Consider the following 72,089-nt stretch of genomic DNA (forward strand, 5'->3'; position numbering starts at 1 on the left):
AGACAGCCTCTTTAATAAATGGTGTTGGGAAAATTGAACAGCTACATGCAGAAAAATGAAACTAGACCATGAACATACACCCTACACAAGAATAAACTCAAAAGGGATAAAATACTTAAATGGACTCATGAATCCATAAAAATCTTAGAGGAAACTTTAGGTAACAAAATTTCAGACATCACACACAGCAGAATTTGCTCTGATACATTACCTAAGGCAACGAAAACAAAGGAGAAAATGAACACATGGGACTACATCAAACTCAAAAGCTTCTGCACAGCAAAAGATACAATCATCAAAACGGAAAGGCTACCCACTGTATGGGAGAGCATAATTGTCAATGATATATCAGATAAGGGGTTAATTTCCAATAAATATAGAGTGCTCATACAACTCAACAAAAGAAAGTCAAACAACCCAATTAAAAATTGGGCTGAGGAACTAAATAGACACCTCTCCAAACAGGACATACAAATGACTAAAAGACATATGAAGAAATCCTCAACATCACTAGTTATCAGAGAGATGCAAATTAAAACAACGATGAGGTATTACCTCACCCCTGTCAGAATGGCCGCCATCAACAAATCATCAAACAACAAGTATTGGCGAGGGTATGGAGAAAAGGGGACTCCAGTACACTGCTGGTAGGAATGCAGACTGGTGCAGCCACTATGGAAAACAATATGGTGTTACCTCAAAAAATTAAAAATTGAACTTCCATTTGATCCAGTGAACCACTTCTAGAAATATACCCTAAGAAGCCTGAAACACCAATTAGAAAGAATATATATACCCCCCATGTTCATAGCAGCTGTATTTACAATAGCTAAGATCTGCAAACAGCCCAAATATCCACCAGTAGACAAATGGATAAAAAAGCAGTGGTACATATACACAATGGAGTACTATGCAGCTGTAAGAAAGAAAGATTTTTTGTCCTTTGAGACAACATGGAGGGACCTGGAAAGTATTATCCTAAGTGAAACAAGCCAAACAGAGAAAGACAAATATCACATTATCTCATTTATTTGTGGAATATAATGAACCTAACAGTCTGAGGAATGGGGTAATTCCAGAGATGTGGAAGTGGGGTACAGACTGACAATCCCCAGAAGAGGGGGCAGTGGGGGAGACATAAACTACAGAACTTATATGCATGTGTGCATGAACAATAAACATGGAGACTTTTAAAAATGGAGGTAGAGTGAATGGAAGCTACACAGATCATTTCCCAGGACCAACCTGGAATGACAACAAAAATAAAGAGAAATAGTCTGGAAGGGGCAACTGAAAGGCAGCTTGGAGGACCACAGAAATAGGGACACTGAGTCAATCCTGGTAGGCTTGTGAGGATGCAAGAGGGGGCTGGGAGCCCATGGTCTCCAGTGGCCTGGGCTGGGACCTGCAGTGGCCTCAGCTGGGACCTGCGCCCTCATTTGAGACCCAAAGCCCCGGCTGTGACCTGCACCCTCAGCTGGGACCTCCATCCCAGGCTGGGACCTGCTGTGACCTCGGCTGGAACCAGTGGCCTCGACTGGGAGCTGCGCACTCAACTGCAACCTGTGGCCTCAGTTGGAACCAGCAGAGGCCTCGGCAGAGACCAGAGGCGGCCTCGGCTGGGACCTGCTACCTCTGCTGGGTTCTGTGACCCTGGCTGAGAGGTGCACCATTGGCTAGGTGCTACACCCACGGATAGGAGCTGCCCCAGCCTCAGCCATCCTTAGCTGAGAGTGGCGCCCTCAAGTTAAACTCCCAAGCAACTCCAGAGTGCAGAGCCCCGACAACGGCTAAAATGGCAGCACCCACCCACCTTGGGCTCCGGCAGAGGGAGGGCAGACAGAACTTACACTGTGAGGGTACTCTTGGGATTTGGAAGGTGCTCAGAGATTTTGCTGAGTGCAGACATGCAGGACTGTGGTCATCTTACTCCTTCCCAGGGCCCTGGGGAGAGGCGGTGGCGCCTCCCTCAGAGATTCAACCCCACCCGGTGGCCATTAAAATTTTAATTGAGGCTCATTAACAACCAGCATCTGCCCCACTCTTGGGAAATCCTCTTACACTGAGCATCTGAGGGAGTTTTTCAATCAACTCAGAAAACAAGGTTCTTCAGGTGAACTCTACTAATAGCCTCCAGGCAAAAAAGCTGGTGGATAACTACCATTCCCTGGGCTACCAACTCTAACCAGGATAGTTAAGACTTGACAGAGGTGTTTAAAGTGGGTCCTCCCTGCCTCATCCAAACCCAGGAGAGGGAGCCACAAACAGCAGAACACCAACACCCACAGGGAAAATTTGGCAGGCTCCAAAGCACACTGTGATAGCTAAAATGCTGAAACACAGAAAAAAAAAGCCAAATGAAAGATCAGGAGACCTCTACCAAAGATGAGATAAATGAGGTGCAGTTAAGCAAGTTAACAGAACTAGAATTCAGAGCCATGGTCATGAGAAAGCTCAACAGCATGTGTAAGGACATGAGCACAATGAGTAAAGACATAGAAATGTTGAAAATCAACCAGTTGGAAATTAAAAACCACCAATAAGAAATGAAGAATGACATCAGAAATAAAAACACATTGGAAAGTCTAAATAGCAGAGTAGAGGAAGCTGAGGACCAGATCAGTGAATTAGAAGATAGGGTACAAAAATCAAACAATCAGAAAACCAAAAGGAAAAAATTATTTAAAAACAGGAAAACAGCTTAAGAGAATGGTGGGACAACTAGAAACGTAATAACACTTGCATCATAGGAGTCCCCAAAGAAGAAGAAAATGAGAAAGGGTTAAAGAATATATTTAAAGGAATAGTGACAGAAAACTTTCCTAATGTGGTGAAGGCAGAAGGCATTCAAGTTCAAGAAGCACATAGAGCCCCAAGTAAGAAGAAACCAAACAAGCACACACCAAAACACATAGTAATTAAAGTGCCAAAAATTAAACACAAAGAGAGAATCCAAAAAGCAGCAAGAGAGAAGAACCAGGTTACCTACAAAGAAAAACCCATAAGGTTCTCAGCTGACTTCTCAACAGAAACACTACAGGCTAGAAGGGAATGGCATGAAGTAATCAAGGTCATGAAAAACAAGGATCTGAATCCAAGAATACTCTACCCAGCAAGGCTATCATTCCAAATAGAAGGTCAAATAAAGAGCTTCCCAGACCAAAAAAAAAAAAAAAAAAAGGCTAAGGGAATACATTAGCAACAAACCAGCACTGCAAGAAATGTTAAAAGGAATGCTGTAATTACCAGGATAAATGGGAAGAAAAATAGAACCACAGTAAACAAAAATGGCAATAAATAAGTACATATCAATAATCACCTTAAATGTAAACGGATATAACGGTCCGAAAAAAAGACACAGAGTAGTGGATATGAAAAGAAAGCCCAACTCAACTATATGTTGATTACAAGAGATGCACTGCACAAAAGAAGACTCACATAGGTTGAGAGTGAAGGGATGGAAAAAAATCTTCCAAGGAAACAAACAAACAAAAAAAGCTGAAGTAGCAATACTCATGTCTCATAAAATAGATTTCAATATGAAGGCCATAACTAGAGACAAAGAAGGCCACTACGTAATATTGAAAGAATCTATCCAACAGGAAGGTAAAACCTTGAAAAACATATATGCACCCAATATAGGATCACAAAAAATATATTAAAAATCTTCTGGAGGACTTCAAAGAAGAAATCGACAGAAATACAATCACAGCAGGGGAGTTCAACACCCCGCTGACATTGCTGAATAGATCCTCTAGACAAAAAATTAGCAAGGAAACAGAAACACTAAATGAATCACTAGACCAAATAGCTTTAATGGGTATCTACAGAGAATTACACCGCAAAACTACAGAATTCACATTCTTCTCAAGTGCACATGGGACATTCTCAAAGATAGACCACATGTTAGGGCACAAACAAAGTCTCTACAAGTTCAGGAAGACTGAAATCATATTAAGCATCTTCTCAGATCACAATGGCATGAAACTAGAAATCAATTGCAAGAAGAACACACAAAGACAGCTGAACACATGGAAGCTAAATAGCATGTCATTAAACAATGAATGGGTCACCGAGGAGATCAAGGAAGAAATCAAAAACTTCATGGAAACCAATGAAAATGAAGACACAACAATACAAAATCTATGGGATGCAGCAAAAGCAATTCTGAGAGGGAAATTCATAGCACTACAGCCCTACCTCAAAAAACAAGAAAAAATCTCTAATAGACTATTTAACCTCACAACTTAAAGAACTGGAGAGCAAACAAAAAGAAAACCCCACAGCAAGTACAAGGAAGGAAATAGTAAAGATCAGAGCAGAAATAAATGACATAGAGTCCATAAAAACAATTCAAAGGATCAATGAAACAAAGAGATGGATTTTCAAAAACATAAACAAGAATGATGGACTCTTAGCTAGACTCACCAAGAAACAAAGAGAGAGAACCCAAATACACAAAATCAGAAATGAAAGAGGAGAAGTAACAACTGACACCACACAAATACAAAAGATTGTTTACAACAACTATGAATAATTATATGGCAACAAATTTGACAATCTAAGCAAAATGCACAAATTTCTAGAAACACAGTTTCCCAAAACTGGACCAGGAAGAGATAGAAAACTTAAACAGACCAATAACAACAGAAATAATTGAAGATGGAATCAAGACTCACCCAGCAACCAAAAGCCCAGGCCCAGATGGCTTCACAGGGGAGTTTTACTGAACATTCAAAGAAGAACTAACACCCATTCTCCTCAAACTATTTCAAAAAATTCAAGAAGGAAGACTTCCAAACTCTTTCTATGAAGCCAGCATAAATCTAATTCCAAAACCAAAAAAGACACTACAAAAAAACAAACAAACAAACAAACAAAAAAACTATAGGCCAATATTCCTGATGAACACAGATTCCAAAATCCTGAACAAAATACTAGCAAATCGAATTCAGCAATATATCAAAAATTACTCACCATGACCAAGTTGGATTCATCTCAGGGATGCAAGGCTGGTACAATATTTACAAATCAATAAACATGGTACACCACATAAATTAAATGAAGAATAAAAAACACACGATCATATCAATAGATGCTGAAAAAGCATTCGACAAAATCCAGCATCCATTTCTGATAAAAATCTTCAGCAATGTGGGAATAGAGGGATCATATCTTGACATAATAAAGGCCATATAGGAAAGACCTACAGCCAACATTATACACAATGAGCACAAACTAAAAGCATTTCCCTTAAGAACAGGAACAAGACAAGGATGCCCACATTTGCCACTCTTATTTAACATAGTACTGAAAGTCTTAGCCACAGCAATCAGGCAGGAAGCAAAAAATGAAAGGGATCCAAAATGGAAAGGAGGAAGTGAAATTTTCTCTATTTGTAGATGACAAGATACTATATGTAGGAAATCCCAAACACTCCACTAAAAATTTACGAGACTTAATGAATGAATTTGGAAAATACCAGGATACAAAATTAACATCAAGAAATCCATGGCATTGCCATACACCAATGATGAACTCACAGAAAGAAAAACGAAGAAAACAATCCCATTTACCATAGTGGCAAAAAAATTAAGATACCTAGGAATAAACTTAACCAAGGATATAAAGGACCTATTTGCAGAAAACTACATGTCATTGAAAAAATAAATAGAGGAAGATATAAAAAAGTGGAAGCACATATGCTGTTCATGGATTGGAAGAATTAACATCATTAAATGTCCATACTACGCAAAGCTATCTATAGATTCAATGCAATCCCCATTAAAATACCAATGACATACTTCACAGAACTAGAAAAAATACTTCAAAAGTTCATATGGAACAAAAAGACCTTGAATACCACAGCAATCTTGAAAAAGAAGAACAAAGTCGGATGGATCACATTACCAGATTTCAGGTAATACTACAAAGCCACTGTGATCAAAATAACCTGGTACTAGCACATAGAACAGGCATAAGGACCAGTGAAACAGAACAGAGAACCCAGAAGTGGACCCAAGGCAATATGCTCATTTAATATTTGACAAAGGTGGCAAAAGCATACAGTGGAGTAAAGACAGGCCTTTAATAAATGGTGTTGAAAACATTGGACAGCTACATGCAAAAAAATGAAACTAGACCATTAACTTACACCCTACACAAGAATAAACACAAAATGGATAAAAGACTTAAATGTGACTCATGAATCCATAGAAATCCTAGAAGAAACTGTGGGCAACAAAATTTCAGACATCATACACAGCAGAATTTTGACTGATACATCACCTAAGGCAATAGAAACAAAGGAGAAAATGGACACATGGGACTACATCAAACTCAAAAGCTTCTGCACAGCGAAAGATATAATCATCAAAACGAAAAGTCTACCCACTGTATGGGAGAGCATAATTGCCAATGATATATCAGATAAGGGGTTTAATTCCAACATATATAGAGTGCTCATACAAGTCAACAAAAGGAAGACAAAGAACGCTATTAAAAAATGGGCAGAGGAACTAAATAGACACCTCTCCAAATAGGACATACAAATGGCTAAGAGACATATGAAGAAATGCTCAACATCACTCATGATCAGAGAGATGCGAATTAAAACAACAATGAGGTATCAACTCACACCTGTCAGAATAGCCGCCATCAACAAATCATCAAACAACAACTGTTGGCGAGGGTGTGGAGAAAAGGGGACTCTAGTACACTGCTGGAGGGAATGCAGACTGGTGCAGCCACTATGGAAAACAATATGGTATTACCTCAAAAAATTAAAAATTGAACTTCCATTTGACCCAGTGGTCCCACTTCTAGGAATATACCCTAAGAAGCTTGAAACACCAATTATAAAGAATATCTGTACCCCCCATGTTTGTAGCAGCATTATTTACAATAGCTAAGATCTGGAAATAGCCCAAGTGTCCATCAGTAGACGAATGGATAAAAAAGCAGTGGTACATATACACAATGGAGTACTACGCAGCTGTAAGAAAGAAAGGTCTCTCATCCTTTGAGACTACACGGAGGGACTTGTAAAGTATTATCCCAAGTGAAACTAGCCAAATAGAGAAAGACAAGTATCATATGATCTCACTTATATCTGCAATATAATGAACATAACATTCTGAGGAATGGGGTAGACCCAGAGACATGGAAGTGGGGTAAAGACTGACAATCCCCAGAAAATGTGTTGGTGGGGGAGAGATAAACCACAGAACTTATATGCATGTATGCATGAACAATGGACATGGACAACTAAGCTGTGAACAGGGCAGGGAGGGAGAGGGAGGGGGAATTAGTGGAGGAAAAGGAGAAACATCTGTAACAAAAATAAATTAATTAATTAATAAAAAAATGAACATGGACAACAAAGCTGAAGACAGGGCAAATGGGGGGAGGGGAGAATTTGTGGGAGAAAAAGAAGAAACATCTGTAACAGTAATAAATTAATTAATGAAAAAAAAGTGCCCAGCTGGTATGGCTCAGTGGTTGAGCATTGATCTATGCACTAATAATTCTCCAGTTCAATTCCTGGTCAGTACATATGCCCAGGTTCTGGGCCAAATCCCCAGTGGTGAGGAGGGCATGCAGAAGGCGTCCAATCAATGTTCTCATTCATCCATGTCTATCTTTTTTTCCCTCTCCCTCCCTCTCTCTTTTTCTTTCTAAAATCAATTAAAAAATTTTTATTAAAGTAAGAAAATTAAAAAATTCCAAAATGGCGGCAGAGTGAATGGAAGCTACACAGACCATCTCCCAGGAACAAATTGAAATTATGACTAAAATAAGGACAAGTCATCAAGAAAAAGCATCAGAATAGCAGCTTTTGAGGACCATATAACCAGGGACACTGAACCAATTCTGGTAGGATTATGGAGGCACGAGAAAGGGGCTGGGAGCCCATTGACAACAACAGTCTTAGCAGTGAGCAGCTACCTCAGGGTTAAATTCTCAAGGTACTCCACAGCAAAGAGACCCAGGACAGAGTGCTGAAATACCAATATCCACTCACCTAGGCTCCAGCAGAGGGAGGGCTGACTGGACTGGAACTGTCTGGACCCACTCGAGATTTGGAGGGTGCTCAACAGCTATTACTGAGTTGCAGCCATGCAAGATGGTGGTCTTCTTCTTCCCAGGGCTCAGGAGAGAGGTTGTGGCCCATCACTTGGAGATTCAACCCCACCTGGTGGGACACTAAAATGCAAATTGAAGCCCATTAACAACCAGCATCTGCCTCATCCTTGGGAAATCCCCTTTGCTGAACACCTGAGGTAGTTATTAATTCAACTGAGAACCCAAGGCTCTTCAAGTAAGTGCTACTAATAGCATTCAGGTAAAAAGTTACAGGATAACTGAACTGTTCCTGGGCTTGCAACTCTATCCAGGAAAGTAACACTTGACAGTGGTGTTTAATGTGGGTCCTTCCTCACTCATCCAAACTTAGCAAAAAGAGCCACAAACAGCACAACACCAACACCCACAGAAAAATGTAGCAGGCTCCAAAACCCACTGAAGTAGCCAAAATGGTGAAACAAAGAAACAAATTCCCAATGAAAGAACAAGAGACATCAACCGAAGATGAGATAAATGAAATGCAGTTAAGCAAGATAACAGAGCTAGAATTCAGAGCCATGATCTTGAGGAAGCTCAACAGCATGTGTAAGGACATCAACACCATGAGTAAAGTCAGAGAAACAGTAAAAATTGATGAATTGGAAATTAAAAACCACCAAGAAGAAGTGAAGAATGACATAGAAAAAATAAAGAACACATTGGAAGAAATAACCAGCAGAGTAGAGGAAGCTGAGAACTGGATCAGTGAATTAGGACACAGGGTAGAAAAAAATCAACCAATCAGAAAACAAAAAGTGAAACAAAAATCAGGAAGATAGCTTAAAAGAACTGTGGGACAACTGAAAATGCAATAATATTCACATCATAGAAGTCCCTGAAAAAGAAGAAAATGAGCAAGGGTTAGAGAATATATTCAAAGAAATAGTGACAGAAAACTTTCCTAATTTGGTGAAGAAAGAAAGCATTCATGTTCAAGAAGCACAGAGAGCCCCAAGTAAGAAGAACCCACACAGACCCACACCAAGACACATAGTAATTAAAATGACAAAAATTAAAGACAAAGAGAAAATTCTAAAGGCAGCAAGAGATAAGCAACAGGTCACATACAAAGGAAACCCCATAAGGCTCTCAGCTGACTTCTCAACAGAAACGCTACAGGCCAGAAGGGAATGGCATGAGGTAATTAAAATCATGAAAAACAAGGATCTGAATCAAAGACTACTCTACAAAGCAAGGCGATCATTCAAAATAGAAGGTCAAAAAAAAAAAAACTTTCCAGACCAAAAAAAAAAAGGCTAAGGGGGTACATTAGCACCAAACCAGCACTGCGAGAAATGTTAAAGGGAATGCTGTAATTACTAGAAGAAATAGGAAGAAAAATATAACCACACTAAACAAAAATGTCAATAAATAAGTACATATCAATAATCATCTTAAATGTAAATGGATTGAATGCTTCGATAAAAAGACACAGAGTAGCTGATTGGATAAGAAAGCATGACTCACATATATGTTGTTAATAAGAGACCCACCTCACAACAGAAGACATACATAGGTTTAAAGTGAAGGGATGGAAAAATATCTTCCAGGCAAATGGATTGAAAAAAAAAGCTGGGGAGCAATACCCATATCTGATATAATAGATTTTAAAATGAAGGCAATAACTAGAGACAAAGAAAACCACTATATAATATTAAAAGGATGTATCCAATGGAAAAATATCTCCTTGGTAAACATATATGCACCAAATATAGGAGCACCAGAATATATTAAAAATCTTCTGGAGGACTTCAAAGGAGAAATCGACAACAATACAATCATAGGAGGGGACTTCAACACACCCCTGCCATCACTAGATAGATCCTCTAGACAAAAATTTAGCAAGGAGATATTGAAGATGGAGGCGAGCAGGACAGGAGGGAGGGTGAGTGTGTGAGAGAGTGAGCTGGTGTGTGAGAGAGTGTGAGTGGACATGAAGGTGGATGACCAAACCTGAGCAGTGCAGAGCCACATAGCAAAAGTTTTGTATGCTGTGGACAGGAGCAGTCAGCTTCCATGGTAAGCTGTCCTACAGAGCGCTTCCCTCTGTGCTGTGGGGATGTTGCACCATTTTGGAAGATTCTGGGTCTTCCCTGAGAGGAGGCCATGGGAGTGGCTAGGTCCCACCAATCTGAGCCAACAAGCACACCTGGAACCATCAAACCAGTGGACACTCTGTGTCAACACAAACTGGTAAACAATAGTGGAGCTCCCAAGGTGCTGGTCATGGAAGCCCCAGGCAGCCCAGAGACCAACACCATGACCCATAGAAGCAGCCTGATCAGAGTCGAGATATACCCCCATCAACAGAGGCTGGGGAGCAGACATCCATCTTCAGGCAACAGAATCACAGACCAGCAGCTGAGACCAATCCCCAAAAACTACAGCAAAAGCTGAGAAGGAGTTGAGCCCCATTGGGCAGCAGCACTCCCCAGCCTCCAGTGGCAGGACCTGAAGTTCCACAGAGGCCTGTGCTGTCCAGTAGCCCACAAGTGTAGTGGGAAGCCTGAGCCTGAGAGAGAATGGTGCAATCCAGCTGCCCACCCACCAGAACTGCAGGGTGTGGGGGCACCAGAGAGGCCTGTGTTACCCAGCAGCCCATAGCATAGTCATAGAGGCAAGACCCCAAATGGACTGTGCAATCCAGTTATCCTTAAGACCTGCAGGTTGTGGGGGAACCGGAGAGGCCTGTGTGACCCAGTTGCACACAAGAAAGGCATAGAGGATGTGAAAATGGAGGTGCAGTGAATAGAACTATGCACACAATCTCAAAAAAACAAAAGGAAATTACAAATAAAATAAAGACAAATCCTCAGAAATAAGCAACAGAAAAGCAGCAGGACAGGACCATATAACCAAGGACACTGTTAGGATCTGTAGAGGCATGAGAGGGTAGCAGGCTGGAAGCCTTAGGAAAGCAGCAGTCTTAGCTGTGAGCAGCGCCTTTGGAGAATAAAGATCAAGCCACTCCAAAGCACAGAGAGTCAAGACAGAGCTCTAAAATAAGCACAGCCACTCACCTGGGGGCTCAGGCAGAGGGAGGGCAGATTGGGTTGGAAATCTGTGGAAACACCCAGGATTTGCAGGGCAATCACAGTATTTGCTGAAATGCAGCCACAAAAAATGGTGGCCAGTGAGCGTCTTCAAAGAGCAGTGGGGAAAATCAGCAGCCCCCCATCCCAGAGATTCAGCCTTTACCAGGTGAAGCAAAGAAATAAATTGAGGCTCGTTAACAACCAGCATCTATCCCACCTTCTGGAAATCCTCTTATGCAGCACACCAGGGCTACATTCCAAGGCACTGAGTAACTGAGACTACTAGCCTCCAGGAAAAAGCTAGAGGATAACTGAAGTATCCCTGGGCTTGAAAAACTACCCAGAAAAGTAAGATCGACACTGGTGTTTAACGTGGACCCACACAGGCTCATCCAAACCCAGTAGAGGGAGCCACAAACAGCAGAACACCAACAACCACAGGGAAAATTTAGCAGGCTCCAAAACCCACTGAGAGCCAAAATGGCAAAACAAAGAAACAAATCCCCCCAAAAGAACAAAAGAACGCTATCAAAGATGAGATAAATGAAATGCAGCTAAGCAAATTATCAGAGGTACAGTTCAGAATCGTGATCTTGAGGAAGCTCAACAGCATGAATAAGGACATCAGCAACAAGAGTAAAGATATAGAAACATTGAAAACCAACCTAGTGGAAATGAAGAATGACATAACAAAAATTAAGAACAGATTGGAAGGAGTAAGCAGCAAGGTAGAGGAAGCTGAGAACCGGACCAGTGAATTAGATGACAGGGTAGAGAAAATCAACCAATCAGAAAATCAAAAGAAAAAAACCATTAAGAAACAGGAAGACAGCTTAAGAGAACTGTGGGAAAACTGGAAATGTAATAGCATTTGCATCATAGGAGTCCCTACAGAAGAAGAAAATGAGCAAGGGTTAGAAAATATATTGGAAAAAATAGTGACAGAAAATTATCCTAACTTGGTGAAGTGACCCGTCCCGCAGGTCGAGCAACGAGGACTCTAGAGGGGGAGTGAGGATGAGGAGGGACAAGAGACACGAGAAATGGAGACAAGACAGGATTCTGATCAAGTCTCCTTTATTCAGGGGTAATTCACACAATATATAGGGCAAGAAGCACCTGTTGCCAAGCACCAGGCTTGCCGGAAGCAATTCTAGGAAATACTACAAAAGGAACAAAAGGTCAGTAAAGACTGGCTGATGAGTAAATGGTTACTTAAAGAAATGCAAAATACAGAGATAAAGAAATGCAGAATGCAGAGATATCCTGCCTTGGGGCAGGTGATGGCAGAGCAGATTATAACAAAATTGACGCCATGCAAAATGTCTCCCACAGGTCCCCCTTTTCTTTAATTTTTTTAAGGCCGAAATAATACCTTGAGGGGACTGTGCCTGTCTTAGGTCAGGAAACTTGCACACGGTGCCAACCTATCCTTACCCGTCATCGGAAAGCAAGGCAGCATAAGGCCTTGTTCCTGTCTTAGGTGGTGGTTGGCGACGCGTGTGAGTTCCAGTTGCCCGTCTCTGGCTAACCAGCCCAGCGCACCAAGGTGACGAGGTTTTTGAGCTTATTGACTCACAGCTAGAGTGAGCTTCTCTGTCGGCCATTTCAAGTTTATGATAGTGGTGGACCTGTATAGATTGCATCTTAATGGCATCTATCTGCTGCTTGATGAAAGCCATCACCTTATTGAAGAGGAAGGGTCCTAGTGACACAATCAGTAAAAGGCCAAGTAAGGGGCCCAACAGAGGGAGAAGATACACCCCATTTAGCCCGCTCCAAAGGGGGTTATTGAAAAGTTCTTTTAAGCAGCAGCATTCCTGCAAGGCAGTCGCATGGGGGGCCAAACAAGGCCCTCAGGAGTTCGTCAGGGTGTGGAGGAGGCCCCAAACCTCCTTCCACAAGCAGGCAAAGATGCAGTAGTATCCCTGCAGTAAGATTTCAGCCTTCCGGTCCATTCCTGAAAAGAAAAAACAGGAAAAGCCTCTCAGGGCGAATTTTCATCCCTGGAGTTATCTATATGGTTATCTGTTATTCCTTTAACTTGATCAATCTGTTTAAGCAGACGCTCTGGTAGCCACCTGGCAGATTTCATTTTCTTAGAGTAAATGCATACAGAACCTCGGCCCCAGATGAGGACTGGGTCTGGGCCATGCCAAGAGTTGGTTAGCGGATCTTTCCACAACACTGAGGCTGAGGCAAATTGTTTTTGGGTTTCTGTATGCCAAAAGCGATTAGCAGCAGATTGCCCATCAGTGTCCAAATTTAAAAAATTGAGGATAAATAAGGCATGAGAGAGAATATTTCTAGATGACCCCCTCGTGGGGTACCATTCCCCCTTTTTTATTTTATTAATGGTGATCTTTAAAGACAGATGTGCTCTCTCTACAATCCCTTGGCCCTGAGGGTTGTAAGGTATACCTGTTATGTGTTGAATATTGAGGCGTTTGCAAAATTGGGAGAAGGCTGAACTTGTATAGCCTGGGCCGTTATCGGTTTTCAATTGCTGTGGGCATCCCAGAACTGTAAATGTGGTTAGCATGTGACTGATCACATGTTTTGTGGCTTCACCAGTTTGGAGGGAGGCATAAATGAACCCACTAAAGGTATCTATGATATTTAAGCAGTTTTTAACAATTTGCCTAGCTTGTTCCCTACTCATCGTAATGAGATTGGAAACTGATAATATGGCTCAATGACCTTTTTAGGTGTGGCAGGCAAGTGAATCCACATTAAGGGCGCTGTCTGCCAGAAAACAGCAGTAGGGGAGAGAGCAGTCTTACAAATAATAAACTTTAAAGGCTTAGTGTAATCCATAAAGGTGGTTGCTTGAGAATGGATAGCCTGTTCAACTTTGCGTATAGCCTGTTTTCCTTCCAAGGTAAGTTCACAGGGAGATGTAGGGTTGGCATCTCCCTGCAATATATCATACAGGGGTTTAAGTTCTCCTTTACTGATTTTTAAATAGGGCATAAGCCAATTAATGTCCAGGGCATAAGCCAATTAATGTCCCCTAGCAATTTTTGAAAGTCATTTAGGGTTTTAAGCTTGTCTAATTTTAGTTCTAATTTTTGACAGGAAATTAGGGACCCTCGCATTTGAAAACCAAGATATGTATAAGGGTCTGCGAGTTGGACCTTGTCAGGGGCTATTTCCAGGCCTTTGTCTCGTAAGGCAACGCAAATCATCTCATAGCATTTCAAAACCTCGCTCCCCTCTTTTCCGGCTATGAGGATATCATCCATGTAATGTATAATGTACATATTTGGCCAATTGTCTCTAACTGATTGTAAGGCTGAAGCCACAAAGGATTGGCATAGGGTAGGGCTATTAGCCATTCCTTGTGGCAGAACACGCCATTGGAATCTTTTCATAGGCGCTTTGAAATTTATAGCTGGTAAGCTGAATGCAAATCGCCTCTGATCATCTGGATGCAGAGGAATCGTGAAAAAACAATCCTTTAGATCAACAATGACTTTGAAATAACCCAAAGGGATGGCAACAGGTGAGGGAAGTCCTGGCTGTAAGGCTCCCATTAATACCATAGTCTTATTTACAGCTCTTAAGTCTTGCAATAGCCGCCATTTACCAGATTTCTTTCTAATGACAAAAATAGGCGTATTCCAAGGGAAGTTACTAGGGACAATGTGGCCAGCATCAAGCTGCTCCTGTACCAGCTATTGTGCAGCCATCAGTTTTTCTGTTGTTAGAGGCTCTCATGCCAATCCCCAGGCATAAGCCAATTCTCGGCTACTGATTGTAAAATTGCCATAGTATATGGGGCTGTGGCTCCGTATTGTGCTACAGCGGTCTTTAACTCCTTTATTAATTTAAAATCAAACCCACTATGGTGGCGCCAAGCCTGTCCTTGCGCATCCACTGTTTCTGTTACTGGGCAAGTTGCAAGCGGGGAGGGATCTTTGGGACAGCTCCCCTCATGGGTGGCTTTTGATTACCGAGGACTTCTGATCTTACTTCAGTCTCCTTTTTAGATTTTCCTACTTTTAGTCCTTCTAATTGGGCTATGAGATCTTGGTGCTCTTTTTCCAGTTTTATTTGTTCTTTGAGGTGTTCAATTTTATCTCTAAGTTCTTTTCTAGGGTCAAGGACTGGACAGGCCAGTGGGGGAGCACTGGGATTATTATTATAAGGCGGAGGGCATTGAGAAACAAGCGGCCAATCAGAGTTACGATATCTGGCAACTTCATCCGCCAATTCATCCCAATTAACCTCCCCTCCGTCAGGAACAGTCTCCAAATATTCTGATAGGTCGGGATAAATAGAGCTTTTAGGCATAATTTTATTCCGAGTGGGCTCAGTTTCTTCTTCCTCATTATCACTATCGAATGACATGAAGTCCTCACATTCTTTACTTTCATTTTCATTCCCCTTTTTTTCTTTCTGTAATATACCCTCGCCATATTCTACTACATTGGCAATGAGAGGATCAGAATGTCTCTGAGATAAAATCTCATCTATTAAATACCAATAAGAAAAAGCAGTTACCGGGACCTTCTCTGGTCCATAAGTCTTATAGTAATCTCTAAGAGCATCACCAACTATTTTCCACCGTTTTTGATCTATAATTCCCTCTGTTCCAAACCAAGGACAAACTTCTTTAATATAATCAAAATACTGACACAAATGCTTAATTTTCACCTTTACTCCTCGTGCCTTTATAGCCTTTTTTAGTCCTTCAACGAACATCTTATCTTGGCTCAATGCTTGACCATAATCGCCGTTCACTTACCCGAGGGGTGCAGACGTAGCAGGTTCCCACGTCGTTCCCTCTTTTCTTTTACTTTCTTTTCCTTTGCTTTCCTTTCTGCCGGCCACTCAAACGGTGTCCTTCACTGGATCCCCCGTGCAGGAGCCCCACGTTGGGCGCCACTTGACCCGTCCTGCAGGTCGAGCAACAAGGACTCTAGAGGGGGAGTGAGGATGAGGAGGGACAAGAGACACGAGAAATGGAGACAAGACAGGATTCTGATCAAGTCTCCTTTATTCAGGGGTAATTCACACAATATATAGGGCAAGAAGCACCTGTTGCCAAGTACCAGGCTTGCCCGAAGCAATTCCAGGAAATACTACAAAAGGAACAAAAGGTCAGTAAAGACTGGCTGATGAGTAAATGGTTACTTAAAGAAATGCAAAATACAGAGATAAAGAAATGAAGAATGCAGAGATATCCTGCCTTGGGGCAGGTGATGGCAGAGCAGATTATAACAAAATTGACACCATGCAAAATGTCTCCCACAGTGAAGGAAGAAGGCATTCAGATTCAAGAATCACAGAAAGCCCCAAGTAAGAAGAACCCAAACAGGCCCACACCAAGACACATAGTAATTAAAATGCCCAAAATTGAAGACAAAGAGAGAATCCTAAAGGCAGCAAGAGATAAGCAACAGGTTACCTACAAAGGAAAACCCATAAGCTCTCAGCTGACTTCTCAACAGAAACACTACAGGTCAGAAAGCAGGGCATGAAGTAATCAAGGTCATGAAAAACAAAGATCTGAATCCAGGACTACTTTACACAGCAAGGCTGTCATTCAAAATAGAAAGTCATTTAAAGAGCTTTCAGAAAAAAACAAACAAAAAAAAAAAAACTAAGGGAATATATTAAAACCAAACCAGCAGTGCAAGATGTGCTAAAAGGAATGCTGTAATAAGTAGAAATAGGAAGAAAAATTGAACCACACTAAACAAAAATGGCAATAAATAAGTACATATCAATTATCACCTTAAATATAAATTGTTTGAATGCTCTGATAAAAAGACACAGAGTAGCTGACTGGATAAGAAAGCATGACTCACATATATGTTGTTTACAAGAGACCCACCTCACAACACAAGACTCACATAGGTTGAAAATGAAGGGATGAAAAAAAATTTTTCAAGCCAACGGAAAGCAAAAAAAGTTGTGGTAGCAGTACTCTTATCTGATAAAGTAGATTTCAAAATGAAGGCCATAACTAAAGACAATGAAGGCCACTACATATTGAAAGGATATATCCAAAAGGAAGATATAACCTTGATAAATATACATGCACTCAATATAGGAGCACCAAAAGATATTAAAAATCTTCTGGAGGACTTCAACAGAGCAATCAACAGTATTACTTAAATACCACATTGACATTAATGGATAGACCTTATAGACTAAAAATTAGCAAGGAAAGAAAGATTCTAAATGAAGCATGATACCAAATGGATTTCATAGATATCTACAGAGAATTACACCCCAAAACTGCAGAATTCACATTCTTCTCAAGTGCACATGGGACATTCTCAAAAATAGACCACATGTTAGGACATAAACTAAGTCTACAAGTTCAAGAAGATTGAAATCATATCAAGCATCTTCTCAGATCAAAATGGCATGAAACTAGAAATCAACTGCAACAAGAACATGCAAAGACATTTGAAAACATGGAAGCTAAATGGCATGTTATTGAGCAATGAATGGCTTACCATGGAGATCAAGGAAGAAATTAAAAACTTCTTTGAAACCAACAAAAATGAACACACAACAACACAAAATCTATGGGATACAGCAAAAGCAGTTCAGAGAGGGAAGTTCATAGCACTATAGGCCTACCTCAACGAGCTAGAAAGATTTCTAATACACTATCTAACATCACAACTTTAAGAACTAAAAAGCAAACAAACAGAAAACCCCATAACAAGTAAAAGAAAGGAAATAGTAAAGATCAGAGCACAAATAAATGACATGTATACCAAAAAAAAAAAAAAAAAAAAACAACATTCAAAGGATCAATAAAACAAAGAGCTGGTTCTTTGACAAGATAAATAATATTGATGGACACTTGGCTAGACACCCCAAGAAACAAATAGAGAGAACCCAAGTACACAAAATCAGAAATGAAAGAGGACAAATAATAACTGACACCACAGAAATACAAAGGATTATTAACAACGTTTATAAAATACTATATGGCGACAATTCAACAATCTAAGTAAAATAAACAAATTTCTAGAAACACATAATCTCCCAAAACTGAACACAGAAGAGATAGAAAACTTGAACAGACCAATAACAACAAAAGCAATTAAAGATATAATCAAGACTCTCCCAGCAAACAAAAGCCCAGGCCTGGACTGTTTCATCAGGGAATTTTAAGGAACATTCAAAGAGCTAATATGCATTCTTCTCAAAGTATTTCAAGAAATTCAAGAAGGGGATTTTCAAACTCATTGTATGAGGCCAGCATAATTGTAATTCCATAACTGGAAAGAGACAGTACAAAGAAAGAAAACAACAGACTAATATCCCTAATGAACATAGATGCCAAAATCCTGAACAAAATACTAGCAAATCGAATTCAGCAATACATCAAAAAAATTATTCACCATAACCAAGTGGTATTCATCCCAGGGATGCAAGCCTGGTACAATATTCTCAAATCAATAAATGTGATACACCACAAAACAAAGTGAAAGATAAAAATCTTATGATCATATCAACAGATGCTGACAAAGCATTAAATAATATCCAGCACCTATTTCTGATAAAAACACTGAGCAATCTGGGAATAGAGGGATCATATCTAGACATAATAAAGGCCATATATGAAAGACATACAGCCAACATCATAATCAATTGGCAAAAATTAAAACATTTCCCTTAAGAACAAGAACAAGACAAGGATGCCCACTTTTACCACTCTTATTTAACATAGTACTGGAAGTCTTAGCCACAGCAATCAGACAGGAAGAAAAAATAAAAGGGATTCAAATTGGAAAGGAGGAAGTCAAACTGTCATTATTTGCAGATGACATGATACTATACGTAGAAAACCCCAAAGACTCCATCAAAAATTTACCAGACTTAATAAATGAATTTGGCAAACTAGCAGGATACTAAATTAATGTCAAGAAATCGATGGCATTCTTATACACCAATGATGAACTCACAGAATGAGAAACTCAGAAAGCAATCCCATTTACCATCGTGGCACAAAAATTAAGATACCTAGGAATAAACTTAACCAAAGAAATAAAGGACCTATTCACCGACAACTACAGGTCATTGAAAAAAGAAATAGAGGTAGATATAAAAAACGTTGAAGCACATAACTTGTTCATGGATTGGAAGGATTAACATCATGAAAATGTCCATACTACCCAAAACAATCTAGAGATTCAATGCAATCCCCATCAAAATATCAATGACAAACTTCATAGAACTGTAACAAATACTTCAAAAGTTCATATGGAACCAAAAAATACCTCGATTAACCACAGCAATCTTGAAAAGGAAGAACAAAGTTGGAGGGATCACATTACCAGATTTCAGGTTATACTACAAAACCACTGTAATCAAAACAGCCTGGTACTGGCACAAGAATAGGCTTATAGTCAAGTGGAACAGAACAGAGAACCCAGAAATGGACCCAAGACAATATGCTCAATTATTATTTGACAAAGGTGGCAAGAGCATACAGTGGAGTAAAGAAGGACTCTTCAATAAATGGTGTTGGGAAAATTGGGCAGCTACATGCAGAAAATGAAACTAGACCCTCAACTTAGACCATACACAAGAATAAACTCAAAGTGAATAAAAGACTTAAATGAGACTAATTAATCCATAAAAATCCTACAAGAAAATGTAGGCAACAAAATTTCAGACATCATACGGAGCAGAATTTTCATTGATACATCACCTAAGGCAACAGAAACAAAGGAGAAAATGAACACATGGGGACTACATCAAACTCAAAAGCTTCTGCACAGCAAAAGATACAATCACCAAAATGGAAAGGCAACCTACTGTATGGGAGAGCATAATTGCCAATGATATATCTGATATGGAGTTAATTTTTAATATATAGAGAGTGCTCATACAACTCAACAAAAGAAGGACAAAGAACCCAATTAAAAATGGGCAGAGGAGCTAAATAGATACCTCTCCGAACAGAATATACAAATGGCTAAGAGACATATGAAGAAATGCTCAACATCATTAATCGTCAGAGAGATGCAAATTAAAATAACCTCACACCTGTCAGAATGGCCACCATCAACAAATTATTAAATAACAAGTGTTGGCAAGGGTGTGTGTAAAAGGGTACTCTAGTACACTGCTGGTGGGATTGAAGACTGGTGTAGTCCCTTTGGAAAACACTATGGTGCTAACTCAAAAAATTAAAAATGGAATTGCCTTTTGATTCAGTGATCCCACTTCTAGGAATATACCCGAAGAAGCCTGACTCACCAATCACAAAGAAAATATGTACCCTGATTTTTATAGCAGCATTATTTACAATAGCTAAGATCTGGAAACAGCCCAAGTGTCCTTCAGTAAACAAATGGATAAAAAAGTTGTGGTACATATACACAATGGAGTACTATGCAGCTGTAAGAAAAGAAGGTCTCTTATCCTTTGAGAGAACATAGAGAGAACTGGAAAGTATTATCTTAAGAAGAACAAGCCAAGCGGAGAAAGACAAATATAACATGATCTTACTTATTTGTGAAATATAATGAACATAACAGTCTGAGTAATTGGGTAGCCCCCAGAGACGTGGAAGTAGGGTACAGACTGACAAACCTCAGAAGAGGGAGTGTTGGGGGGGAGGGAAGAGATAAACATGGAACTTATATGCATGTACGCATAACCTATGGACATGGACAACAAAGCTGGGTATGGGGTGGGGGATGGAGACGAGGGTGTCCATGGAAAAATAAGGAGAAACTTCTGTAACAAAAATAAATTAATAAAAAATTAATTTAAAAAATTCTTAATAAGCAGGAGAATAGACAGAACCCACGGAATACTGACATCTGTGTGCTCTTTGTTGTTGCTTTTAATCTTTCGTGCCAGTCTTTGTTTTTCTAACTCCTCCTTCCTTATTTAGAACTCTTTTTGGTATTTGTACTGATCCCAGATTTCTTCCTCCAACTGAGAATGAGCCCAGACCATGGACAAATTGTTCAACTTTCTGGACCTCAGTTTTTTCTCTAAAGATGCCGGGCATGGACCAGATGTCCCCATGTTTCTTCCAAATGTAAAATAATGCAAAAAATAAAAATCAACCAGTCCGTGCTTGCTAAGATTGTTAAGGAAAGAAAAATAAGAAAATGGGGTTGGAGGGATAAAAAATAAGTAATTTTGAAAGGGAAGGAAGTAATAACAAAGATAGCTAAAGTAATTTTGGGAAACTGTGGACTTTTATGGAGATTCAAAATCTCTGATAACACTCAGTGAAACTCTTCTGGATGTGTATGTTGCACGGGAGGGAGTGCTCAAAAGCAAATTCAAGTCATTGAATTTCAACACTACTTTCCCCAGCAACACAGAATTTCTCCTAAAGCAATTATACCATCAAAATTGCATGAGATCAGCTATAGTTTACTGAAGATTTTTTTATTCATTACTAATCATAGCAGCCATTGGTGGAAAAAAAATAAGACAACCTTTGCATTTTGGAGAACCTGGATATCTTTTTATTTTACAACTAATAAAATTAAAGGGAATCAGTCCAGCAATTCTTCTCTAGTACTCAAAAATAGAATAATTGGGAAAAGGGGATTTAATCACAATTATCTTAAATTTCTTTAAACCACTCCACTATTTGCAGAAGAGCTTGAAAACACATCCAACCTTGTTTGTATAATGCTGCTAGAATATTACTGTTTTCTCTTATGAATCCCTGAATTCCTTCACCACCCCATTGTCAAGGAAACTCTCTGGGCATTTATAAGGAGCCATCTTATATAATTACCATACTTGTCTTCCCCACTCCTGCTAGATTAGGTTAAGAGACATTTGCTAAATGTCCATCAGTAGACGAATGGATAAAAAACCTGTGGTACATATATACAATGGAGTACTACGCAGCTGTAAGAAAGAAAGATCTCTTATCCTTTGAGACTACATGGAGGGACCTGGAAAGTATCATCCTAAGTGAAACAGGCCAAACAGAGAAAGACAAGTATCATATGATCTCACTTATTTGTGGAATATAATGAACACAACATTCTGAGGAATGGGGTAGTCCCAGAGATGTGGAAGTGGGGTACAGACTGACAATCCCCAGAAGAGAGGGTGGTGGGGGAGAGATAAACCACAGAACTTATATGCATGTATGTATGAACAATGGACATGGACAACAAAGCTGGGGCAGGACAGGGAGGGAGTGGGAGGGGGGAATCAGTGGGGGAAAAGGAGAAACATCTGTAACAAATATATATTAATTAATTAATAAAAAAAGAGAGACACTTGCTAAAACCTCCAGAGAATTTATTTCCCCAGTAACATTTCTCTAATTTTATAACAATCATTTGTTCAACCTGCTGACATCTCCATAACATTGTGGGCTTCCCGAGGGCAGGACTTTGTCTGTCTTGCTCACCATTATGTATAATGTCTGGCACATCACATGATAAGTGCTCAATATAGTTTGTGAATAACTTCCAAATAAATTGTTGCACGAGGTCATAAGGATATGCATAGACAAATGCATATTCATTTTAATATTACTTGTGGTAGTGAAGAGTTATTTGAAAACTAGTTTCTAACTAAAATAAAAGGATAGGGAAAATGTGGTAGCTGTATTCCATGGAGATGTCCAGTAGCTGGAAGCAAAGGACTACATGATGGGTCAGCAATCTAAGGCCCATGTGCCAAATTTGGCTCATCTATTGTTTTTCAGAACATTAAATGTTATCAGAATATGGCCATGTCCATAGCTTTATGTATTGTCTATGGCTATTTTTATACTACAGTAACAGAGTTGAGTTGAATAAAGAGTATATGGCCTACAAAACCAACATTATAACATTATTTAATATTTGTCCCTTTACAGAAAATGTTTATCTCTGGACTAATTGCACATAAAGAGATATGAACAGATTTTTAAAACATATTTTTGTGCTAGTGAGGATATGGAAAAAAGGGATCCCTTATGCACTGTTGCCGGGAATGCAGACTGGTGCAGCCACTGTGGAAAACAGTATAAAGTTTATTCAAAAAATTAAAAATGGAACTGCTTTTTGACCTAGTAATCTCACTTATAAGAATATATCCTAAGAATCCTGAAACACCTATCAGAAAGGATAGATGCACCTTTATATTCAGAGCAGCACTATTTACAATCACTAAGATCTGGAAACAGCCCAAGTGTCCAACAATAGATAAGTGGATAAAAAGGCTTTGGTACATATACACAATAGAATACTATGCAGCTGTAAGAAAAAAAAAAATCTCATATCATTTGAGACAACATCGAGGTACCTGGAGAGTATCAGGCTAATTGAAAAACAAAAACAAAAAACAGACAGACAGAAAGACAAATACCACATGATTTCACTTATATGTGAAATCTAATGAACAAAATAAACTGATGAACAAAATAGAACCAGAGGCATGGATACATGGAACAGACTGACAGAAGTCAGAGGGCAGGTGTTGGGTGAACTGGATGAAAAGGTGGAGATTAGCCAAAGAATATATATGCATATCCCATGGACAAAGATAACAGTGTGGTGAGGGCCAGAGTGCGAGTGGTGGGAGATGGGGGCTGGGTGAAAGTGGGTAAAGGGGAGTAATGGGAAATATCTGCAATATTGTCAACAATAAATAAAAATTATAACAATAAAACACAAAGAAACACAATTATAATATTATATGTAATATATGTACTGTATGTTCTAGATCTGTGAAATATGCCATTGGTATTTTAATCTATAGATTGCTTTGGATACTATGGCTATTTCTATGGCGTTGATTCTCCTAATCAATGTACATTGTATATGTTTCTACTTTTTAATATCTTCCTCTATTTTTTTTCCCATGTCTTGTGGTTTTCTGAGAGCATTTGGTTACGTGTTCTTTTATCTCCTTTATTAAGTTTATTCCTAGGTATATTTATTTTTTTGCTGCAATGATAAATAAGATTTTTTTTAGATTATTTTTCTGAATGTTCAGTATTGGTAAATAAAAATGCCATTAATTTCTTGATGTTAATTTTGTAGCCTGCTGCTTTGCCGAATTCATGTATTAACTTTGGTAGCTTTTTTGGTGCAGTCTTTAAGCCTTTCTATATACAATATCATGTCACTTGCGAATAATGACAGTTTCACTTCCTCATTTTAAATTTGGATGCATTTTTGTCGTTGCTGTTTTTTCTTGTCTGATGGCTGTGGGTAAGGCTTCCAGTACTATTTTGAATAAGAATAGTAAAAGAAAACATCCCTGTCTTGTTCCTGTTCTTAAGGGAAATGCTTTTAGTTTTTGCCCCTTGAGTATGATGCTGGCGGTAGGTTTGTCATACATGGCCTTTATTATGTTAAGGTATGATCCCTCTAGTCCCACTTTGCTGAGAAATTTTATCAGAAATGGATGCTGGATTTTTTTGTCAAATGTTTTTTCAGCATCTACTGATATGATCATATGATTTTTATCTTGAATTTTGTTTATGAGGTGTAGCATGTTTACTGATTTGTAAATATTGCAACATCCTTGCATCTCTGGGATAAATACCACTTGGTCATGGTGAATAATTTTTTTTTATGCAATGCTGGATTTGACTTGGTAACATTTTGTTGAGAATTTTGGCATCTATTTTCATCAGGAATATTGGTCTGTAATTTTCTTTCTTTGCAGTGTCTTTATCTGGTTTTGAAATTAGGATTATGCTGGCCTACTAAAAAGAGATTGCAAGTCTTCCTTTTTCTTGAATTTTTTTTTAATGTTTTGAGGAGAATTCGTGTTACTTCCTCTTAGAATGTATGATAAAGCTCCCCCGCAAAGCTGTTTGGATCAGGGCTTTTGTTTGCTGGAAATTTATTGATTGCTGCTTCAATTTCCTTCATTGTTATTGGTCTGTTCAGGTTTTCTGACTCTTCCTGGTTGAGATTTGGAAAATTATGTGATTCTAGAAATTTGTCCATTTCACCTAGATTATCCAATTTGTTGGCATATAATTGTTCATAGTATTTTCTTATAATCCTTTGTATTTCTGTGATGGCAGTTGTTACTTCACCTTTTTCATTTCTGATTTTATTTATTTGCATTTTTCCTCTTCCTTTGCCTCTTGGTGAGTATTGCTAGAGGTTCATCAATCATGTTTATCTTTTCAAAGAACCGGTTCTTGGTTTCACTGATCTTTTGTATTGTTTTTTTCAGTCTCTATGTCATTTATTTCCACTCTGATATTTATTATTCTTTCTTTCTACTAACAATGAGTTTTTCTTTTTGTTCCTTTTCTACTTTTTTCAGTTGTAGTGCTAGATAGTTAATTACAAAATTTTCTTATTTCTTGAGGTTGCCCTGTAATGCTATGAATTTCCCTTTCAGAACTGCTTTCACCGTGTCCCATAGATTTTGTGTTGTTGTGTGTTCATCTTCATTAGTTTCCAGGATGTTTTTTATTTCTGCCTTTATCTCATTGGCAACTTATTTAGTGTTTAATAGCATGCTATTTAACCTCCATGTGTTTAAATGTTTTTGAGTGTTTTTATTGTAATTTATTTCTAGCTTCATGCCACTGTGATCCAAGAAGATCATTGATATGATTTCAATCTTCTTGAATGTATAGAGACATAGTTTGTGTCCTAACATGTGGTCTATTTTTAAGAATGTCCCATGTGCACTTGAGAAGAATGTATGTTCTGAAGATTTGGGGTAAAATGCTCTATAAATTTTAATGAAATCTATCATATATAATGTGTCATTTAGGGTATCTATTTCTTGGTTAATTTTTTTGTCTAGAAGATCAATACAATGATGTCAGTGAGGATTAAAGTCCCCTACTACATTCCAGAATGGTGGCAGAGTGAATGGAAGCTACACAGACTACCTCCCAGGACCAAACTGATATGACAACTAAAATAAAGACAAATCATCAGGGATAAAGCAACAGAAAAGCAGCTGGAGAGGACCATATAACCAGGGATAAGACCAAAGGAGACTGAATCAAACCTGGTTGATCTATGGAGGTGTGAGAGGGCAGGCTGGGAACCCATGGACAGTAGCTGTTTTAGTTGTGAGCAGCCTCCTCAGGGTTAAAATCTCAAGCTGAGTGCACAGCCAGAGGGCCAAGACAAAGCACTAAATTAGTTACAGCCACTCATCTTGGGCTTTGGCAGAGGGAGGGAGGACTGGACTAAAACTCTGTGGGGACACCCGGAATTTGGAGGGCACTCAGTTTTTGTGGAGTCATGGCCACACAGGACGGTGGCCATCTTGCTCCTTCCTGGAGCTCTGGGGAGAAGCAAAAGCCCCTCCCTCGACGATTTAACCCCACCCAGTTGGGCCAGAATAATACAAATTGAGGCTTATTAACAACCAGCATCTGCCCCACCCTCTGGAAATCCTCTTATGCTGAACGCCTGAAGGAGTTTTTTATTTAGTTGAGGGTTACAATCCCAAGACCCATCAAGTAACTGAGACTAAAAGAATCCAGACAAAAAGCTAGAGAATAACTAAACCTTTCCTGGGCTTGCAAATCTACCCAGGAAAGTACGTCTTGACAGTGGTGTTTAACGTGGGTCCTCCCACACTTATCCAAACCCAGTAGAGGGAGCCACAAACAGCAGAACACCAACACCCACAGGGGAAATGTGGCAGGCTCCAAAACCAACTGACATTGCCAAAATGGTGAAACAAATAAACAAATCCCAATAGAAAGAGCAAGAGAACTCTACTGAAGATGAGATAAATGAAATGCACTTAAGCAAGTTATCAGAGGTAGAGTTCAGAGCCATAATCTTGAGGAAGCTTAATAGCATGAGTAAGGACCTCAACACCATGAGTAAAGATATAGGAATATTGAAAACCAACCAAGTGGAAATGAAGAATGATATAGCAGAAATAAAGAATACATTAGAAGGAATAACCAGCAGAGTAGAGGAAGCTGAGGACCATATCAGTGAATTAGAAGAGAGGGTAGAAAAAAATTAACTAATCAGAAAATCAAAAGGAAAAAAACAATTACAAAACAGAAAGACAGCTTAAGAGAACTGTGGGACAACTGAAAATGGAACAACATTCACATCATAGGAGCTCCAGAAGAAGAAGAAAATGAGCAAGTATTAGAGAATATATTTGAAAAAATAGTGACAGAAAAATTCCCTAACTTGGTGAGGGAAGAAGGCATTCAAGTTCAAGAATCACAGAGAGCCCCAAGTAAGAAGAACCCAAACAGACCCATGCCAAGACACATAGTAATTAAAATGACAAAGATTAAAGACAAACAGAGAATCCTAAAGGAACAAGAGAACAAGTAGTTTACCTAAAAAGAAACCCCTATTGGGCTATCAGCTGACTTCTCAACAGAAACACTACAGGCCAGAGGGAATGGCATGAATTAATCAAGGTCATGAAAAACAAGGAACTAAATCCAAGACTACTCTATCCAGCAAGGCTGCAAAGGCTTGATGCCAAGGCTATCATTCAAAATAGAAGGTGAAATAAAGCACTTCCCAGACACAAAAAAAGGCTAAGGGAATATATTAGCACCAAACCAGCACTGTGAGAAATGTTAAAAAAAAAAAAAAAAAAACTGCTGTAATTAATGAAATAGGAAAAATATATATATATATATATACCCACAATAAACCAAGATGGCAGTAAATAAGTACATATCAATAATAACCTTAAATGTAAATGGACTGAACGCCCCAATCAAAAGACAAAGAGTAGACTTCCAGTAAAGATGGCGGCATAGGTAAACATGGTAATGCATCCTCCCACAACCACATCAAAATTACAACAAAACTACAACACAACCATCATTGAGAACTGCTTGAAATTGAACTGAATGAAAATTCTACAACTACAAAATTAAAGGAACAGCCACATTGAGACTGGTAGGAGGGGCAGAGGTGGACAAGCTGGTCCCACATCCACGTGTGGTGAATAAAAATGAGGAGGGACACCTCGGCTGGGAAGGTCCTCACTGAGGAGTGAGGGGTTCCTGTCCCACACCAGGTGCCCAGTTCAGGGTGCCAGTGCCAAGAAAATAAGTCCCCATATCTTCTGGCTGGAAAACCAGCAGGAACTGAGGCAGAGGGAGGCTGCAGCTATGGAAACCCCAGGAAGCTCCTCTTAAAGGGCCAGCACATGGACTTACTCGGACTTTCTCCCTTTGAGCTCAGAGGAGAGGCAGCTTGAGGGGCACCAGAGAACAGAGAAGAACTGAGCTGTTTGGCCTCAGGACGAGGGCTGGAGGGGTAGCTTTCTCCTGGACAGACACACTGGCAGAGATTGTTGTTCCTTTGGTGAGCCCTTACCCTACAGGGCAGGCAGATTGCCACCACATCTGGCTCACACTGTTGGTCCCACCCTGGTGATTCCCTGAGGCCCCATACCACCCCACCCTACTTTCAGACCCACCCAGGCTATTTCCAAAGGCTATACAATAGGATCAGACTGTCTTGGATCCTGCTTCAGAGTTTCCTAAAATCTCTCAAACAAGCAGTATATGGTTTCAGTAACCCCCATATCTCTTTTTAAGTGGCCCTAGGCCTGGCACTAGAAGCAGCCAGCCTTGGTTCACAACTTGGCTTTTCCTGGACAACCCAAAGCCCAGCACAAGAAGCAGCCATCATCAAGTCACACTGTAGCTTATGCCAGGTGGCTCTGGATAGGACACGGGCAGTGGCTGACCTTATCCTGGGAGCATCACACCCAGAGGACAGCTCCTGACCACATCAAAACACCACCACTCAACCTCCTCCACAAATCACACTCAATGAGCGGACTCTGTGTGTACCAGAGCCCTGCTGAAGTAAGTCTTGCTCTGTGTGGTGGGCCCCTGCACAGCTGAACCTCCAAGGTAGTCAGAGGCCAGTGGCTAGTGGGCACAGCCAGTTATTGCAACTGATCAGCCTGAATAAATCCTTCCCAGTGACATGAAAACAGCAATCAAGACTCAACCACAACAGAAGGGTGCACAGTCCACACTCAGGGTGCACGTCTAGGGCCCAGTTGGGGTGATCAGGGAGACTGTGCCACTGGATCCTTCCGGACAGCTACAACAATAGGCCACCCTACAAAGCCTAGAAGACATTGCAACTCTATCTGATACATAGAAACAATCACAGGAAGCAGCCAAAATGAGGAGAAAAAGAAACATGTCCCAAATGAAAGAATAGAACAAAACTCCAGAAAAAAAAAGAACTAAAAAAAAAATGGAAATAGGAAATCAATCAGATGCAGAGTTTAAAACACAGGTTATAAGGTTGCTCAAGAAACTTGGTGAGACATTCAAGGGACTTAGTGAGACCTTCAAGGAACTTAAGGAGACCTCTGAGATACTTAGTGAGAACATCAACAACATAAAAAAGAACCAGTCAGAAATTAAGGATGCACTAACTGAAATACAGAATAATTTATAAGGAATCAACAGTAAAATAAGCCAAAAGGCAAATCATCGATTTGGAATAGAAAGAAGAAACACCCAACCAGAACAGCAAAAAAAAAAAAAGAATCCAAAAAATGAGGATAGTGTAAGGATCTTCTGGGACAACTTCAAGCGTGTCAACATTCGCATCATAGGGATGCCTGAAGGAGAAGAGAAAGAGATCAAGAAATTGAAAATCTATTTGAAACAATAATGACAGAAAACTTTCCTAACTTGGTGACCAAAACAGACATACAAGTCCAGGACGCAGAGTCCCAAACAAGATGAACCCAAAGAGGTCCACACCAAGACACATCATCATCAAAATGCCAAAGGTTAAATACAAAAAGAGAATTTTAAAAGCAGAAAGAGAAAAGCAGTTTGTTACCTACAAAGGAGCTCCCATAAGAGTGTCAGCTGATTTCTCAAAAGAAACTTTGCAGGCCAGAAAGAAGTAGCAAGAGATATTCAAAGTGATGAAAAGCAATGACCTACAACCAAGATTATTCTATACTGCAAAGCTATCATTTAGAATCAATGGACATATCAAGAGTTTCTCAGACAAGAAAAAGCTAAAGGACTTTATCACCACCAAACCAGTATTATATGAAATGGTGAAGGGTCTTCTTGAAGGCGAATAACAAAAATATGAACAATAAAAGGGCAATTAATACATATTTATCAACAATTAAATCTACAAACAAAATGAGCAAGCAGAATACAAACAGACTCATAGATACAGAGAAAATTTTGTTGCTTGACAGATGTGTAGGGTGGGGGATGGGTGAAAAAGATGAATAAATTAAAAAGTACAGTTTGGTTGTTAGACTGATGAACTTTAAAAGGAAGAGAGGAGGGAGGATGCGATAAGATAAACCAAAGAACTTCTATGAATATATGCATAAAAAATAGACACCAACAATAGGGTGGGGAAAACAGGATGGGGGTGGGGTTGGGGAGAAGCGGGTCAATGGGGAAAAAAAAGGAGAAACATGCATGTATACATGAACAAGGTCATGGACAACAAAGCTGGGTACAGGGTGGGGAGGGAGGGGGCAATCAGTGGGGGGAAAAGGAGAAACATCTGTAACAAAAATAAACAAATGAATTATAAAAAAAGAATAAGTAAAAAAAATTCACTGGTCTGTGTTGACACAGAATGTCCACTGGTCTGATGGTGCCTGGTGCGCTGGTGGGCTCAGGTTGCTGGTCCCTAGCCGATCCCACTGCCTCCTTTCAGTGAAGACGAGGGATCTTCCAAAATGTTGCAGCCTCCTTTTGGTGCAGGGAGAAGCGCCCTGAGTAGCCACTAACCGAGGTAGCCGGCTGCTCTTGTCCAGAGCACAGGAACCTTCTGCTCTGCGTCTCTGCACTGCACGAGTTTGGTCGTCCACCTTCACGTCCACTCACACTCTCTCACACACTAGCTCACTCTCTCACACACTCACCCTCCTTCTGGTCCTGCCCGCCGCCATCTTCTATATCAGAAGCCTGTATTCATATCTTTTACATGTCATTTAATTGTTAATATGGTTAGTTTTTTGTTTTATTTTTTATTAATTTATTTCTGTTGCAGATGTTTCTCCCCCCCACCCCACAGACACCCTCCTCCTTATTCCAACCCCCCACCAAGCATTGTCGTCTATGTCCATCGGTTATACATACATGCATATAAGTTCTTTGGTTTATCTCTTCCCTCTCCCCTGCCCCTGTCCTCTGGTGTTTGGTTTTAAACGACTATCTTGCAATCTGTTTTCTATTTGCCTTGTCTGAGCATTGTTCTCTTCTTTCTTTTTATTTACCTTCTTTTGGATTAATTTATTTTTCAAACAAATTTATTGGGCTCATTTTGGTTAATAAGATCATATAGGTTTCAAGTGTACATTTCTCCCATCCAAGTACTAACCAGGCCCGACCCTGCTTAGCTTCCGAGATCAAGTGTACATTTCTGTGATATAAGACCTGTATATTACACTGTGTGCTCACCACCCAAAGTCAAACCATCTTCCATGACCATTTATTAGGTCCCCTCCACTCACCCACACCCCTCACCCCTTCCCTTTGATTCATTTTCTTTTCATTGTTGCCTTATTCCCTATTAGTAGTTACTTTAGTATTTATTTAACTCATTACAGTCTGTCTTCAAATAATATTATCCACTTTATATATATTGTAATAGCTTTACAATGAGGTATTTCTGTTTCTCCCCTCCTGTCCTTTGTGATATTTTTAATACTATATATATATATATATATATATATATATATCCATATCCACACTCCTTTGTTACTATTTTTGTTTAGTCAATCATCTTTTAAAGAAATTTAAATGATATACTATACTTATTCATATCATCACCATTTCCTTTGTTTTAAAATTTCCGTTTTATAGATCCATATTTCCACCTGGTATAATTTTCTTTTTACTTAAGAACTTCAACATTTCTTGTAGTGCAGGTCTCCTAGTGATGAAATCTTTCAGCTTTTTTTATGTCTAAAATTCCTTTATTTCAATTTTTCAAAATATATATTTTTAATAGTTTTAGAACTCTAGGCTGACAATTTATTTTTTCTTTCGGTACTTTAAAAGTATTGCTTCATTGTCTTTGTTTGCAACAGAAAAATCTGTTGTCATCTTTACCTCTGTTCCTTGTACAGTAGTGGGTCTCTTAGGCAGCTTTTAAGATATTCTCCTTATTACTGGTTTTGAAAAAGTTTATTATTATGTGTTTTGGCATAGTTTTCTTCACATTGATGGTATTGGGGGTTTATTAAGATTCTTGGATCTGAGAGTTTCAAATTTTCATCAAGTTTGTAAAGTTTTTTGACTATTATTTTTCCTAACATTATTTTTTTGGCACTCCTCTACATATGAGACTCCATCTGGACATATATTAAGCTTCTTTAAATTGTTCTACATGTCACTGATTCTGAATTCATTTTTTCCTCTTATTTGTTTATTTTATTTCGGGTAGTTTCTATTGCTATGGCAAGTTCAATGTCACCAATCTTTTCTCCTGTGAGGTCTAATTTGTTATTATTTCTATTTAGTGTGATATATATATATATATAGATAGATATAGATATATATATATCTATATATCTATAGATATAGATATATAGATCTATATATATATATAGATATAGATATATATCTATATCTATTTCTATCTATATATATATATCTCAGACGTAGTAGCTGTCATATCTAAAAGCTTGTACCTTACATACTTTATTGAATTTTTTGAAATGTAGAACAATGTAACTTTTCAAATATCCTTGTCTGCTAATTCTAATATCTGTGTCGGTTCTGGATTGACTTCAATTGATGGATTTTTCTCTTCATCATAGGTCTTATTTTCCTGATTATTTGCCTGCTTTGTAATATTTTCACAGCTTTATTGAGATAAATTAACATACCAAAAATGGGTAAATTAACTTTACCCATTTAAAGTGTATATATATCAACAATGTTTTTAGACTGATAATTTTTGAATGAATGCCAGACATGGTGAATTTTTACTTGTTGAGTGTTGATATTTTTTATTTTTATAAATATCTTTTTTTTTTACCTAGGATCTAGTTAAATTAATTGGAAATAGTTTTGTCTTTTCAGTCTTGCTTTCAAGACTTTTTAGGCATTAGCAGAGTTGTGTTTAGTTTAAAGCTAATTATTCCCCACTACTGACACAAGACACTTCTGTGACACTTCTACCCAATGCCCTTTGAATCATGGGGTTTTCTAGTCTGCCTAGTAGTAACAGACAACATTCCCAGTCCTGCATGAACAGCAGGTATTGTTCCCTGTAACTTTTTTAGATGATTCTTTTGCCAACCATGGGCAATTTCCTTATATGTATGCCCTGTTCAATATTTAGCTGAATACTTGAAAGAGCTCTTTTGCAAATCTCCACGTTTTTCTCTGTGTATAGCACTCTCTTCTCTGGTACCCTGTCTTATGAACTATAGCTTGTTTGTTCTCTCTGGACACTCAGTTTTGTCTTCTTAACTCAGATAGTCTGGTGAGTTCTGCGTGGGTTCCCTGTCCCTGAGGCCTGGAATCTTTTAAGGGACTAAGATGGGGCCATCATAAGACTTACCTTATTTGTTTCCCTTTTCTCAAGTATCACTGTACCTTCTTGACAGTTATCCATGTATTGAAAATTATTGATTTATATACTTTGTCCACTAATTGGTTATTTTAGGTTGGAAATTAATCTGGCCCTTTTACTCCATTTTTATTGGAAGCAGAAGTGTAGAGAAGTGGATTTTTTTAAAACACCTTTTCCTATAATTACAAGGAATTTTTCATATATCTTTTAGAAGAAAGTATGATCTTAGAAAACACATAACATTTATGTCTACCCCTGCACCTTTAAATCTTGATCTAATGTAGCACTGGATTGAAAAATAAACTAAACAAATCTAAATGCATAACTGGATCGGTTATTCAGTGAGCTCAGCTACAGTGTTATTTTGGGGTTACAGATGATCTCTTCTAATATTCTTATAAGTAACTGCTTCTTTTTAATAATTTTTATCCTACCACAGCAAAGTTCTTTTGACCAACTTCAATGGCGATTATTCTTATAGTAGAATTATATAAAACTTGATGAGATGAGGCAACTGTTTGGTATCCAGTGCCTTCTTAAAGTTAAATTCTGGACTCAGACCCTCTCTCCAGTCTGGACCTATTCTAAATGCTGAATATTCTTTCTGTTTCCTTTCTACCTGGCTTTATGTTTACTTGGAATCTACTAGGAATCTGAATGTTCTTCATCTCTTAGCTTCCAGTCTTTTCTTAACTTTCCTGAGTGCACCTCCTGACCCAGATTTACATCCACTCACTTCAGATACAAATGGGATAAAGCTAATTACAATGCTCAGTCTTGTAGCATGTTTGTGGCTCTTCAAACGAACCATGACTTCAATTTTGTTATATCAATAAGGAGAGTGGGAGGGGTTGAATAGTTATTGCAGCCTAAACAAGTAATAGCATCAGTTCTCCATGCTTTATGTAAACATTTATTTGCTATTTGCCTTGTTAATGTGGGTTTTTTTTCTTTTTATGAATGTGTCCCACAATTTAAAACTTGCACACTATTTTTCCTCTTTATACTTATAGACTTCTTGTAGTGAAGTAAGTTCTTAAAATGCCTTCAAAATGATACTTCCTAATCTTGAGTTTCAATGGTAATTCTTTGTTAAATTATAAATCTCTGTTAAGGAGTCAAAAATAATTTTGTTTAGCCCTGGCTGGTTTAGCTCAGCGGTAGAGCATCGGCCTGTGTCCAGAGAGACCCCAGTTCGGTTCCCGCTAAGGGCATGTACCTCGGTTGCAGTTTGTCCCTGGCCCTGGTTGGGTCGTGTTGGTGGCAGCCACTCGATGTGTCTTTTTCATGTAGATGTTTTTCTCTCTCTCTCTCTCCCTCCCCCTTCAATCTGAACAAAAAATGGGAAAAAGTCCTCGGGTGAGGATAAAAAAAAATAATAATTTTGTTTATTCCTTTCTCCTTTAATTTAATACTTGGCATGGGCGATAGGGAAACTTTACTTCAACTGTGATATGAAATTTGCTCTACAAATACACTAAATTTAACCTGAATCATTTAGGATCTTGAAAGGTAACTGTATTCACCAAGATGGATCAAATAAATACATTAATGAAAGGACTCATTGCAGAGGTATAAGCTTGGTTAAGAAAACCAAGGATATTGAGTCATTCAGAGATTAATGTCAGTGAAAACCATTATCACTTCTAGGCTTGGTGGGGCAATAGAAAAAAACTATGTTATTGGAACCATGATATGAGGTAGAGGGGAAAGCTTCCTATTGGGACCTATAGTCTCATAGGAACACTACCATGCCAGAAATGTGGTACTGATGAATGGAGAAAGCAGAGGAAGAAAAGCCCTAACCTTTCTTTCCTAACACTTTTTAATCCCCCATAAATGCTTCTATAGAAATTACCTAACCAGAGGTCAACTGGAAAAGAGGCTCAGGTAATATAGTCCAGAGGGCCCCCTGGGACACATAGCAGGATAGAAAATGGCATAGGTTATACATGATGGGGCTACAAATAGAGAAAACTCAGCCAAAATCCTTTATTGCTTTTTGATTCTTAGCTGCTACGTTAGGTAATTATTTAATTGTTGTATGTTACCAACTATTATAAGTAACAGCAATAATTGAGCTAAACTGTCATTATGCTATTTTTATGTTAGCCATAGAAAAATTTTAAATTTAAGCACCAACTAAATTATTTGGGGTGATGTTTTTAAAATTATGTTGGATTTTTCAAAAGTTGAATATCTTCTAGTATAAAATATTTTTGCAATGCAATCTGTGAGACATGAATATCTATGTTTTAAAAGAGCCCATGAGTTGGTGTGTTATGGGCCCACTAACTACTTTAATTTTAACTTCTCTTAATGCTCAAAAACAAACACTAAGATTCCTGTATGCACTTGTTGTCAGGGTTGTGTTTTTTGTTTTTAAACACTTCCTCAGAAACCAAAGTTATCTGTAGGATGTGTCATACAGTTTAATGCTGGCTTAAGAAAACATAAAATGGAGGACATTTAGTTGCATTTTTTAAATTATTTATTCAATTTTAGAAATAAGTGCATGACAAGGGGAGCTTTGCTTTCATAAACACAGACCCTATATACAAGTTTCAAATTTTGATCTTTAAGTCTCCTCTATGACTCTGGAGTTGACAGGGATTCCCTAACCAGGATTGGCAGCCTCAGCAGTATGTATAATACTTCAATCAACTTGTTCCTCAACCTCAATTTCAGAAACTTCTGAGCAAGTTCATCCTTGTTCTACTGCAGTTGAAGTGCATTCAACATAGATAAATTGAACCACAGTGTTACAGGTATTTTGCCTGAAACTGGGTAATTAAAGATAAGCTATGGAACTAAATGAGGGAAATGGGCACATAAGCCAAATCTCCATTGTTATGTGGTATGTGTGCTTATAGAGGTAGATATGGGATATTTAGCTCACCTGGTTCATAGGAAAGCTTCCTGGTGACTAATAGATTTTTAAAAGGCATATAGATTTCATATCTTGTGAGGGAAATGAAGATAGAAAGGGTGGTTCAGGCAAGGAGAACATCACAACTAAAGGCACAGAGGCATGAATTAGCATGGTAAGTGTTAGGAACTATATCAAGCATGAATAAATAAGAAAGAAGTGTTAAATAATTAGGCTGAAGGAAATCAGCAGGACAGTTGAGGTTGACGGAAATAAACTTGCTCAGAAGATTGGATAGTATCTATTTGTTATAAGAACTTGTCAAAGATGGCTTTAAGCAAAAATAGAAGGAGCCACTAAGTCAAGGAAGGGGCAATACTAGGGAACAGTAGTGCTGGGAAAGCGAGTAGAAGCCCAGCTGTGTGATGCTTTGGTTTTCCAGCCTCCCAAATAGAACTGGAATCAGACATAAGGAACAGCTGACCCACATGTAATTGTTAGATGATACATAAAAAAAAAAAAAAAAACTCCTGGCAAGGTATCTGATTGGCTGTGCAAAAAATCCAAACCTATACCTAAAACAGAAGTCAATTATATTTGTCTTTGCAATTCTTAAATGATAAAACACACACACACATGACCTATATTCCTACAACTAAGGAATATCAGAGCACTTTCTAACTGAAGGCTTGCCAGTACCTTTCTCCTCAGAGGGTCATCTGCACAGCTAATACCCACTTGTCTAGGGGTAGACATAATTTTCTTCAGTTTGAAGAGATTTTTTGGTAAACCCATCACCAGCAGTTCATTCACAACTATTCATGTAATTTATGGGATTTAGTTTGGTAATCATTACCATTTTAAGGACTTTCTTGCTGGACTTCAGTTATAGTTAAAATCTCCCATCAGAGAGAAAAAAATGGTGGTGGAGTGAATGGAGCTACACAGACCATCTACCAGGACCAAACTGGATTTATAACGAAAATAAGGCAAATCGTCAGGAAGAGGCAACCAAAAGACACCTTGGAGGACACATAACCAGGGACACCGACTCAATCCTGGTAGGCTTGTGAAGACGCAAGAGGGGGTCGGGAGCCCAAGGTCCACAGCGGCCTGGGCGGGGACCAGGGGCCTCAGCGGGAAGCTGCTGCTCCGCCTTGGCTACGACCCCTCCTGAGTGCTGCGAACTCTGCTGCCTGCTAAGCAATCGGCTGGTGCCGCACGGACTCGCTGGGCTGGGACCAGGGGACTCTCCTGGAAGCTGCTGCCACCTCAGCAGTGTCCTGCTACCACGGCTTAGTCCTGGGGCTTCTGCTGAGTGCCATAGCCCCGGCTGCCCTTGGCTGGAAGCAGCACCCTCGGGTTAAAATTCCCAGGCGGCTCCATGACGCAGAGTCTAGACAGAGGCTAAATTGGCAGCAGCCACTCACAATGGGCTCTGGCAGAGGGAAGGCAGACTGGACTGGAACTGTGTGGGGACACTCGGGTTTTGGAGGGTGCTAAGAGCATTTGCTGAGTGCAACCACACAGGACTAGGGTCATTTTACGCCTTCCCAGGGCACTGGGGAGAGGCAGAGGCCCCTCCCTCAGAGATTCAACACCACCTGGTGGCCACTGAAATGCTAATTGAGGCCCATTAACAACCAGCAGATGCCCCACCCTCAGGAAATCCTCCTACACTGAGTACCTGAGGGAGTTTTTCAGGCGACTCAGAAAGCAAGGGTCTGCAGGTGACCTCTACAAATAGCCTCCAAGCAAAAAAAAGCTAGAGGATAACTACCATTCGCTGGGCTAGCAACACTAACCAGAAAAGCTAAGACTTGACAGTGGTGTTTAAAGTGGGTCCTCCCTGGCTCATCCAAACCCAGGAGAGGGAGCCACAAACAGCAGAACACCAACACCCACAGGGAAAATTTGACAGACTCCAAAGCCCACTGTGATAGCCAAAATGGTGAAAAACAGAAACAAAAGCCAAATGAAAAAACAAGAGACCTCTACGGAAGATGAGATAAATGAGGTGCAGTTAAGCAAGTTAACACAACTAGAATTTAGAGCCATGTTGAGGAACCTCAATAGCATGTGTAAAGATATGAGCACCATGAGTAAAGACGTAGAAATGTTGAAAATCAACCAGTTGGAAATTAAAAACCAACAAGAAGAAATGAAGAATGACATATTAGAAATGAAAAACACATTGGAAGGTCTAAAAAGCAGAGTAGAGGAAGCTGAGGACCGGATCAGTGAATTAGAAGACAGGGTAGAAAAAATCAACCAATCAGAAAACCACAAGGAAAAAATGATTAAAAAACAGGGAGACAGCTTAAGAAAACTGTGGGACAACTGGAAACGTAATACTATTCACATCACAGGAATCCCCGAAGAAGAAGAAAATGAGCAAGGGTTAGAGAATATACTCAAAAAAATAGTGACACAAAACTTCCCTAATTTGGTGAAGGAAGAAGGTATTCAAGTTCAAGAAGGAAAGAGAGCCCCAAGTAAGAAGAACCCAAACAGGTCCACACCAAGACACATAGTAAAAAAAAACTGCCAAATATTAAAGACAAAGAGAGAATCCTAAAAGCAGCAAGAGATAAGCAACAGGTTACCTTCAAAGAAAACCCCATAAGGCTCTCAGCTGATCTCACAAGAAACACTACAGGCCAGAAGGGAATGGCATGAAGTAATCAAGGTCATGAAAAACAAGGATCTGAATCCAAGACTACTCTACCCAGCAAGGGTATCATTCAAAGTAGAAGGTCAAATAATGAGCTTCCCAGACAAAAATAGGCTAAGGGAATACCTTAGCACCAAACCAACACTGCAAGAAATGTTAAAAGGACTGCTGTAATTACCAGGAGAAATGGGAAGAAAAATAGAACCACACTAAACAAAAATGGCAATAAATAAGTACATATCAATAATCACCTTAAATGTAAATGGATTGAATGCTTCGATAAAAAGACACAGAGTAGCTGATTGGATAAGAAAGCATGACTCATCTATATGTTGTTTACAAGAGACGCACCTCACAACAAAAGACTCACATAGATTGAAAGTGAAGGGATGGAAAAAAATCTTCCAAGCAAATGGAAAGAAAAAAAAAAAGCTGGGGTAGCAATACTCATATCTGATAAAATAGATTTCAGAATGAAGGCCATAACTAGAGACAAAAAAAAGGCCACTACATAATATTGAAAGGATCTATCCATCAGGAAGATAAAACCTTGATAAAAATATATGCACCCAATATAGGAGCACCAAAATATATTTAAAAACTTCTGGAGGACTTCAAAGGAGAAATCGATAGCAATACAATCATAGCAGGGGACTTCATTTGACCTAGTGATTCCACTTCTAGGAATATACCCTAAAAAGCCTGAAACACCAATCAGAAAGAATATATGTACCCCCATGTTTGTAGCAGCACTATTTACAATAGGTAAGATCTGGAAACAGCCCAAGTGTCCATCAGTAGACAAATGGATAAAAAAGCAGTGGTACATATACACAATGGAGTACTACGCAGCTGTAAGAAAGAAAGATCTCTTAACCTTTGAGACTACATGGAAGGACCTGGAAAGTATCATCCTAAATGAAATAAGCCAAACAGAGAAAGACAAGTTTTATATGATCTCACTTATTTGTGGAATATAATGAACATAGTCTGAGGAATGGGGTAGTTCCAGAGACGTGGAATTGGGGTACAGACTGACAATCCCCAGAAGAGGGGGGTGGTGGGGGAGAGATAAACCACAGAACTTATATGCATGTATTCATGAACAGTGGACATGGACAACAAACTGGGGAAATGGCAGTGAGGGGGGTAGGGGGGAATCAGTGAGGGCAAAAAGAGAAACATCTGTAACAAAAATTAATTTAAAAAAATAATCTCCCATCAGAAATTATTTTGAATCCCAAGCTCAGAGTTTATTCTCCTCTCTATTCCAACACAATTAAATTTTCATTTTGATAAAGAAAGGGTATTCTCATCAATATATGGTGTTGGGTCAATTGGAAAAACATCTGTAAAGAAAAATAAATCTTAACTTCCATTTTACACCAGCCAAAAATTAACTTCAGATACATTGTGGACTTCAATGTGAAAGATGAAACAATAAAACATTTTGAAGGTAGCATAGAAGACGTTTATTATCTTGATAAAGATTTCTAAATAAGATGCAAAAAGCACCAGCCATAAAGGAGACTATTAATAAAATACATTGGTTAACAGATTAGGCTATTTCAAGAATTTATTTTCATCAAAAGACACCAATAAGAGTAAATAGCAAGTCACAGAGACTCAGAATATTACAAGGAAAAGACAGAAACACCAATGAAAAAAGGGACAACATACTTGAATAAGAATTTCACAAAAATGGACAATCAAATGGTTATTAAGCATATGAAATGGTATTAAACACAATTGTAATAAGAAAAGTGCTTATAAAGACTACAATGAGATACCATTATATACCCATCAGAAAGGCCAAATTTTAAAACACTGACAGTATCAAATGTTGATGAATACCATATGATTTAATTCGTACGTGCTATTTAATGAACAAACTGAACTATCAAACAAAATAGAGACAGACTCATAGATAGAGAGAAGGTAGACAACTCTGGTGGGGGGGGGTGAGGATGAACAAGAAGAAAAGAGAGAGAACTCATGAACATGGAAAACAGTGCATTGATTGTGAGAGAGGAAGAGAGTGGGTGGAGGTGTAAAAGGGCATAGAGGGAAGAAATGGAGATGGAAAAAAAGTTTATAAAATGTTGGTAATAAAAGACAAACAAGGCCACTACATAATATTAGAAGGATTGATCCAAAAAGAGGATATAACCCTGGTAAACATATATACATGCAATACAGTAGCACCAAAACATATTTAAAAACTTCTGGGAGAGATCAACAGCAATACAATCGAATATGGGATTTTATTTTATTTTATTTTCTAATTTTTATTAATTTATCTTTATTACAGATGTTTCTCCTTTTCCCTCCTACTCCCCCTTCTCCCCATTCCACCCCCCACACACCCCTAGCATTCTTGTCTATGTCCATTGGATAGGCATACATGCATATAAGTTCTTTGATTCACTCATCGATCACCCCCCTACCCCCCTACTCTGAAGTTTGTCAGTGTGAATCATACTCCTGTCTGTCTCTGGGTCTCTTTTATTTATTAGCCCACCTTGTTCATTATATTCCACAAATAAGTGAGATCATGTGATATTTGTCTTTCTCTGATTGGCATTTTTTGCTTAGCATAATACTCTCGAGGTCCCTCCATGTTGTTTCAAATGATAAGAAATCTGTCTTTATTACAGCTGCATAGTACTCCATTGTGTGTATATACCACAGCTTTTTTTTTTTCCTCACCTGAGGACATTTTTCCATCTTTTGTTCAGTTAGAGTGGGAGGGAGGGAGGGAAGGAGAGAGAGAGAGAGAGAGAGAGAGAGAGAGAGAGAGAGAGAAAGAGAGAAACATCGATGTGAAAGGTACACATCGAGTGGCTGCCACCCGCATGACCCAACCAGGGCCGGGGACAAACTGCAACCAAAGTACATGCCCTTAATGGGAACCGAACCCGGGTTTCTCTGGACCACAGGCTGATGCTCTAACCGCTGAGCCAAACCAGCCAGGACTGTACCACGGCTTTTTTGTCCATTCATGTATTGATGGAGCCTTGGGCACTTTCCGGATCTTAGTGATTGTAGGTAGTGCTGCTAAGAACATAGGAGTGCATATATTCTTTCTGATTGGTGTTTCAAGCTTCTTAGTATATATTCCTAGAAGTGGAATCCCTGGGTCAAATGACAATTCAATTTTTAATTCTCTGAGGAAACACATTACTGTCTTTCATAGTGGCTGTACCAGTCGTCATGCCCATCAGCAGTGTACTAGAGTCCCCTTTTCTCCACACCCTCACCAGCACATGTGTTTAATGATTTGTTGATGGCAGCAATTCTGGCAGGTGTGAGGTGATACATCATAGTTGTTTTAACTTGCATCTCTCTGATGATTGTCAATGTTGAGCATTTTTTCATATGTCTATTTGCCATTTGTATGTCCTGTTTGGAAAGGTGTCTGCTGAAGTCCTCTGCCTATTTTTTAATTGAGTTCTTTGTCTTCCTTTGGTTGAGTTGTATGAGCACTCTATTTTTTGGAAATTGACCCCTTATCTGATGCATCATTGGCAATTATGGTCTCACATAAAGTGGGTTTAATTTCCATTTTGATGGTTGTTTCTTTTGCTGTGCAGAAGCCTTTTAGCTTGATATAGTCCCATGTGTTCATGTTCTCCTTTGTTTCTGTTGCCTTGGGTGATGTATCAATGAAAATTCTGCGTATGATGTCTGAAATTTTGTTGCCTACATTTTCTTCTAGGATTTCTATGGATTCATGAAGCACATGTAAGCCTTTTATCTATTTGGAGCTTATTCTTGTATATGGTGTAAGTTGATAGTCTAGTTTCATTTTTTTGCACTTAGCTGTTCAGTTTTGCCAACACCATTAATAAAGAGGCTATCTATACACCATTGTATGCACTTGCCACCTTTGTCAAATATTAATTGAGCGTAAAGTCTTTGGTCAATGTCTGGATTCTCCCTTCTGGTTCACTGATCTATATGGCTGTTCTTCTACCAGTACCAGGCTGTTTTCATTTCAGTAGCTTTGTAGTATAACCAGATATCCGGTATTGTGATCCCACCTACATTGTCCTTTTTCAAGATTGCTGTGGTTATTCGGGGTCTTTTTTGGTTCTGTATGAACATTTGTAGTATTTGTTGTAGTTCTGTAAAATATGTCATTGGTATTTTTATGGAAAATTCATTAAATCTATAGATTGCTTTGGGCAGTATGTACATTTTAATAATACTAATTCTTCTAATACATAAACAAGGTATGTACTTCCACTTTTTTATTTATTTACTTATTTGTTTTTTTCATTAATTTATTTTTTATTAATTAATTTTTGTTACAGATGTTTCTCTTTTTTCCCCCACGGATTCCAGCCTCCCCCTCCCTCCCTGTCCTGTCCCCAGTTTGTTGTCCATGTCCACTGTTCATGCATACATGCATATAAGTTCTGTAGTTTATCTCTCCCCCACCACCCCCTCTTCTGAGGATTGTCAGTCTTTACCCCACTTCCATGTCTCTGGGACTACCCCATTCCTCAGACTGTTATGTTCATTATATTCCACCAATAAGTGAGATCATGTGATACTTGTCTTACTCTGCTTGTCTTGTTTCACTTAGGATGATACTTTCCAGGTCCCTCCATGTAGTCTCAAAGGATAAGAGATATTTCTTTCTTACAGCTGCGTAGTACTTCATTGTGTATATGTACCACTGCTTTTTTATCCATTTGTCTACTGATGGACACTTGAGCTGTTTCCAGATCTTAGCTATTGTAAATAGTGCTGCTATGAACATGAGGGTACATATCTTCTTTCTGATTGGTGTTTCAGGTTTCTTAGAGTATATTTCTAGAAGTGGGATCACTGGGTCAAATGGCAATACAATTTTTCATTTTCTGAGGTAACACCATATTGTTTTCCATAGTGGCTGCACTAGTCTGCATTCCCACCAGCAGTGTACTAGAATCCTCTTTCTCCACACACTCACCAACACTTGTTGTTTGATGATTTGTTGATGATGGCCATTCTGACAGGTATGAGGTGATACCTCATTTTTGTTTTAATTTGCATCTCTCTGATGATAAGTGATGATGAGCATTTCTTCATATGTCTCTTAACCATTTGTATGTCCTGTTTGGAGAGGTGTCTATTCAGCTCCTCTGCCCATTTTTTAATTGGGTTCTTTGTCTTCCTTTTGTGGAGTTATATGAGCACTTTATATATTTTGGAAATTAACCCCTTATATGATACATCATATAAGTTTTCTGTCACTATTTCTTCAAATATATTCTCTAAACCTTGTTAATTTTCTTTTTCTTCGGGGACTCCTATGATGAGAATATTACTCCATGTCCAGTTGTCCCACAGTTCTCTTAAGCTGTCTTCCTGTTTTTTAATCGTTTTTTCCTTGTGGATTTCTGATTGGTTGATTTTTTCTACCCTGTCTTCTAATTCACTGATCCGGTCCTCAGCTTCCTGTACTCTGCTTTTTAGTCCTTCCAATGTGTTTTTCATTTCTGAAATGTCGTTTTTAATTTCCAACTGGTTGATTTTCAACATTTCTGTGTCTTTACATATCGTGCTCATGTCCTTACACATGCTCTTGAGCTTCCTCTACATCATGGCTCTGAATTCTAGTTCTGTTAACTTGCTTAACTGCACTTCATTATCTCATCTTCAGTAGAGGTCTTGTTCTTTCATTTGGCTTTTGTTTCTGTTTTTCACCATTTTGGCTATCACAGTGGGCTTTGGAGTCTCCCAAATTTTCCCTGTGGGTTTTGTGGCTCCCTCTCCTGGGTTTGGATGAGGCTGGGAGGACCCTCTTTAACCACCACTGTCAAGTCTCAACTTTCCTCTAGCTTTTTTTTTGCCTGGAGGCTATTAGTAGAGGTCACATTGGTTTCTGACTTGCCTGAAAAACTCCCTCAGGTGCTCAGTGTAAGAGGATTTCTCGAGGGTGGGGCAGATGCTGGTTGTTAGTGGGCCTCAATTAGAATTTCAATGGCCACCAGGTGGGGTTGAATCTCAGAGGGAGGGGCCGCCACCTCTCCCCAGTGCCCTGGGAAGGAGTAAGATGACCAGAGACCTGTGTGGCTGTACTCAGCAAAAGCTCTGAGCCCCTCCAAATCCCTAGTTGTCCCACACAGTTCCAGCCCAGTCTGCCTTCTCTCTGCTGGAGCCCAAGGTGAGTGGCTGCTGCCAATTTAGCCTCTGTCCAGACTCTGCGTCCTGGAGCTGCCTGGGACTTTAAACCTGAGGGTGCTGCTCCCAGGTAAGGGCAGCTGAGTCTCCGAATCTGGGGCACCAGATGAGGGCGTTGCACCCAGCCGAGGTGGCAGCAGCTTCCAGCTGAGTCCCCTGGTCCCAGCAGAGTCTGCTGGTCCCAGCCCAGGCCACTGTGGACCATTGTCTCCTGGCCCTCTCTCGCATCCTCGCAAGCCTACCAGGTTTGAGTCAGTGTCCCTGGTTATGTGGTCCTCCAGGCTGCCTTTTGGTTGCCCCTTCCTGACGATTTTTCTTTATTTTTGTTTTAAATCCAGTTTGGTCCTGGGTGATGGTCTGTGTAGCTCCATTCACTCCACCGCCATTTTTTTTTTTCTACTTCTACTTTTTGTATCTTCCTCTGTTTCTTTTGTCAATTACCTGTAGTTTTCTGCAAATAGGTCCTTTATTTCTTTGGTTAAGGTCATTCCTAGGTATCTTAATTTTTTTACTGCGATGGTAAATGGGATTGTTTTTTAGTTTCTCTCTCTGAATTAATCATTGGTGTATAATAATGCCTTCGATTTCTTGAGGCTAATTTTGTATCCTGCTACATTGCCAAATTCATTTATTAAGTACAGTTGGCTTTTGATGGAGTTTAAGGGTTTTCTATGTATAATATCATGTCATCTGCTAATAATGACCGTTTCTCTTTCTCCTTTCTAATTTGGATACTTTTTATGTTTTCTTCAGGTCTGATTGCTGTGGCTAAGACTTCCAGTACAATGTTAAATAAGAGTGGTGAAAGTGGACATCTCTGTATTGTTCCTGTTCTTAAGGAAAATGCTTTTATTTTATGCCCACTGAGGATGATGTTGGCTGTAGGTTTTTTGTATATGGCCTTAATTATGTCGAGATATGATCCCTCTATTTCCACATTGCTGAGCATTTTTATCTGAAATGGGTGCTGGATTTTGTAGAATGCTTTTTCAGCATCTATTGTTAAGATCATGTGTTTTTTATCTTTCATTTTGTTTATGTGGTGTATCACATTTATTGATTTGCAAATATTGTACCATCCTTGCATCCTTGGGATGAATCCCACTTGATCATGGTAAATAATTTTTTTTTTTGCTGTTGTTGTATAGCTGGATCTAATTTACTAGTATTTTGTTCAGGATTTTGGCATCTATGTTCATCAGAGATATTGGTCTGTAGGTTTCTTTGTTAGTAGTGTCTTTTTCTGGTTTTGGAATTAGAATTATGCTGGCCTCATAAAACAAGGTGGTGAGTCTTCCTTCTTCTGGAATTTTTTGAAATAGTTTGAGGAGAATAGGTGTTAGTTCTTTGACTATTTGGTAAAACTCTCCCATGAAGCCATCGAAGCCTGGACTTTTGTTTGATGGGAGAGTCTTGATTATCTCTTCAATTTCCTTAGTTCTTATAATTCTGTTCAAGTTTTCTATCTCTCCCTGGTGCAGTTTTGGGAGGCTGTGTTTCTTGAAATTTTTCCATTTTGCTTAGATTGTTGAATTTGTTGCCATATAATTGTTCATATTATTTGTTAACGATCCTTTGTATTTCTGTTGTGTCACCTCTTACTTCTTCTTTATTTCTGAATTTTTGTATTTGCATTCTCCTTTTTGTTTCTTGGCGAGTCTAGCTAAGGGTCCATCGATCTTGTTTATCTTTTTGAAAAACCAGCTCTTTGTTTCCTTGATCCATTTATTTATTTATTTATTTATTTATTTATTTATTTAGGTGTGTATGTCATTTATTTCTGATCTGATCTTTACTATTTTCTTTCTTCTACTTGCTCTGGGGTTTTCTTTCTTTCTTTTTTGCTTTCTAATTTTTTACGTTTTGAGGTTAGATATGCAATTAGAAATGTTTCTTGTTTCTTGATGTAGATCTGTAGTGCCATGAACTTCCCTCTCAGAACTGCTTTTGCTGCATCCCATAGATTTTCTGTTGTTGTATGTTCATTTTCATTGGTTTTCAGGTAGCTTTCACTTTACTCCTTGATCTCCTTGGTAACCCATTCATTGTTTTAATAACATGCTATTTAGCCTCCTTATGTTCAAATATCTTTGCACATTCTTGTTGCAATTGATTTCTAGTTTTATGTCATTGTGATCTGAGAAGATCCTTGATATGATTTAAATCTACTTGGAAGTGTAGAGAATTTTCATGCTAACATGTGGTCTATCTTTGAGAATGCCCCATGTGCACTTAAGAAGAATGTGAATTCTGAGGTTTTGGGGTGTAATTCTCTGTAGATATCTATTACATTTATTTGATTTAGTGCTTCATTTAGAGTCTCTGTTTTCCTGTTAGTTTTTTGTCTAGAGGATCTATCCAGTAATGTCAGTGTGGTATTGAAGTCCCCTGCTATGATTGTATTGCTATCGGTTTCTCCTTTGAAGTCCTCCAAAAGATTTTGAATATATTTTGGTGCTTGTATATTGGGTGCATATAAGTTTCTCAAGGTATATGTTTCTGTTGGATAGATCCTTTCAATATTATGTAGTTGCCTTCTTTGTCTCTAGTTATGGCCCTGTTTTTTCAATTATTTGATCAGATATCAGTGTTGCTACACCAGAGGTTTTTGGGTTTTTTTTTTCCTTTTCATTTGCTTGGAAGATTTTTTTCCATCACTTCATTTTCAACCTATGTGAGTCTTTTGTTGTGAGGTGGGTCTCTTGCTAACAAGTTATACATGAGTCATGCTTTCTTATCCAATCAGCTACTCTATGTCTTTGTTTTTTGTTAACTTATGTTTCATGACTTTGAATATTTCATGCCACTCCCTTCTGGCCTGTAGTGTTTGTGTTGAGAAGTCAGCTGAGAGCCTTATACGATTTCCTTGGTAGGTAACCTATTGCTTATCTCTTGCTGCCTTTAGGATTATCTCTTTGTCTTTAATTTTTGACATTTTAATTACTATGTGTTTTTTTCTGTGGGCTTCTTTGGGTTCTTCTTACTTGGGGCTCTCTGTGCTTCTCGAACTTGAATGCCTTCTTTCTTCACCAAGTTAGGAAAGTTTCCTGTCACTATTTCCTGAAATATATTCTCTAAACCTTGCCCATTTTCTTAATCTCCAGGGACTCGTACAATGTGAATGTTATTACGTTTCCAGTTGTCCCACAGTTCTCTTAAGCTATCTTCCTGTTTTTTAATTATTTTTTTTTCTTTTGGTTTTCAAATTGGTTGATTTTCTCAACCCTGTCTTCTAATTCACTGATCCAGTTCTCAACGTCCTCTACTCTGCTGTTTAGTCCTTTCAATGTATTCTTAATTTCTGCTATGTCATGCTTCATTTCCACTTGGTTGGTTTTCAGTGTTTCTATATCTTTACTTATGGTGCTGATGTCCTTACTCATGCTACTGAGCTTCCTCAAGATCTTGGCTCTGAACTCCACCTCTGATAATTTGCTTAGCTGCATTTCATTTACCTCATCTTCAATAGAGTTCTCTTGTTCTTTCATTTGTGATTTGGTTCTTTGTTTTACCATTTTGGCTACTTCAGTGGGTTTTGGAGATTGCCAAATTTTCCGTGTGGTTGTTGGTGTTCTGTTGTTTGTGACTCCTTCTACTGGGTTTGGATGAGCCTGGGTGGGCCCACATTAAACACCACTGTCATTTCTTACTTTCCTGGGTAGATTTACAAGGCCAGGAATGGTTTACTTGTTCTCTAGCTTTTTCCTGGTGGCTAGTAGTCTCAGTTACTCAGTGCCTTGGAATGTAGCCCCAGTGTTCTGCCTAAGAGGATTTCCAGAGTGTGGGATAGATGCTCATTGTTAATGAGCCTCAATTTTTATTTATTTGCCTCAACTGGAACAGGCTGAATCTCCGAGTTGGTCCACTGCTACTTTTCACCACACCTCTGGGAAGGAGCACTCTGGCCACCGTTTGTTGTGGCCGCAACTCAGCAAAAACACTGAGTGCCCTCCAAATCCAAGGTGTCCCCACAGAGTTTGAGCCCAGTCTGTCCTCCCTGTGCCATAGCCCCCAGGTTAGTGGCTATGGCTATTTTAGCACTCTGTCCTGGCTCTCTGGGCTGTGTAGTGGGCTTGGTCTTTATTCCCCAAGGGCACTGCTCACAGCTAAGACTGCTGCTGTCCGTGGGCTCCCTTCCTGTCACCCTTTCAAGCCTCTGCCAATCCTACCACTGTTCCTGGTTATATGGCCCTGTCCTGCTGCTTTTCTGTTGCCTTTTTTCCCAAAAATTTGTCTTTATTTTAGTTGTAATTTTTGCTGGTCCAGGGAGATTGTACACATGGCATTTATGCATTCCGCCTCCTTTTTCACATCCACTAAGCCTATCTTGTGTACAGGCCTTCTGGTGACCCCACACACTGCAGGTCATGTGGGTAACTGGATTGCACAGTTCCTCTGGGGACCCAGCTCTATGCCTATGTTATGGGCTGCTGGGTAGTACAGGCCTCTCTGGTGCTTTAGCACCCTGCAGGACTCGAGGGAAACTGGATGGCACAGTCCCTGCTGGGTCATGCAGGCCTTTCTGGTGCTTCCGTATCCCACAGGCCCCATGCGTATCTAGATAGTGCAGTCCCTGCTTGGTGGCACATGCCTCTCTAGTGCTTCAGCACCACACAGGTTCCTCAAGAAACTGGATGGCACAGTCTCTTCTGGGTCATGCAGGCCTCTCTGGTGCTTGAGTACCCCACAGGTTCCACGGGTAACTGGATCGCACAGTACCTGCTGGGTTGCACAGGCCTCTGGTGCACCACACCCTGCAATTCCCACAGGCTGACAGCTGGATCGCACCAGTCTCTCTAGGGCTGTAGCTTCCCACTGCACTTGTGAGCTACTGGACCTCACAGGTCTCTGTGGAGCCCAAGGTCCCCCTGCTGGCTGCTGGGGAGTGCTGCTGCACTGTGGGGCTCAACTCCTGCTCAGTTTTTGCTGTAGATTTTGGGGATGGGTCTCATCTGCTGGTCTGTGTTTTTGTTGCCTGGGGATGGATGTATGCTCCCCAGCCTCTGTTGCTAGGGTTATATCTGGACTCTGTTCGGGTTGCTGTTATCGGGGATGGTGCTGGCATCCGGGCTGTCTGCAGTTTCCACTACTGGCACCGTGCGAGCTCCACTAGGTGCAACAGTCTGTATGTACACAGAGTGTCCACTGGTCAGATGGTGCCAGATGTGCTTGTTGGCTCAGGTTGCAGGGCCTTAGCTGCTCCTACTGCCTCCTCCTAGGAAAGACCCAAGATCTTCCAAAATGGTGGGACCTTCCTGAGGTGCAGGGAGAAGTGCCCTGAAAGGCAGCTTATTGTGGTAGCCAGCTGCTCTAGTCCACAGCAGAAGAACATTATGCTCCACATCTCCACCCTGCAGGCATATGGTCTTCCACCTTCACATCCACTCACATACTTTTACACACTAGCTCACTCTCACACACTCACCTTCCCTCCGGTCCTGCTTGCCGCCAGCTTCCCCCAACCTTCAGACCAGTGCACAGTAGTGGAGCTCCCACGGTGCTGGTCACAGAAGTTGTAAATTGCCTGGAGCCCAGCACCATCACCCATAGTAGCAGGCTGACCAGTGTCCAGATATACCCCAGCAAAAGAGAGTAGGGAGCAGACATCCATCCTCAGGCAAGAGAAGCACAGACCAGCAGCTGAGACCCATCCCCAAAAACTACAGCAAAAGCTGAGTAGGATTTGAGCCCCACAGGGCAGCAGCACTCCCCAGCCACCATCGGTGGGACCTGGGGCTCCACAGATGCCTGTGAGGTTCAGCAGCTCACAAAAGCAATGGAAAGTCAGAGCCCAAGAGAGACTGTATCGATCCAGCTGCCCACCTACAGAACCTGTGTGGTGCTGGGGTATGAGAGAAGCCTGTTCGACCCAACAGCCCACAAGAGCAGTGGAAAGCCGGAGCCTGAAAAGAACTGGTGTGATCCAGCCACCTGCCCATGGAGCACCAGAGATGCCTGTGTGACCCAGCAGGGACTGTGTGATCCAGTTACCCACAGGATCTGCAGGGTGCTGAAGCACTAGAAAGGCCTGTGCAACCCAGCAGGGTCTCTGCAATCTATTTTACCCCCGGGAACTGTGGGGGGCTGAAGCACCAGAGAGGCCTGTGATACCCAGCAGCCCATAACATAGGCATAGAGCCAGGTCCCCAAATGGACTGTGCCATCCAGATACCCGTGGGACCTGCAGGGTTCGGGAGAACCAGGAAAGGCTGTGCGACCCAGCTGCACACAAGATAGGTATAAAGGATGTGAAAATGGAGGCAGAGTGAAAGGAAGCTACACAGATGATCTCTCAGGACCAAATAGAAATTACAAATAAAATAAAGACAAAATCTCAAAAAAAAAGCAACAGAAAAGCACCAGGACAGGACCATAAAACCAGGGACACTAACAGGATCTGGGAAAGCGCAAGAGGGTGCGGGCTGGAAGCCCAGGGATTGCAGCAGTCTTAGATGTGAGGAGTGCCCTTGGGGAATAAATACCAAGCCCTCTACACAGTGCAGAGAGCCTGGACAGAGTGCTAAAAAAGCCACAGCCACTAACCTGTGGGCTTGGTCAAAAGGAGGACAGACTGGGCTGGAATTCTGTGGAGACACCAGGGATTTGGAGGGCACTCAGAGTTTTTGCTGAGTTGTGGCCACAAAAAAAGGTGGCCAGTGTGCTCCTTCCCAGAGCTATGGGAAAAGCAGCAGCCTGTACCCTAGAATATTCAGCCTTTCCCAGCTGAGGCAAAGAAATGAAAAATGAGGCTAATTAACAACCAGCATCTATCCCACCCTCTGAAAATCCTCTTATGCTGAACATTAGAGCTACATTCGAAGACACTGAGTAACTGAAACTACTAGCCTCTGGGAAAAAGCTAGAGGATAAGTGAATCATTCCTGGGCTTGCAAATCTACCAAGAAAAGTAAGACTTGAAAGAGGTGTTTAACGTGGGCCCAACCAGGCATTTCCAAATTCAGTACAGGGAGCCACAAAAAGCAGAACACGAACACCCAGAGGGAAATTTGGCAGGCTCCAAAACCCACTGAGATAGCCAAAATGGTGTAACAAAGAACCAAATCCCAAATGAAAGAACAAGAGAACTCTATCGAAGATGAGATAAATGAAATGCAGTTACGCAAATTATCAGAGGTGGAGTTCAGAGCCTGATCTTGAGAAAGCTCAAAAGCATGAGTAAGGACATCAGCACCATGAGTAAAGATATAGAAATATTGAAAACAAACCAAGGTGAAATGATGAATGGCATAGCAGAAATTAAGAACACACTGGAAGAACTAACCAGCAGAGTAGAGGAAGCTGAGGACTGGATCAGTGAATTAGAAGACAGGGTAGAAAAAAATCAACCAATCAGAAAAACAAAAGAAAAAAACAATTAAAAAACAAGAAGATAGCTTAAGAGAAATGTGAGACAACAAGAAACGTAATAACATTCACATGATAAGAGTCCCCTAAGAGGAAGAAATTGGGCAAGGGTTCAAGAATATATTTGAAGAAATGGTGACAGAAAACAATCCTAAATTGAAGAAGGAAAAAGGCATTCAAATTCAAGAAGCACAGATTGCGCCAAGTAAGAAGAACCCAAAGAGGCTGACACCAAGGCATAATGTAATTTAAATGACAAAAATTATAGACAAAGAGAGAATCCTAAAGGCAGCAAGAGATAAGCAACAGGTTACCTACAAAGGAAACCCCATAAGGCTCTCAGGTGACTTCTCAACAGAAACACTACAGGCCAGAAGAGAGTGGCATGAGGTAATCAAGGTCATGAAAAGCAAGGATCTGAATCCAAGACTACTCTATCTAGCAAGGTTATCATTCAAAATAAAAGGTCAAATAAAGAGTTTTCCAGACCAAAAAAACGCAAAGGGAATATATTAACACAAAACCAGCACTGCAGGATATGCTAAAGGACTGCTGTAATTAGTAAAAAAAATTGAAAGAAAAATAGAATGACAATAAACAAAAATGGAAATAAATTAGTACATATAAATTATCACCTTAAATGTGAATGGTTTAAGTGCTCCAATGAAAAGACACAGAGTAGCTGAATGAATAAGAAAGTATGACTCCCATATATTGTTTACAAGAGACCCACCTCACAACAAAAGATTCACATAGGTTGAAAGTGTAGGGATGGGAAAAATCTTTCATGCAAATATAAAGAAAAAATAAGCTTGGGTAGCAATACTTATATCTGATAAAGTATATTTCAAAATTAAGACCATAACTAGAGACAAAGAAGGCCACTACATAATTTTGAAAGGATCTACCCAGATAGAAGCTATAACCCTGGTAAACATATATGCACCCAATATAAGAGCAACTGTAGTCCATAGCACTACAGGCCTACCTCAAGAAACAAGAAAAAGTTCTAATACACTGTTTAACCTTACAACTTAAAGAATTAGAAAGCAAATAAAAAGAAAACCCCAGAGTAAGTAGAAGGAAGGATATAGTAAAGGTCAGAGCAGAAATAAATGCATAGAGAGCAAAAAAACAATTCAAAGGATCAATGGAACACAGAGCTCGTTTTTTGAAAAGGTAAACAAGATTGATGGACCCTTAGCTAGACTCACCAAGAAACAGAGAGAGAGAACCCAAATGCACATAATCAGAAATGAAAGAAGAGAAGTAACAACTGACACCACAGCAATACAAAAGATCGTTAACAGCTACTATGAACAATTACATGGCAACAAATTCAACAATCTAAGCGAAACGCACAAATTTCTAGAAACACACAGTTTACCAAAACTGGACTGAGAAGAGATAGAAAACTTGAACAGACCGATAACAACAGAAGAAATTGAAGAGGTAATCAAGACGTTCCCAGCAAACAAAAGTCCAAGCCCGAATGGCTTCACGGAGGAATTTTACCAAACATTCAAAAAAGAACTAACACCCATTCTCCTCAAACTATTTCAAAAAATTTAAGAAGAAGGAAGACTTCCAAACTCGTTTTATGAGGCCAGCATTATTCTAATTCCAAAACCAAAAAAAGACACTACAAAGAAAGAAACCTACTGGCCAATATCTGTGATGAACATAGACTCCAAAATCCTGAACAAAATACTAACAAATTGGATCCAGCAATACATAAAAAAATTGTTCACCATGACCAAGTGGGATTCATCCCAGGGATGCAAGCTAGTACAATATTCGCAAATCAATAAATGTAATACACCACATAAACAAAATGAAAAATAGAAACCACATGATCATATCAATAGACGCTGAAAAAGCATTCAACAAAATCCAGCATCCATTTCTGATAAAAACACTCAGCAATGTGGGAATAGAGGGATCATATCTAGACATAATAAAAGCCATATATGAAAGACCTATAGCCAACATCATACTCAATGGGCAGAAACTATAAACATTTCCCTTAAGAATAGGAACAAGACAGGGATGTCCACTTTTACCACTCTTATTTAACATTGTACTTGAATTCTTAGCCACAGCAGTCAGACATGAAGAAAAAATACAAGAGATCCAAATTGGAAAGGAGGAAGTGAAACTGTCATTATTTGCAGATGACATAATATTATACATAGAAAATCCTAAAGACTCCATCACATATCTACTAGGTTTAATAAATGAATTTGGCAAAGTAGTAGGATACAAAATTAACATGAAGAAATCAATGGCATTCTTATTCACCAATGAAGAACTCACAGAAAGAAAAACTAGGAAAAAAAAATCCCATTTACCATCACAGCAAAAAAAATTAAGATACCTAGGAAAAACTTAACCAAAGAAATAAAGGACCTATTTTCAGAAAACTACAAGACATTGAAAAATGAAATAGAGGAAGATATAAAAAAGTGGAAGCACAGCCCTGGCCAGGTTGGCTTAGCGGTTAGAGTGTCGACCTGCGGTTCAGAGAGACCCGGGTTCAGGTACCCGCTAAGAGCATGTCCCTTGGTTGCAGTTTGTCCCAGACCCTGGTTTGGTCATGTGGGTGTCAGCCACTTGATGTGTCCCTTTCACGTCGACGTTTCTCTCTCTCTCTCTCCCTCCCACTCTATCTGAACAAAAAATGGAAAAATGTCCTCAGGTGAGGATAAGAAAAAAAAAGTGAAACCACATATGTTGTTCTTGGATTGGTAGAATTAACATCATTAAAATGTCCATACTACCCAAAGAAATCTATTGAGTCAATGCAATCCCCATCAAAATACCAACAACATATTTCACAAAACTAGAACAAATACTCAAAAATTCATAGGGAACCAAAAAAGACCCTGAATAACCACAGCAATCTTGAAAAAAAAAATAACAACATAGGAGGGATCACATTACCCTCTGTAATCAGAACAGCCTGGTACTGGCACAAGAACAGGCAGATAGACAGCAGAATAGAGAACCCAGAAATGGACCCAAGGTGATATGCTCAATTAACATTTGACAAAGGAGGCAAGAGCATATAGTGGAGTAAAGACAGCCTTTTTAATAAATGGTGTTGAGAAAATTGGACAGCAACATGCAAAAAAAAAAAAAAAATGAAACTAGATCATCAACTTACACCATATACAAGAATAAATTCAAAATGGATAAAAGATTTAAATGTGACCTGTGAATCCATAAAAATTCTAGAAGAAAATGTAGGCAACAAAATTTCCGACATCATACGCAGCAGAATTTTCACTGATACATCATCTAAGGGAACAGAAACAAAGCAAAATATGAACACATGGGACTACATCAAACTAAAAAGCTTCTGCACAGCAAAAGAAACAACTATCAAAATGGAAAGGCAACCCACTGTATGAGAGAGCATAATTGCCAATGATACATCAGATAAGGGATCATTTCCAAAATATATAGAGTATTTATACAACTCAACCAAAGGAAGACAAAGAACCCAATTAAAATTGGGCAGAGAAGCTGAATAGACACTTCTCCAAACAGTACATACAATTGGCCAAGAGACATATGAATGCTCAACATCACTAATCATCAGAGAGATGCAAATTAAAACAACAATGAGGTATCACCTCACACCTGTCAGAATGGCCACCATCAACAAATCATCAAACAACAAGTGTTGGCGAGGGTGTGGAGAAAAGGGGACTCTAATACACTGCTGGTGGGAATGCAGACTGGTGCAGCCGCTATGGAAAACAATATGGTGCTACCTCAAAAAATTAAAAATTGAACTTCCATTTGACCCAGTGATCTCACTTTTAGGAATATAGCCTAAGAAGCCTGAAACACCAATCAGAAAGAAGATATGTACCCCCATGTTCACAGCAGCACTATTTACAATAGCTAAGATCTGGAAACAGAGCAAGTGTCCATCAGTAGATGAATGCGTAAAAAAGCTGTGGTACATATACACAATGGAGTACTATGCAACTGTAAGAAAGAAAAATCTCTTATCCTTTGAGACAACATTGAGAGACCTGGAAAGTGGGGTACAGACTGACAATCCCCAGAAGAGCGGATGAGTGGGGAGCGATAAACCACAGAATTTATATGCATGTATGCATCAACAATGGACATGGAAAACAAAGCTGGCGACAGGGCGGGGAGGGAGGAGGAAGGGTGAATCAGTAGGGGGAAAAGTAGAAACATATGTAACAAAAATAAATAAATTTTAAAAAGTTAATTAATTTTTTGAAAATTAAATAAAAAAGATATGAATATGTTAGAAATGGCAGAGATTGTCAGATTTAATAAAAAAAGTAATAATCAACTATATTCTTTTTATAACAATGATAATAAGTTAAAAGTGAAACATAGTAAATATATACCACACTAACAATAATAAAAAGAAGGCCAGAGTGGCTATATTCATAACATTAGATAAAGTAGACTTCCAAATGAAACGTATTACGAAGGACAAAGAAGGTCATTTCATAATTATTAACAAATCAATTCATCAAGAGTTCTTTACTAATAAATATATGTATGTACCTATAGCCTATGGACACTGACAATAGTGTGGTGAGGGCCTGGGAGATGGTGGTTAGGGGCTGGGCAGAAGGGATAAAGGGAGGGAAATGAGGGCCATCTGTAATACTGTCAAAAATAAAAATATGTGTTTTTTTATATAAAAAAAAGAAGCCTCCAAATTTTATATTTTACCAATTCAGATTTATTCATGAATAATCATTGCACCTGGCAGATTACACAACAGGGGTCTGGAGTTGGAAGCACTATGGTTTGAGTAAACAAAAGTTATTCAACTAAAAAAAATATGCCTTTAATAACAAATTTCAAAATACATGAAGTAAAACAAATAGTATTACAAAAAGGAAGAGGCAAATCCACAGTCATAGTTGGAAGTTTAAAAACCTCTGTTCTCAAATAACTGACAGAATAAGTAAGTAGAAAATCAATAAAGACATAGATTTAAATAACACTTTCAGCCATCTTGACTTAATCGACATTTATAGAACACTCCACCCAACAATAGCAAAATACACATCTTTTCAGGTACACGTGGAATATTTACCAAGATACACCATATTCTGGGCCATAAAACAAGCCTCAACAAATTTTAAAGGATTCAAGTCATGAAAAATATGTCCTCTGACCACAGTGGTATTTCCTTTAAAATCAATAATGAAAAGATCTCTGGAAAATCCCTAAAATTTTAGAAACTGAATAACACACATCTGGATAACCCATGGGTCAAAGGAGAAGTTAAAAGAGAAAATAAAAAGTATTTTGAACTGAATAAAAATGAAAGAACAACATCATAATTTGAAAAATGTCAATTCAGCAGTAATTAGAGGGAAGTTTATAGCACTGAACATCAATGTTAGAAAATAAAGAAAAGTCTCAAATCAATGACCTTAGTTTTCACCTTAAAGAATTAGAAAAAAAGAGCAAATTAACCAGATTAAACAGAAGAAAATAAATGACAAATACAAAAGAGGACGTCAATAAAACAAGAAAAAAAAACATAATAAGAAAAAAACAATGAAACCAAAATTTAATTCTTTAAATAAATCAATAAAATTGATTAAACTCTAGCCAAACTGATCAGGATAAAAAAGAGAGAGACACAATTATCAATATTCAGAATGAAAGAGGGGGTATCACTAGAGATTCTACAGATATTAAAAGGATAATAAGGGAATGTACAAGCAATTTTATTCCATTATATTCAACAGCTTAAATAAAATTGAAAAATTGATTAAAAGATACAAAGTATTAAAAACTCATTCAAGAAGAAATAATGTGAATTTCCCTATATATATTAAATAAATTGAATTTGTAGTTAAAAACTTCCCCACACAAGAAATTCTAGGTACAGATAACTTCACTGGTAATGTCTACTAAATATTAAGAAGAAATAATTATAATTCCACACAAACACTTCTATAAAATTGAAGACACTGGAACACTTCCCAGCTCATTCTGTGAGTCCACAGTTGGCCTGACATGAAAACCAGAAAGACATTACAAGAAAACTAGAAAACAATACTGCTTGCCTGGCTGGTGTGGCTCAGTGGTTGAGCATCAACCCATGCACCAAAAGGTTGCCAGTTCGATTTCTGGTCAGGGCACATACACAGGTTGTGGGCCAAATCCCCAGACAGGGGGCATGCTGGAGGCATGGATGTTTCTATCTCTCCCTCCCTCTCCCTTCCTCCCTCTCTAAAGATCACTAAAGAAAAAAAACAAAACAATACTCCTCATGCTCATCATAGATGCAAAAATTTACAACAAAATTTTAACAAATCAAATCCAATAAAATGGACCATATATTATGACTAAGTTTGGTTTGTCAAAAAAATGCAAAGTTGGTGTAACTTTTTAAAAAACACAGACAATAGAATTTATATGCATAACCAATGCACACAGACAATAGTGTGGTAAAGGGCGGTGCGGGGGCACGCAGGAGGGAGACAATAGGGGAAAAAGGGAGGGACATCTGTAATACTTTCAACAATAAAGATAATTTTTTAAAAAGTAGTATATAAAAATATTATAAAAGGAGAGCATGCCCATTTAAGAAAATAAAAAAAATTCATAATGTAGAAAATACCACCTATACTCCACTAACTGTGAGATAATATCATTACATTTCAGCATGTTTCAGGCAAGTATTATTTTCTAAACACATTTCTCATCTTTGAGAATCTTTCAACTGCTCATTAAAGGCCTATTATGTGCCAAGCAGTGTGGACTCAGGAGCCAATCCCAGCACAGATGGTGTGCACAATGAGTATGAGGATAGGAAGAAAGTAACAGGAGATTATAAGAAAAGATGTTCACCATGCTGTGGGAGAATGTGGCCAGCCTGGCCTAACTCTGTGATGGGCCAAAGTTTATCTCCATTTTCGTCATCTATTAGACCTTGATTCCAACTTCCTATGATTATAATTAATACTGTAATGTAGCACCTAGACATATTTTTCAATAATAATATTTAATTATTTCTGAAAATAGAAGTTAAGCATTTTCATAGTAGGAAATACTGAGAACTAAATGAAGAAAATAAAAATCACTCATAATTCCTGAGATAACCACTATTCAAATGTTTAATCAGAACCAAGCTTTCCAGAGGCAAACAGACTCAGGCTCCAAAGCCCACTCCAGAACCAAATTATATATGGTCCTATTAAAGACCCTGAGAAATATGCAGTAAAAAGGAAACTTGCCCAAATGCCCAACTGGTAGGTAAATAGTTAAATATGGTATATTCACACAATGGAATACTATTTGGCAATAAGGAGAAATGAAGTACTGATACGTGTTACAACATGGATGCACTTCAAAAACATGCTAAGTGAAAGAAGCTAGACCCAAAAGACCAAATGCTATATTATTTCATTTCATAGGAAATGTTCAAAAAGACAAATCCATAGACATGAAGTAGGCTAGTGGTTGCCCGAGGCTGAGGGAGTGACTGAAAATGGGCAGGAGATTTCCTGGCAGTAGAAATATTCTAAAATTAGACTGTGATGATGTTGCACAACTCTAAATTTACTAAAATTCACTGAATTGTACACTTAAAATTGATGAATTTGGGGGTTTGTAAATTAAACTTAATAAAGTTATATTTAAAAAAATAGCACAGACAATAGTGTGGTAAAGGGGGACAGAAGCGTGGTAGAGGGGGTCAATGGGGGGAAAAGAGGGGACATCTGTAATACTTTCAACAATAAAGATAAATATTAAAAAAGAAAATGGGAAGAACATTCAAAAAAATTTTTTAAAGAATATCAAACTATTTCTGATATTTTTTCTTTATTATTTTGTTTTTGGTACCTCTTCTCTGCTCTTGATATAGACACTTCCCTAGGCTGCCTTCTGGCGAACTCAGCCCTGCTTCAGGCCCTGGGCAAGTTTGTTTGGTTCAGTGCTGTGTCCACAGCTCCTAGTACAACACCTGGCTCTGGGTTGGAGCTGAACAGACATTTGTTGAGTGAATGATGATAGAGTCCCCCACTTCCAGAACATGCTTGACCAGAGGGCTTCTGCAGGAAGTTGATCAGTAAGGTAATTGGGTTGCCATGGTGTTTTCAGTGGTAGACAGTCCCCAGTACACAGAGATGGAGTTTTCTTTGTTGCCTGTTTTTCTGTGGAGTTGGGATAAGAGAACCCACTGTCCCTCCACCCCTCTACCCTTCCATGACTTTCCTCATTTTTAGCAGCAATAGCAGGAGCAGATATCTTTCAGTGGGTGAGCTAGTTGCAGTTCCTCTGGTTGCAGGCCACAAAGGGCAGGATTTATTAGAAAGACAGTGTTTCAAGGAATTGAAGCAAGAGTTGTCTTAGGAAAGGGAGGCACCAGGGCAGCTCTGGGGACCTCAGCTTTATGGGTAACAGGCATCCTATCCTCCTTAAGGGCTCCTGATTTCTGTAACACTGTCAACAATAAAAATAAATTTAAAAAAATTAAAAAGCAATGAATGAAACTTGTCATATTAACAAACAATAAGGGAAAAAATATGATCACCTGACTAATCCTAGAAAAAATATTTGACAAAGTCCAACACCCATTCCTAATTTGAAAAAACAAACAAAATAAAAACCTCAATGAACAAGGAAAAGTCCTCAAATTGATGAAGGGCTTCTTACAAGAAACCTACAGCTAATATCATAATTAATGGTAAAACCTGAATGTTTTCTCTTTAAGGTTAGGAAAAAGACATGGATGTCCATTTAAATCACTTCTATTCAACCGTGTAATAGAGGTTCTGATCACAGCAATAAGGTAGGTAAAGAAATAAAAGCATCCAGATTGGAAAGTAAGAGGTTTATTTGCAACATGATAATATATGTAGAACATCTGATGAGATCTAAAAAAAAAATCTACCAGAACTAATGAGTAAATTTAGCAAGATTGTAGAATAAAAGATCAATGTATAAAAACCAATACTTTTTTTACATACAATACTAGAAACAAACACTGAAATGAAAATCGACACCACTTACAATAACTTCAAAATATAAATATTTATGGAAATATCTAATTAAAGATGTAAAAGACCTACACATTAAAAGCTACAAAATATTGCTAAGAAAATTAAAGAACATTTAAATAAATGAAGCAATATAGTATATTTATTAATTGGATGACTAAATATTATTAAGATGCCAATTCCCCCCTAAGTGAACTGTAGATTTAATGGAAACCCATTACAAATTTCTACAGGCTTTCTATAAAAATCGACAATTTGATTCTAAAATTCATATGGATATGCAAAGAACCTAAAATAGCCAAAACAAATTAAAAAAGAAAAAAACTTGGAGAACTTACATTGTTTTACTTCAAGACTTATTGTAAAGCTACAGTAATCAATACAGTGTGGTATTTGTGTAAAGACATACAAGTAGGAACAGAATTGAGAGACCAGAAATAAACCCATACATCTATGGTTAATTTTTAAAAATTTGTAAAAGCAATTCAGCAGAGAGCACATAATCTTTTCAACAAATGATGCTGGAATAATGGGATACCCATAGGCAAAACAAACAAGCAAAAAACCCTTAAATCCAAATCTCACTTAATATATAAAAATAAATTCAAAATGTATAATAGACCTAAATCTAAAACTTAACATTATAAAATTTCTAGGAAAAAATTTAGGAGACAGCCTTTGTGACCTTGAATTAGACAAAGAAGCCCTAGATACTACCCCCAAACAATGACCCATAAAAGAAAATTTATTTTATATATAGAACATAATCAAGGTTTAAATTTCCGCTTTTATAAACACACTGTTAAAGAGAATGAAGACAAGAAACATACATGTCATATTATATGTATCGTATATATGCTATATATTGCCATGTATATGTATACAACCCCTCCCACATACACACTAAAGAATTTGTATCCAGACTGCAAAAAAAACCTTCAAAGCTCAGTAAGTTTTTTTTAAATCCCCAAAAACTTAGGCAAAAGATTTGAACACACACTTCAGGAAGATATACAGGCAACAGATAAGCACATACAAAGATACTCAACCTAATTAGTCATTAGGTAAATTCAAATTAGGACAACAATGAGATATCACTATACATCTATTAAAATAGATAACTTTAAAAAGACTGAACATAGCAAGTATTTGGTGAGGATGTGGAACATCTGGAACTCTCACACATTGTTTGTGAAAATGTAAAACCAATTTGGAAATAAGTGTGGCAGCTTCCTCAAAAGTTAAACATATACCTATCATAGGATTCAACTATTAACCTTTAGGTATTCACCCAAGCAGAAGAAAAGAATACGTCACTACAAAAACTTTTACGTAAATGTTCATAGCATCTTTTTTTTTTTTTTTTTTATTGGTACGTGCCCCTAGTGGGAACCGAACCCGGGACTCTCTGGTCCGCAGGCCGATGCTCCAACTGCTGAGCCAAACCGGCCAGGGCAGCATCTTTTTTTGAAATAGCTAAAATCTGGAAACAACCCTAACACATATCAACAAGTGGAAGGATAAATAGACTGTGATATAGTCATATAATGGAGTACTATTCAGAAACAAAGAGGAATGAATTACTGATATGTACTACAATGTGAATGAATTGCCAAATAATCATGTTGAGTAAAAGAAGCCAGAAAAATATGAATACCTACTCATTTGTGATTCTATCAATATAAAATTCTAGAAAATGCAAAATAATCTATGTTAACAGAATGCAATTCAGTGGTAGCATGAGGATAGAGTTATGTGAGTGGAGGGTCTGGCAGGAGGAAGATGTTAAAAAGGGGTATGGGAAAATTGTTGAGGGTGACAGATATGTTTATTATCTTGATATTGAATGTTGGTGGTGGTGTCATGGAAATATATATATGTCAGAACTTATAAAATTATACACTTTAAATATGTGCACTTTATTGGATGTTGATAATATCTCAATAGAGCTGCTAATAATAAAAAAATTGGGAAACAAAACTCACTTCTCTGTAACATCTCTCTAGCGATAAAGTGGATTATATGTTCTTTGGTAACTTTACAGGTTCAATTTGTATGTTCTTTGAAGATAGGGGCAATGTTTTTTACACTGCTATTGTTATTTTTTTCAAATTTTCCATTGTATATTTATCACTGTTCTGGCAGAAATTGGTGAAATACTCAAATTGAGCAACTTTATTTTTTATGTCTGTCAGATTTCCATTTTATTCTTAAATTTTTTAAAATTAGTTTCCAATTAATATTATTTTGTTTTTTATACAAATGATCCTTAAAAAAACATAAGATACTGTATAATTAAAGAACAATATCATACTAAATGGCATTTATTTATTTATTTATTTATTTATTTATTTATTTATTTATTTTATTTTTGTTACAGATATTTCTCATTTATTCCCCCACTGACACCCTCCTTCCCATCCTCCCCACCCCGACCCTGGCTTTGTTGTCCGTGTCCATTGGTTATGCGTATGTTCACATGAGTTTTGTGGTTTATCTCTTCCCTCCCCCCAATATACCCTCATCTGAGGATTGTCAGTCTGTACCCTACTTCCACATCTCTGGGTCTACGCTATTCCTCAGAATGTTATTTTTCATATATTCCACAAAAAAGTGAGATCATGTGGTATTTGTCTTCTTCTGCTTGGCTTGTTTTGCTTAGGATAATACTTTCCAGGTTCCTCCATGTCGTCTCAAAGGATAAAAGATCTTTCTTTCTTACAGCTGCATAGTGCTCCATTGTGTACATGTACTACGGCTTTTTTATCCACTCATCTACTGATGGACACTTCGGCTGTTTCCAGGTCTTAGCTATTGTAAATAGTGCTGCTGTGAACATGGGGGTACATATATTCTTTCTGATTGGTCTTTCAGGCTCCTTAGGGTATATTCCTAAAAGTGAGATCACTGGATCAAATAGAAATTCAATTTTTAAGTTTTTGAGGTAACACCATAGTGTTTTCCATAGTGACTGCACCAGTCGGCATTCCCACCAGCAGTGTACTAGAGTCCCCTTTCTCCAGAACCTCACCAACACTTGTTTGATGATTTGTTTATGGCGGCCATTCTGACAGGTGTGAGGTGATACCTCATTGTTGTTTTAATTTGCATCTTTCTGATGATTAGTGATGTTGAGCATTTCTTCATATGTCTCTTAGCCATTTGTATGTCCTGTTTGGAGAGGTGTCTATTCAGCTCCTCTGCCCATTTTTTAATTGGGTTCTTTGTCTTCCTTTTGTTGAGTTGTATGAGTACTCTTTATATTTTGAAAATTAACCCCTTATCTGAGGTATCATTGACAATGATGCTCTCCCATACAGTGGGTTGCCTTTCCATTTTGATGGTTCTTACTTTTGCTATGCAGAAGCTTTTTAGCTTGATGTAGTCCCAGGTGTTAATTTCCTCCTTTGTTTCTGTTACCTTGGGTGATGTATCAATAGAGGGATCATATCTTGACATAATAAAGGCCATATATGAAAGACCTACAGCCAACGTGATACTCAATGGGCAGAAACTAAAAACATTTTCCTTAAGAACAGGAACAAGAAAGGGATCCGCACTTTTGAAATTCTTATTTAAATTGCTGAGCATTTTTATCAGAAATGGATGCTGGATTTTGTCGAATGCTTTTTCAGCATCTATTGATATGATCATGTGGTTTCTATTCTTCATTTTGTTTATGTGGTTTATCACATTTATTGATTTGCGAATATTGTACCAGCCTTGCATCCCTGGGATGAATCCCATTTGGTCATGGTAAATAATTTTTTTGATGTATTGCTTGATCTGATTTGCTAGTATTTTGTTCAGGATTTTGGTGTCTATGTTCATGAGAGATATTGCCCTGTAGATTTCTTTCTTTGTAGTGTCTTTTTCTGGTTTTGGAATTACAATTATGTTGGCCTCACAAACAAGGTTGGATGTCTTCTTTCTTAAATTTTTTGAAATGGTTTGAGGAGAATGGGTGTTAGTTCTTTGAATACTTGGTAAAATTCCTCCGTGAAGCCATCTGGGCCTGGGCTTTTGTTTGCTGGGAACGTCTTGACTACCTCTTCAATTTCGTTACTTGTTATTGGGCTGTTCAAGTTTTCTATCTCTTCCCAGTCCAGTTTTGTGAGACTATGTGTTTCTAGAAATTTGTCTATTTTGCTTAGATTGTCGAATTTATTGTCATATAATTGTTTATAATAGTTGTTAACAATCTTTCATATTTCTGTGGTGTCAGTTGTTACTTTTCTTTAACTTCTGATTTTGTGTATTTGGGTTCTCTCTTTCTTGGTGAGTCTAGCTAATGGTCCATCAGTCTTGTTTATCTTTTTGAAAAACCAGCTCTTTGTTTCCTTAGTCCTTTGAATTGTATTTTCGGTCTCCATGTTATTTATTTCTGCTGTGATTTTTACTATTTCCTTCCTTCTACTCGCTCTTGAGTTTTCTTTTTGTTTACTTTCTAGTTCTTTAAGTTGTGAGGTTAGATAGTCTATTAGAAATTTTTTGTGTTTCTTGAGGTAGGCCTGTAGTGCTATGAAATTCCCTCTCAGAACTGCTTTCACTGCATCCCATAGATTTTGTGTTGTGAGTTCATTTTCATTGGTTTCCAGGAAATTTTTAATTTTTTTCTTGATCTTCTCGGTAACCCATTCATTGTTTAATAACATGCTATTTAGCCTCCATGTTTTCCAATGTCTTTGCATGTTTTTGTTGTAACTGATTTCTAGTTTCATGCCATTGTGATCTGAGAAGATGCTTGATATTATTTCAATCTTCTCTAACTTGCAGAGACTTAGTTTGTGTCCTAACATGTGGTTTATCTTTGAGAATGCCCCATGTGCACTTGAGAAAAATGTGAGTTTTGCAGTGTTGGTGTGTAATTCTCTGTAGATATCTATTAAATCCATTTGGTCTAGTGTTTCATTTAGAATCTATGTTTCCTTGCTAATTTTTTTCTGTAGAGGGTCTATCCAGTGATGTCAGTGGGGTGTTGAAGTCCCCTGCTATGATTGTATTGCTGTTGATTTCTCCTTTGACCTCCTATGGAATATTTTTAATACATTTTGGTGCTTCTGTTTTGGGTGCATATATGTTTATCAAGATTATATCTTTCTGTTGGAAAGATCTTATCAATATTATGTAGTGGCCTTCTTTGTCTCTAGTTATGTCCTTCATTTTCAAATCTATTTAATTAGATATGAATATTTCTACCCCAGCTTTTTTTTCTTTTTATTTTCTTGGAAGATTACTTTTTTATCCCTTCACTTTCAACCTATGTGAGTCTTTTGCTGTGAGACTGGTCTCCTGTAAACAACATGTATATGAGTCATGCTTTCTTATCCAATCAGCTACTCTGTGTCTTTTTATTAGAGCATTCAAACCATTTACATTTAAGGTGATTATTGATATGTACTTATTTATTGCCATTTTCTTTAGCATGGTCATATTTTTCTTCCTATTTCTCCTGCTAATTACAGCAGTTATTTTAACATTTCTTGCAGTGCTAGTTTTGTGCTAATGTATTTCCTTAGCCTTTTTTTGTCTGGAAAGCTCTTTATTTGACCTTCTATTTTGAATTATAGCCTTGCTGGAAAAAGTCATCTTGCATTCGGGTCCTTGTTTTTCATGACCCTGATTACCTTGTGCCATTCCCTTTTGGCCTGTAGTGTGTTTGTTAAGAAGTCACCCGAGAGAGAATCTAATGGGTGTTCCTTTGCAGGTAACCTGTTGATTATCTCTTGCTGCTTTTAGGATTCTCTCTTTGTTTTTAATTCTTGTCATTTTAGTTACTATGTGTCTTGGTGTGGACCTGTTTGTGTTCTTTTTGTTGGGGCTCTCTGTGCTTCTTGAACTTGAATTTCTTATTCCTTCACCAAGTTAGGAAATTTTACTGTCACCATTTCTTCAAATATATTCTCTAACCCTTGCTCATTTTTTTCTTCTTCTCTGGGACTCCTATGATGCAAATGTTATTACGTTTCCAGTTGTCCCTCAGTTCTCTTAAGCTGTCTTCCTGTGTTTTAATTCTTTTTTTCTTTTAGTTTTATGATTGGTTGATTTTTTCTACCCTGTCTTCTGATTCACTGATCCAGTCCTCAGCTTCCTCTACTCTGCTGTTTAGTCCTTCCAATGTGTTCTTTTTTTTTTTTTTTTTTATCCTCACCCGAGGACATTTTTTCATTTTTTGCATGGATAGAGTGGGAGGGAGAGAGAGGAAGAGAGAGAGAGAGAGAGAGAGAGAGAGAGAGAGAGAGAGGGAAACATTGATGTGAAAGGGACACATCGAGTGGCTGCCACCCGCACGACCAACCAGGGCCGGGGACAAACTGCAACCAAGGTACATGCCCTTCGCGGGAACCGAACCCGGGTCTCTCCGGACCGCAGGTGGATGCTCTAACCGCTGAGCCAAACTGGCCAGGGCTCCAATGTGTTCTTAATTTCTGCTATGTCATTCTTCATTACTTCTTGGTGGTTTTTCATTTCCAATTGGTTGATTTTCAATGTTTCTATGTCTTTACTCATGGTGTTGATGTTCTTACTCATGCTGTTGAGCTTTCTCATGATCATGGCTCTGAATTCTAGCTCTGGTAACTTGCTTAACTGCACCTCATTACCTCATCTTCAGTAGAAGTCTCTTGTTCTTTCTTTATGCATTTTTGTTTGTTTGTTTCACCATTTTGGCTATCTCAGTGGGCTTTGAGCCTGCCAAATTTTCCCTTTGTTTGTTGATGTTTTGCTGTTTGTGGCTCCCTTTACTCAGTTTGGATGAGTGAGGGAGGAGCCACGTTAAACACCACTGTCCAGTCTTACTTTCTTGAGTAGTTGCAAGCCCAGGAATGGTTCAGTTATTCTCTACCTTTTTGCCTGGAAGCTATTAGTCTGTTTTACTTAAAGAGCTTTGGGTTCTCAGTTGAATGAAAAACTCGCTCAGGTGTTCAGGGTAAGGGGATTTCCTGAGCTTGGGGCAGATGCTGGTTGTTAATGAGCCTCAATTTGCATTTCAATGGACCAACAGGTGAGGTTGCATCTCTGAGGGAGGGGCCACCACCTCTCTCCAGAGCCCTGGGAAGGAGTAAGATGGCCACCATCTTGCATGGCCTCAACTCAGCATAGTCTCTGAGCGCTTTCCAAATCCCAAGTGCCCCTACACAGTTCCTATCCAGTCTGCCCTCCCTCTGCTGGAGCCCAAGGTGAGTGGCTCTGGCTATTTTAGCACTCTGTCCCAGCTTTCTGCCCTGTGGAGCTGCTTCTGTGTTGTGGAGCCAACGGCGCTGCTCATAGCTCAGATCGCTGTTGTCCATGGGCTCCCTGGCCCCTCTCACACCTCCGCAATTCTACCAGGATCATTTCGGTGTCCATGGTTTTATGGTCTTCACAAGTTGCCTTTTTGTTGCTTTTTCCCGATGATCTGTCTGTATTTTAGTTGTAATTCTGGTTTGATTTTGGGAGATGATCTATGTAGCTTCCATTCACTCTGCCTCCATTTTGGAATTTTTTTCAATATTATTTTGTATTAGTTTCACGTTTACAGCATAGTAATTAGTCAGTCATTTACTTTGCAAAGTGTTCCCCCTAATATTTTCAGTACTCAAATGACACCATACATAGTTATTACAATATTATTGACTATATTTCCTATGCTATACTTTACATCCCCATGACTATTTTGTAACTACCAATTTGTACTTCTCAATCCCATCACCTTTTTCACCCAGTCCTCTAACCCCTCCTCCCCTCTGTCATTCATCAGTCTGTTCTCTGTGTCTATGAATCTGTTTCTGTTTTGTTTACTCATTTATATTGTTCTATAGATTCCACATATAGGTGAAATCATTTGGTATTTGTATTTCTCTGCCTGACTTATTTCACTTACTGGAATACCTTTAGGTCCATCCATGCTGTCACAAATGATAAGATTTCATTATTTTTAATGGTTGAGTAATAATCCATTGTGTATAAGTATCACCTCTTTTTTTATCCACTCATGTATTGATGGGCATTTGGGTTGCTTCTATTGCTTGGCTATTGTAAATAATGCTGCAATGAACACAGAAGTGCATATGTTCTTCTGAATTAGTGTTTGGGATTTTTGAACACATACCCAGAAGTAGAAGTCCTGGGTTATGAAGCAATTCCATTTTTAATTTATAAGGAACCTCCATGTTTTCCACAGTGGCTGTACCAATCTTCATTTACACTAACAGTGCATGAGGGTTCTCTTTTCTCCACATCTTTGCCAACATTTTTTTGTTGATTTATTGGCAGTAGGCATTCTAACAGGCATAAGGTGATATCTCATTGTGGTTTTAATTTACAGTTTCTGATTATTAGTGACATTGAGCACATTTTCATATGTCTGTTGACCATCTGTATGTTCTCTTTGAAAAAGTGTTTATTAAGGTCCTCTGTCCATTTTTAAATTGAGTTGTATGGGTTTTTGTTTGTTTGTTCGTTTGTTTGTTTGGTGTTGAGTTATATGAGTTCTTTAAAACGTTGGATATTAACCCTTAGCATATGTATCACTGGCAAATATATGTTCTCCCATTCAGTGGGTTGTCTTTCTATTTTGTTGATGGTTTCCTTTGCTGTTCAAAATTTTTTAGTTTGATGTAGTCCCCTTTTTTTTTTTCTTTTGTTTCCCTTGCCTGAAGAGATATATCAGAAAAGAGAAATGTGTGAGATTTTTTTCACCTGCTTTTTTCTAGGATTTTTACGGTATCAAGTCTTCCATTTACATCTTTAATTCGTTTTGAGTTTCTTCTTGTATATAGTGTAAGAAGCTGGTCTAGTTTTTTTTTTTTTTTTTTCACATATTTGTCCAATATTCCCAGCACCATTTAGTGAATAGACTGTCTTTGCCCCATTGTATGTTTTTGCCTTCTTTGTCAAATATTAATTGACCTTATAGGTGTGGGTTTATTTTGAGGATTTCTGTTCTATTCCATTGATATATGTGTCTGTTTTTATGCCAGTACCATGTGGTTTTGATTACTGTGGCCTTGTAGTATAGTTTGATATCACATAGTGTGACTCCTCTAACTTTGTTCTCCTTTCTCAAGATTGCTATGGCTATCTGGTTTTATTGTGGTCTCATAAAAATTTTTGGATTATTTGTTCTAGTTCTGCAAAATATGCCATTGATATTTTGATAGGAATTGCATTGAATCTATTGATTGCTTTGGGTAGTATGAACATCAAATTGGGTAATTTAAGAAGATTTAATAAAGGGCCTTTTATTTTTGCCCTGGCTGGTGTGGCTAAGTTGGTTGAGCATCATCCCATGTACCAGAAGGTTACCAGTTTGGTTCCTGGTCAGGGCACATGTCGGGTTGTGGGCTTGATCTGCAGTAGAGGGCATGCAGGAGACAGTTGATGGATGTTTCTTTTTTTATATCAATGTTTCTCTCTCTCTCTCCCTCTCCCTTGCTCTATCTCTAAAATAAAGTGACTTTTTTTTTTTAGCAAGATAAGATTAGAATTTAGGAATATCATACATGAGTTAATATATTATGAGGGAAAGGTTATAGTAGAGTGTTGTTATCACCTCTAGTCCTGAGAGGGTGAGAGGAAGGTGTGTCTACCAGAACTTGGACTCAGGGAGAGCTATTTGGAAAGGATTGTAACCTTCAGTAGGAGGACAGCCAGCCTCAACAAGCCTTTAGTGAGTGAGCTGATGGTACAGCTAACTGAAGTCACCATTCCCATCTCCTCCTGGTCCTTCTTATTTAAAAAAATCCAACTGGAAATCAGAACTTAAGGAAGACCATATGGTCTATACAGTTCAGTCTTCTGAGACAGAAAGTAGGGCACAAAAGAGTGGAGGGTGGGTCTTGAGGTACAAATGGAGATATAAAGTACACAGGGTATCTAGAACTATGTTGAAAATGTACTTACATTTCAAATTCTTCTTATCTCGCTGATAAATTGTTGATTTAAAAAATCTGACAAAATTGCCTGGCTGATGTGGCTCAGTGGATTGAGTGTGATCCCATGGACTGAGAGGTCCCAGTTCGATTCCCGGTCAGGGCACATGCCTGGGTTGTGGGCTCAATCCTTGGTGGGGGATGTGCAGGAGGCAGTCAATTGATGTATCTCGCTCACATTGATGTTTCTATCTCTCTCTTCCTTTCTCTCTTTCTAAAAAAATCAATAAAAACATATGTATATATATTTTTATCCTCACCTGAGGACATTTTTTTTTTTTGCATTTATTTTCAGATAGAGCAGGAGGGAGAGAAGGAGGAAGAGAAAGAAACATTGATGTGAGAGAGACACATTGACTGGTGGCCACCCACACAACCCCAACCGGGGCCAGGGACAAACTGCAACTGAGGTACGTGCCCTTAACAGGAA

The sequence above is a fragment of the Molossus molossus genome, unplaced genomic scaffold, assembly GCF_014108415.1.
Source record: "Molossus molossus isolate mMolMol1 unplaced genomic scaffold, mMolMol1.p scaffold_m16_p_2, whole genome shotgun sequence".
In the NCBI taxonomy this organism is placed as follows: Eukaryota; Metazoa; Chordata; class Mammalia; order Chiroptera; family Molossidae; genus Molossus; species Molossus molossus.